Source organism: Neoarius graeffei, chromosome 1 (assembly GCF_027579695.1).
Source record: "Neoarius graeffei isolate fNeoGra1 chromosome 1, fNeoGra1.pri, whole genome shotgun sequence".
Lineage (NCBI taxonomy): Eukaryota > Metazoa > Chordata > Actinopteri > Siluriformes > Ariidae > Neoarius > Neoarius graeffei.
The window spans coordinates 122,941,449-123,013,537 of record NC_083569.1 but is presented as its reverse complement, the minus strand read 5'-3'; the positions used below and the strand labels follow the sequence as shown (position 1 = coordinate 123,013,537).

Genomic DNA, 72,089 nt, shown 5'->3' with positions numbered 1-72,089 from the left:
GGCCCCCAATTACCGAGGCATTTCTTTAACACCGATTGCAGCCAAAATTTACAACAAGCTCCTACTGAATCGGCTTGTGCCTGCGGTTGACCTGCTACTGCATAACAATCAGAATGGCTTTAGAAGGGGCCAATCTACCATCTCGCAAATCTTGGCTCTACGTCGCATTATTGAAGAAATGAAAAGGCTCAACAAGGACTTCACGATCTGCTTTGTGGACTTTCGGAAAGCATTCGACTCTATCAACCGGGAAGCCATATTCAACATCCTCCCCCTGTATGGCATACCACAACCTATTATTGCAGCTATCAAAACACTCTACACTGACACCCAGGCTACAGTTATCACAGCTGATGGCGAAACTGTGTTTTTCGACATCGAGGCGGGAGTTTTACAAGGTGATACGTTAGCTCCATTTTTGTTTATCATCATGTTGGACTATGTCCTTCGCTTGTCCCTGGACACAATAAACCACAAAGGCCTACAGCTCCACCCGAGACATAGCAGAAGGCAACCTGCCATACACCTCACTGACCTTGATTTTGCTGATGACATTGCCCTGGTCGCCGATCTTGTCACAAACGCTGAATCCCTTCTCCACTCACTGGAAAACGCTGCGAGCTTAGTAGGACTCCATTGCAATGAAAGCAAGACGGAAGTTATCTCATCAGTTCCAAATTGCTGCTTTCTGTCATCTTCTGGCAACAGTATAAACCAAGTAACAGACTTCAAATATTTCGGGTCTTACATAATGGATTCCACAAAGGATATGAAGTCCCGTAAAGCCTTGGCATGGACAGCCTGCAACAAGCTGAACAGAATATGGCACTCGACCATCGCCAATGAGACAAAGATCTACATCTTTAGAACGCTGATAGAGCCTATTTTCCTCTACGGCTCAGAAACGTGGACCCTCACCACAAGGCAACAGAAGCATCTGGATGGAGCTTACACCAACTTGCTCAGACGTGTCCAAAATATCCACTGGTCAGAGCATGCCACCTTACAGCGGATATACGGAGATATCCCTCCCCTGTCTCAGAAGGTCACCAAGCGGAGGCTCTCATTGGCTGGGCACTGCCATTGGACTGCTGGGGCAATCATTCAGCCTTTATTGCTGTGGAAACCCAGCGGTCCTGTCCACTACAGAGGCCTTACCTTCCCAGACGTGCTGGCAAGGGATGCAGGGTTCGAGAGAGAGGACCTCCCCGTTGCAATGGCGGACCGCGAAGTGTGGCGATGTGTGGTCGAGAGCACCCCGGCCCCAAGGGTCGCTCGATGATGATGATGATGACTGTCTTATACATCTTACCTTTCACTTTTGCTGGGACTTTCCTATCACAAATGACTCCCGAAATCCTTCTCCAACTGCTCCACCCTGCCTGCACTCTCTTTCTCACCTCACTATCGCAGCCCCCATTTTCCTGCACAGTTGACCCCAGGTACTTGAATTCACCAACTTTCTTTATGTCTACTCCTTGCATCTTCACTACACTCTCATCCCCATTCTCATTGATGCACATGTATTCTGTTTTGCTCCTGCTCACCTTCATTCCTCTTTGTTCCAATGCATACCTCCATCTCTCCAAACCCAGCTCAACCTCCTTTCTACTTTCACCACATACCACAATATCATCCGCAAACATCATGTTCCATGGTGACTCTTGCCTCACTTCATCCGTCAAGCTATCCATCACTATGGCAAACAAAAAAGGACTCAAAGCAGATCCTCGATGGAGTCCCACCTTCACCTTGAACCATTCAGTCATTCCAACTGGACACCTCACTGCTGTTTCACTGTTCTCATACATGTCTTGCACCACTCTAATATACTTCTCATTCACTCCACTCTTTCTCATACAATACCATAACTCATCTCTCGGCACTCTATCGTATGCCTTCTCCAGGTCTACAAACACACAATGTAGCTTTCTCTGGCCTTCTCTGTACTTCTCCATTAACATTCTTAAAGCAAAAATTGCATCCGACGTGCTCTTCCTTGGCATAAACCCGTACTGCTGTTCACAGATTGCTACCACTCTTCTCAATCTCACCTCTAATACCCTTTCCCATAGCTTCATGGTGTGGCTCATCAATTTTATTCCTCTGTAATTACTGCAGCTTTGTATATCTCCCTTATTCTTGTATATTGGGACTAGCGCACTCTTTCTCCATTCATTTGGCATTTTCTCATTCTCTAGGATCTTATTAAACAAACAAACAAACAAACAAACAAACAAACAAACAAACAAACAAACAAACAAACAAACAAACAAACAATCTCAATAGGAACTCCACAGCTGTCTCACCCAAACATCTCCAAGCCTCAATTGGGATACCATCTGGTCCGACTGCTTTCCCAGTCTTCATTCTTTTCATGGCTGCCCTCACCTCATCCTTACTAACCAACTCTGCTTCCTGATTTGCTGTCTCCAATGAATCTGACCTTTTCTCTCTTGGATTCTCCTCATTTAATAAATCTCAAAGTACTCTTTCCACCTTCTTAATACACTCTCTTTGTTTGTCAGCACATTTCCATTTTCATCTTTCATCACTCTTACCTGCTGTACATCCCTCGCTTCCCTGTTTCTCTGTACAGGTCTTTCTCTCCTTCTTTGGTCTCCAGTCTTTCGTACAACTCCTGGTATGCATCTGCTTTCGCCTTCGCTACTGCTGTTTTTGCCTTCTGTCTCGTCTCTCTGTATAACCGCCTGCTTTCCTCATCTCTCTGCTCGTCCCAATTCTTCTTTGCTAGCCTCTTCTCTTTTATAATTTCCTGCACTTCTTTGTTCCACCACCATGTCTCCTTGTCTTCCTTCCTCCTTCCCAATGACCACCCTAGTACCTTCCTTGCTGCCTCTCTTACTAGTACAGCAGTAGAATCCCAATCTTCTGGCAGACTTCCATGACCACTCAATGCTCGTCTCATTTGTTCCCTAAACTCCTTCTGATGTTCAACCTCTTTTAGTTTCCACCACTTAATCTTTGGCTCCACTATTTCACGCTTCCTCTTTTTCACTTTCAAGATCATCCTGCACACGACCACTTGATGTTGTCTAGCTACACTCTCCTCTGCCATCACTTTACAGTCTCCAATCTCCTTTAGGTTACCCCTTCTGCAGAGTATGTAGTCCACCTGTGTAGATCTTCCTCCACTCTTAAACATCACCCTGTGCTGCTCTTTCTTCTTGAAGTATGTATTGACTATTGCCAAATTCACCCTCTTTGAAAAACCAACCACCATTTGCCCTTCCACATTTCTCTCTCTTACACCATATCTGCCCATCACGTCCTCATCTCCTCTGTTTCCCTTGCCAACATGTCCATTGAAATCTGCTCCTATCAGCACGCACTCCTCCCTCGGTATACTTTCTACCACTTCATCTATCTTTTCCCAGAAAGACTCTTTCTCTTCATTCTCACATCTAACCTGTGGGGCATACACACACACAACATTGATTACCACTCCTTGAATCTCCAACTTAATGCCAATCACTCTGACACCCTCTTCACATCAATCACACTGTTGACCAACTCTCCCCTCAAAACAATACCAACACAATTTCTCTTTCCATCAACTCCATAATAAAACAACTTGCATCCATCTCCAATGTTCTTGGCCTTGCTTCCTTTCCACCTCGTCTCCTGCACGCACAAAATGTCCAACTTTCTTCTTTCCATCATACCTTCTAACTCTCTTGCTCTGCCAGTCAATGTTCCCACATTCAGTGTTCCTAACCTCAATTCTAAGCTCCTTCCCTTCCATGTTTCATGCTCTTTCCTAACATGCCTCCTCCCTCTCTTTCTTCTTCTCCGTTTTGGTGCAACAGTAGCACACTTTCCACCGGCACCCTGTTGACCAACAGTACCAGAGGCGGTCGTTGTTAACCCGGGACCCGACCGATCCGGTGTGGTATGGTAATCCAGCCACTGGGGGTGCATAAGCGTACTCTTGGTGCTGGTCCCAAGCCCGGATAAATTGGAGAGGGTTGCGTCAGGAAGCGCATCCGGCGTAAAACTGTGCCAAATCTAACATGCAGAATGAAAAGAGGATGGACTCAATGATGGTGGTGAAAAAATGCACCATTATTGTCTTTGGCAGATTGAACTTATTCAACTGCCACAGGAAGAACATCCTTTGCTGTGCTTTCTTGGAGAGAGAGCAGATGTTCATCTCCCACTTGAGGTCCTGAGTGATCGTAGTGCCCAGGAAGCGGAAATATTCCACAGAGGTTACTGGGGAGTCAAACAGGGTGATCAGGGAGGGTGTGGCAGAACTCCTCCTGAAGTCTACAATCATCTCCACTGCCTTTAGAGCATTGAGCTCCAAGTTGTTCTGCCTGCACCAGGACACTAGATGGTCAACCTCCCATCTGTAGGCAGACTCATCCTCATCAGAGATTAGTCCAATGAGGGTGGTGTCATCTGTGAACTTCAGGAGCTTGACAGACTGATGACTGGAGGTGCAGCTGTTGGTGTACAGGGAGAAGAGGAGAAGAGAGAGGACAGCCTTGGGGAGATCTGGTGCTGATGGTTCGGTTGACAGAGACATATTTCCCCAGCTTCACATGATGCTTCCTGTCAGTGATCCACCTGCAGGTGGAATCAGGCATGCTCAGCTGGGAGAGTCTGTCCTGCAGAAGAGCCAGGATGATAGTGTTGAAGGCAGAGCTGAAGTCCATCAAGAGAATCCAAGCATAGAGTCCTGGGGAGTCCAGGTGCTGGTGGATGAAATGGAGAGCCATGTTGACATGGCTCACATTATTTTGATGTGAAATGTGTGTTATTGGTCAGATTATTGTGTCTGAACAGCACCAAGGTCTGCAATGATGTCAGACACACCCACACACACCCACAGCTGCATATCCAATGTGTATTTGGGATTAAAAGTTAGATTTAAAGCCATGATTTAAGTTAGTTTTATAGCTACATGTGATTTTAGGATTTAACCAGTCTCTTCAGTGTTGAATTTGAAATTGAAATGATTGAATGTTAGATTTAATGTTAGATTTAAAGCTGCATTAAGTGATTCATGTTAGTTTTATAGTTTTATAGATTTATATTAGCCTTATTGCTGCACAAGGTATTAAGACTTTTTATGATTTTAATATTTTAGAGCTTACATATACTATAACAGTGATTTTAAACTATTCCTGTGTAACCTGACCTTCATCCAGTGAAGAAGACACTTCTTTGTTAGACTAAACATAGTCTTTGTTTAATATGACATGATTGATCCAAGGTTTCACTCACACACACACATATAAAACCCCTGTGTACTCTCATCTCAGGGGGGACTTGCGAATAAAGATTGCGAACTGATTGTGGGGTTCCTTTCTTTTTCTGCGACTCACCCCCAGACGTCTGGGTGACACGAGGGGACTGACCTCGAGATGGTGAGGGCCGAGATGGAAAAAAACCCTAACAATTTGGTGGAGGCCTTGAAGCAGGCTGGCACATGGCATGTCTCCAGTGATATGTTGATGTCTGTGAACACCAGAGACCAGGGGCGATTTCTCAGAGACAACAAGGGAAGCCGAGCTTCCCCTAAAATTCTCTCCCCAAACTGCGGCGTCTACGACATTGAATTCTCATTAAAACAATAACTTGCATAACATAATATATGCCCAAGATTGTATTTATGTTCATAACTATCCTGTAACTTATTTGAGTGATGTCTGACGAACTTGCAGTTCGCTACGAGAATCACCTTTGCTGCCAGGCTGTAACCTTTCTTATTTCAATGGGCTCTATGGACTGGCAGCAGTGTTGCCAGATTGGGTGGTTTTAAGTGCATTTTGGCGGGTTTTGAACATATTTTGGGATGGAAAACGTCAGCAGTATCTGGCAACACTGACTGGCAGCCGGGTATCCGTTGCAGTCTACGAGACGGCTCTGAACAGCCAATTTCGGCTAGTTGTTATTGGTTAAAATCAACAAAATCGTCACTTCCAAGGAAGCCGGGCTTCTCTGGGACTAAACGAGACAGTGGGAGGGACAAGAAGCCGGGCTGAACTGAACGAACAACCGAAAGTCAGATTGTTTCTAAACAATCGGCCACAAGATCGGCCTTCAAGAAGCGAGAACACAGACGGGTAAGCTCCGACTCTCATTTGGATATAAAACAACACGTTGTTTACCTGAATTTAGATTAAACTTCTATTGTGTGTTTAAATTACCGGTATATTTGCTTCAGGAAGTGATTGTCTCAGCTCATCTGATTATTTAATCAGCCTTTTACGTTTTATCAGTGAAAATGCATGCATGTACATGTATGTTGCATAAGTTATAACACCTATCCTGTTTTAATGAGAGTCAACCCACAATCAACGAAGTCAAATCAGTTTTAGTTGAGCAAGTCGGTAATCGTATTTTTTACTTTCACCATAATTTTTTTATGAATGAATGAATGAACCCTTTATTGTCACTTAGTCACAAGTACCAGCGAAATTAGCCATCAACCCATCCGTACATATACACATACATACAACTGACACAGGGGGAGTAGACAGGACAGGAAGACAGGGATGAAAAATACAGAGTAACATGAGGGGAGGAGAAAGTTCTGAATAGCCACAGTCTGAGTGCCGACAGCTCTGCCCACCGCTTCAATCATGTCGGGCAGCTTTATGGGGCTTTGGACAGCTGTCACCGTTTTCTGATTTCCTCGATAAACCAGGGCAATGCCTAATCCAAAGTCAGTACTTTTAAGACCTCGGTCACGGTATTTCACGATACGGACCTCCCAGCTGGTAAATAGCATATATATATATATATATATATATATATATATATATATATATATATATATATATATATATATATATATATATATATATATATTATTCCCATTTATGAAGCATACAAGAGTCAAGGATGGAGATACTATCCACTCAGAAATTTATTTAACTCTCCTGTTACCTTCAAATTTACTAACATATTTTATCCTTGGGGACAATGACCCCAGCAATTTAAACTTCCAAAAAATTATTATAATTAAAATTGTTCCCCAAGTTTATTTGTCAGGTACTTTGTTTGTTTGTTGACTACCTAAATAGCCCTTTAAAGAAAACAACCACCACCACTCCCCCTTATACATCCAGAATACGTGTTACACAACTATGGAGAAATATGCAGATCACCATAAAATCTCACTGATTGACCTAAAATTGGAAAGAGATATCTTTTTGGTGTTTTAATGGCTTTATATTGTTTCTAAATAAATATTTTTGTTATCTATAACATTTGGAATGAAAAAAAAATCTGTGATAAAGAATAGTAACATGTATTATGTTTGGGGTCAGTTTGACCCCAGGAAAAGTACACACAATTTAAAAAATTTAGAAGGATTTTATTTGTAAAATAGAACATCATCATCATCATCATCATCAGAACATCAGTAGGGAATACATAACAGTTCTTTATTTACAAAAAACCTACGAAAAAGTATATTTGAGCATTGTGTCAGGGATTGTTCTATGCTACTCTAAGTACTACTGTATGTATACAAATATGTACATGTGATAGTAAAAAACAAAGTTACATACACTGTAAAAAATGTCCGTAGAATTAACAGTGAATTTATGTAAAATCATGACATAAAAAACCTGTAAATACAAAAACAATGAAGCAGTGTGTAATTTACATCAATATACTGTAAAACTCCTAACCAAATACCACTGTTAATTTAACAGTAAGAATATGTTGAATTGATCATATTTTTTTTGTAGAATTTACAAATTGTTGTAGTTTAAACACAGACAAACTGTAATACTAAAACAGAATGTGATAGTTAAAATTACATCATTGCCCTGTTAAAAATAATTTAAAAATGCCCACCGCCGTGGCTCAGTCGACTAAGGCATCATACCATGAATCCGGGGACCCGGGTTCGATTCTGACCTGAGGTCATTTCCCAATCCCTCCCTGTCTCTCTCTCCAGCTCATTTCCTGTCTCTGCACTGTCCTATCCAATAAAGGTGAAAAAAGCCCCCAAAAAAATTCTTAAAAAAAAATATATATATATATATCTGTCTAGTAGATCATTGCTTGTAACCATCATTTTGAATCATTGTTTATTGTACAATGAATATCCGTAAAATTAACAGTTATGTATTGATTATTGTACATTGAATACCTGTAAAATTGAACATTTTCAAACTGTTGTTTTTACAAGTGTTGATATACCTTACCGTAAAGCCATATACACTGTCACTGTATTTTTTACGGTGAAAAAATAGCAACCACAGCTGCCAGTTTTTCACTGTAAATTTGACAAGATTTTTTTTTTACAGTGTAGTCACTAAAATGAGTTAAACAGAATTTGAACAGACAGAATATGAGCAGCATTTTTCCTTCAGGCCACCAGAAGGTACATTCCAGCCTTTTGTCTGCACTACTGTATAGTTGTACATGATGTGCAGAGTGCGCATGCATGTTCCTTTCAGACATATTTCTTGCATTTCACACAAGTGTTGCTGGTCTTGGAGTCATTTCTGTTGGGACAGACCTGGCACCTGCCACATTTCCTGCCTGCAGTTTGAACCACTGGAGGAGTTGGGGTGTGTGTCTCTGTTTGGATGTCCCTCACAACAGTTGCAGCAGCTGTTGATGCTCTTGGAAGGCACTATCTTCTCTTGATATGAGGTTTCACCAATGCATAGCCCAGCTACTCCAGGAAAATCCTCCTTCGACTCAGTTTTCCGCTGTTCCAGTCCTTGTTTATTTCACTCCATATTACAAAGTCATTGTAGGCGCTCATCAATGATGTTGAAGAAAATTACAAGGGGTCAATGGGCAGTCATGCGTCAGCAGCTGTATGTGGCTGTGACCTTGTCCAGGTTATCAACCCCACCCTTTGTCTTGTTGTAGTCCAAGACCATTTGTGGTTTTCTGTCTTCTCTGGTGCTCATCAGCAGGACATTTTTCCCTTTCTTGGGGCAATAGGAGACGACAGTGGCTCTGTCAGTGAAGGCAAACATTGAAGATGTTACCTTCCTGTTCTTCATCACAAGCAGCTCAGAGGGAAGTTCTGGCTTGTTTTTTCTCACTGTCCCCAACATGGTAACCTTCCTTTTCAGCAGTTCTTCACCCAGGGCATACGATGTAAAAAAATTATCACATGTAATGTTATGACCATTCAGTCCTTCAGCCATGTCAAGTACCACCTTCCAGCCCTGATTTTTTTCAGGTGCTTCCCCAGGGTATTTACCAGTGTACACCTGCATATTCCAGGCATAGCTGGACTGTGCATCACATGCTACCCATATTTTGATACTGTATTTGGCCGGTTTGCTCGGCATGTACTGTCTGAAGGGACAGCGCCCACGAAATGCAACCAGACATTCATCCACAGTCACATGCAGGCCTGGATTGTAAAGAAAGGGTAATCGCTGAACCCACTTGTCCCATACATCCCATATTGCTGCGAGTTTGTCACGCTTTCGTCGGCCCTGCCTTGTTTCTCTGTCATCAAAGCATATGACATGGGAGAAAACATGGAATGTGTTTAGAGACATGGTGGCTGGAAATATTGCCCTTCCAGTGTCAGCAGCCCAAAGGCTTGCTGTTGCTTCGTCTTTTGACTTGTACACTCCTGCCAAAATGAGCAACCCAATGTAGGCTGCAAGTGGGTCACATCCAAGTCTTTCCAACTGTCCCCATGCACGTGCCTCCCCTCTAAATTTGTCATCTCAAGTATGTCCTTTTCGATTGATGGTGTTATGAAGAGCTCAAATGCTCATTTTATGTCTTGGACATGGCTGACAGCGTATTTGGTGGGGCCTGGAACCATTTTGATGACATTAGCAGCACTAAGTCTACCCTGTTGTTCAAGTGGGGAGACAGACCATAATAACTCTCCATTTTTGGAAGGTAGTGTGTTTGCTGGTGGTTGAGAGACAACAGGAGGGTCAACACTGAGGGTCTCATTCTCATCAGAGGAGGATGCCTCATAATCAGGGTCCTCCTCAACATCATCGTCTGTCTCAGACACATTCTCCTCTATGTCACTTTCATGGTCAAAGACATGTGACAACACCTCATTGACAGAAAACCTTTCCTTAGATGTCATTTTCAGTTGAGAGGGAGCAGAAAGAGAAAGCACACAGCACCAAGAGAAATTGTTTAGAAGGCTGCTGTGCAAGCTTTTATATGTTTGCTCCACCTCTTTGTTGTATGAAGTATCTGTAGCAGGTGGAATTACCTCTTGCTCCGCAGTTTCCTTGGGATCTGGCTGCATTGGGAGGGGCCAGTCCAATTAATCAATGGTGTGCGTCACGAGCCTATTTATGGTAGAGTGATTTTGAACTCTGGAGGTGTGACGACCCCCTCCCTTGCTGTTTCTTGTCACACCCCTTCCCGTTTACCTGTGGCCGGTAAGCACGCTTGTTTGGAACTCTATTACTCTGGCTAACTTTCGTTTGGTTTATTTGTGACTGGCTTTGGTTGCTTTTCAGTGTATCCACTGTTTGGCTTTCCCCCGGTCTTGTCCAGCTGTGCGTTTTGTGTGCAGCGACTTCCAAATGTTCTCTTGGCGTCTGTATTAAGCGCAGATGACCCATGGAATTCTGTGAGCCTCGCTGGGATTAGGCGAGGAGTTTTGGATCGTGTGGTATGTGTCCCTTCCCCTTTGAATTCATACTACTCTGAGTTTATTAAGCGTGGCGTTAATTGAGTATTTTGCGTGTTTTTTTAGGTGTTGCCGGTTTTGGTCCGGGTTTGCTGCTGTTCTTGCCAGCGCGTTTTTATTAAGTGCTGTTTTCTCTGATTGGTGCAGCTGCCTGCATGAGGAGGGCTGCGAAACCACCACAGCCCTTTAACACTAGTTTTAACTTTTGTAGTGTGTGTGTGTGTGAGACTGTTTGTGTGCCTGATCATCATTCATTTATAATCAATGTGTGTGTTTGGAGTGTGGTATGAGGGATATTTTCTGTTAAATTGGGTATTTTTGTTGATTTGCTTTAGTCCTGCTCAGGCTTCATCTGTTGGCAGGAGGCTCTTTTTCTATAGCTGTGGATAGCCAGTGGGCTATCTTATTGGGCCTGACTTATGTTAATGCCTTTTTTTTTTGTTTATTTGGTTTAATGCTCATGAGAGCTCATTTTATGTGAATGTGTGTGGCTAGTAACCAAGTCTGCCAACTTTTTCTGCCGTGGCAAGCAGCCTTTGGTTGCCGATTGTATGCCAGTACTGGTGGGAGGCTATTGCAAGCTGTGGATCATCAGTGGTCCACGTAGTTCTACTCCCTTAGTTTACATCGTGTGTGGTTGTGCATTTTAACTGGTTAGTTTGTGATCTAGCTGTGTTATTTCTTTGTTTGATTTTCTCTTTTCATACTTTTTTTTTTTTGTTTATTTACTTTTCAGGTACTGTGTGCCCAAGGCGGGGTGGCAGCTGATTCCTTAGGTGGTGGTGTTTTCCTATTGTCCGTGTGTGTTTTCACGTGTGCCTGTGTGGAATTCTCCTTTTGTTTTTTTGATTTTATTTGATTTATTTTGATTTGGTTTGTAGTGAGTGTGACACGTGGGCTTGCATGGTGTGCCTCTTTGGATCTCTTCTCCGTCTCCTGGTATCTTGCCCCCTGCTGGTAGGCCTCGGCCCTGTTAATATTGATTTTTTCCCTTACCCTTGCCCCACATGCATGTTGGTTAGTCCTTTGAAGTATGAATGAAAGTGATTGTGAAGTAAAGGAAATAATTATTTTGTAAATATTGTAACAAAATAAAAGCCTTTTTGTATTTTCATGACTTTGGTCTCTGTCTTTAGTCAAATGAACCTTGCGTGTCAACATAGTGAAGTGTTTTCTGGTTAATATTCCTGGGGTGAAAGTCCCCTGGTGGCGTAGTCAGTAATTGCTCTTTGGCTCTGTTCAAGGTCCAATTTAGTCAACGCTTCGCTTTTCTCCCCAAGGCCACATCAATATTTTTTGGCGGGAACCATATTTTCCCACCCCCACAGTGTAGGAAATATCAAATTTCTTGCAAGAATGATGTTTTCCCCTCCCCCATGTCATGTGAACTATCGGTGGTTCTCGCACTACTACAGTTATAGTTATGTTAGGGCCCTAAAGCCTTTGAAGATTATAAAATTGCATGTTATAGTGACCTCAGTATCATCCAAAACAAATGTGTGTAAAATGTTGATATTTCTTATGTTTTATACAGCTAAAACAGCCTGGGGTCAAATTGACCCCAAAGAACACCGATGCGTACAACATCTCATCTCATTATCTGTAGCTGCTTTATCCTGTTCTACAGGGTTGCAGGCAAGCTGGAGCCTATCCCAGCTGACTACGGGCGAAAGGCGGGGTTCACCCTGGACAAGTCGCCAGGTCACCACAGGGCTAACACATAGACACAGACAACCATTCACACTCACATTCACACCTACGGTCAATTTAGAGTCACCAGTTAACCTAACCTGCATGTCTTTGGACTGTGGGGGAAACCGGAGCACCTGGAGGAAACCCACGTGGACACGGGGAGAACATGCGAACTCCACACAGAAAGGCCCTCGCCGGCCACGGGGCTCGAACCCGGACCTTCTTGCTGTGAGGCAACAGCGCTAACCACTACACCACCGTGCTGCCCTGCATACAACATGTGTACAGGAAATTGAAAACATCATATTAGCCGGCGACACGGTGGTGTAGTGGTTAGCGCTGTCGCCTCACAGCAAGAAGGTCCTGGGTTCGAGCCCCGTGGCCAGCGAGGGCCTTTCTGTGCGGAGTTTGCATGTTCTCCCCGTGTCCGCGTGGGTTTCCTCCGGGTGCTCCGGTTTCCCCCACAGTCCAAAGACATGCAGGTTAGGTTAACTGGTGACTCTAAATTGAGCGTAGGTGTGAATGGTTGTCTGTGTCTATGTGTCAGCCCTGTGATGACCTGGCGACTTGTCCAGGGTGTACCCCGCCTTTCGCCCGTAGTCAGCTGGGATAGGCTCCAGCTTGCCTGCGACCCTGTAGAAGGATAAAGCGGCTACAGATAATGAGATGAGATCAGGAAATATTACAAAAAAAAAAAAAATCTTTGGAAACCTGCTGATCTGCCATGTCATGTTCAGTATAAATGCATTTACTTCGATAAATGCCGCTAGTGAGGTACACTGAACATTATACATACCCGAAAGAGAACCCTTCATAGTTTGGGTGTTTTATCAGTCCGACAGGCTTGTTCGGCGGCCAAGTGCTTTGGTATGTCGAGAGACAAAGGCCGAAGAATGCTTCTTTGTTTTACAGGCTTTGGAATATCGGTAGTTTCAGACAATGAACAGTGTTGATTGTTATAATCATCTATAACTGAAGGCCTTTCCGCAGACCATGGAAATATTGCTGGGTCACAGTTTAAAAACATGTTTTTCCCACCAGAGAAATGTAAGCTACAAACACTTGTCCATTTCGATTCAGTTCGAAGATTTTTGTTATGGATTAAACTTGTCCATTTCTTTCTTCTCATCGACTGGCAGCTGATAAAAGCTCAGATTAGGTGTTCTCTTTGTAGGCTCCAGCTTGCCTGTGACCCTGTAGAACAGGATAAAGCGGCTAGAGATGATGAGATGAGATCATCTCATCTCATTATCTCTAGCCGCTTTATCCTTCTACAGGGTCGCTGGCAAGCTGGAGCCTATCCCAGCTGACTACGGGCGAAAGGCGGGGTACACCCTGGACAAGTCGCCAGGTCATCACAGGGCTGACACATAGACACAGACAACCATTCACACTCACATTCACACCTACGGTCAATTTAGAGTCACCAGTTAACCTAACCTGCATGTCTTTGGACTGTGGGGGAAACCGGAGCACCCGGAGGAAACCCACGCGGACACGGGGAGAACATGCAAACTCCGCACAGAAAGGCCCTTGCCGGCCACGGGGCTCAAACCCGGACCTTCTTGCTGTGAGGCGACAGTGCTAACCACTACACCACCGTGCCGCCCGAGATGAGATCATATTAATTTTAAATTATTTTAATTAAATGTTATATATTTTTCCAGATCAAATAGAGGAAAAATATGGACTCAACAGTTAGTACTTTGCTGATCCTTAATTTAATTTGTTTGAGGTATGTTTCAAAAAGCCAGAATGTTCAGCGATTAAAGAGAAATTTTGTTCCAGGTCTGTGATTTGTTGATTTGCTACAAAGTAAAAAAGCTGGGTGAACATCCTCAAAGTGTGATTTCCATAATTTTTCCCAGGAGTTGTAGTAACGGGCTCACAGTGCTGCATTGTCTGTCCACATTTTCTGGCATTAGTCTGTTCACAGTCTGAATCAAAAAACATTACGCAGTAAAGTACATTGTCTCAGTGTTAGATCACTAGACTAGACTAGCCAGCGAGAGCAGATGGAGGTAAAATTTAGAGAAATTAAAAACCTACTGCTGGGGAATTGCACAACTGTTATTTTAAACATGTTTAGGTTTCCTGAACAAAACATTGCTGGGGTTCAGTCACGTGACTTTTCTTAGCGGTTTTACCAGAAGTGAAATAGTTGGTGGTCTAAACGGCTACCGTAGTGCAAACAACTAACGATAACTTATCAGAGTATGCTCGTAATCTAAAAGTCACTGCTCACTTTAGATATATTCAGAAGATTGCTATGTGCAATGGAATCGACCCCTACAGTCTGGGAAAGAAGGATTTGTCATATGATCTCGAAAACTACCCTTCAGTCAAGTTCCCCGACATCTCAAACTATCTGGTGTTGCAGACGTCCTTCTACACCGCAAAACAGATGAAAGCGTGGAAGAGTATGGAGGCTTACAACTTTTTTGTATGTGGCTGGTAAAGGACCTCGGGATCAGGTCGCTGCCAAATGAATCCTGTATTGTTTTTGCCCGTGTAAGTATGTTTTTTAAAGTTTTTCGTTCGCGTCTTTACAACGAAACGCTGCAAACTGAAGTGTAAACAAACAACAGTTCGCTTGATTCTCACTTGTGTTTGCTTTTATCTCTCAGGTAAATCATTCAAAAAGATCCTCAAAAACCGCTTTAAAGACCTGGATCTGAGTTAAACAAGACGGAGAAGTGATCACGGCATATCGTAACTGTATGGTTGGGTAAGAATTTTGTTGCAACTTTCATGCATATGGACTTTATGAGGCATGAGGAGTAAACAAACAGATGGGGACTTTAACACTTTGTGAAAAAAAAGTACTGTAAAATAACGACACATAGCAAGAAAAGTACTTGGAAAACACTAACATACAGGGCTCGAAATTCTTTTTTTTTTTTCACCAGCCAGCCGGACTAGTTACCTTCCAAAGTAACTAGCCAAACAGAAAATCAACTAGCCAAAATTTGTTCATGTATGAATTTTAGTTCTGTCAAAAATAACGCAAAAGAGAGTTGTTACCAGTGTTCATGACTAATATGCGTTTATTTCAAGACCCGGGTATTTTGATACTGTTGTTAAATACATAAATGAGAACAACACAGAGCACCATAATATAATATCAACAAATAATAATATATTGGAAAACTTGGCAACTTGGTGTATGAGTATTGAAAACAAATATACTGACTATCATTCAAGTTCAAGTCAGCTTTATTGTCAGTTTCTTCATATGCACAGGCCATACAAGGAAATTGAAATTACGTTTCTCTCTACCCCATGTAACGACATAGACAAACATAGGACTGACCTTAACAAGACAAACATTAAAGCACAAGACAGGACCAATAACAGTGTAACAAGCAATAAGTAATAATAAAGTAATGATTAAAAAAAAATTGAGACATTTAACATTTAGAAAAATAATCTAGGCTAAAGACAGGAAGATAAGAACAAGACTAGTATACAAGACACACAGTACGGTACAGCACAGTCCAGGGCAGTCCAGTTAAGGTTATCACAGTAGCAGCATTATGTAGAATAATGTGTTAAATAATAATGTGTTAATAATGTGTAGCAGCATTCAGAAGCAGCATATGGTAAGTTGTTATATTGCAGGGCCCAAGGCAGTTCTTATGAGATAGTTCAGGTAAGGTGCAAAGTCACATGTGTAGTTCCATAGAGAAGTCTTTTCCGTGGAGGGCAGCAGCAACAAGAAACAGTGTATGGTGTGTAAAAATCATGACTATAGCACCCAAAATATGTCCAACATGCTTTCTGTATTTAACCATTTATGAGAGAGAAAGCATTAGGAGCTTCATATCGACTAGGAATCAACTTGAAAAAAATGAATTATTCCATAAAAATCGTATCACAGCCAAGGCCTACCCTGCTCCCACGTTTGCTTATAAGTCCTTTGTCGTTTCTCCTCTTCAGACCGAGGTCGCTTTGTCCCCGTCTCTGGCGGTTTCTGTACACCTTTCAGAAAATTCCACATCGCAACGTAGCTTTGGCAGATGTAGATGTAAACAACAACAAAAACACGTGTTTAAATGGGTGATAATGTGGCTACATCTATTGAATTTGATAACGTGATGTGGCAGCGGGGGCGTGGCCAAGCATCGGTCTGTGAATGGAGGGTGGAGTCAGGGAAGGTAAGTGGTGGAATCATTGCACCTGATGGGGATTAACCTGTGTTTGTGTATCTTCCCCAGTGACCGCGCCCTTTAAAAGGAGAGGAGAGCAGAGAAAGGGAGCTCTCTCTCTCTCCCCAACCAGAACACGTGTGTGTGTGTGTGCGCGCGCGCGGCTGGGAAGTGATAAAAGGCTGAAAAGCTAGCAATAAATAGTTCATTGAGAACTCAGTTCTGGCCTGCCGTGCTTCTGTGCTCCACCCACCTGGTCCAATACTACATGTGATTACCGCGATATTCAACGAGATGCGTTATATGCATGCGCAGTAGTGAAAAAACCGACAGCCTGACTCGTACATGATATGATTCGGAATTCTTTGGTAGTTTCCGTCCTGCTGATAAACACATCGATTAACACAGACACAGCACACACTTTTAATATGTGGCGGCTTTAGTTGACGGTGTGTCTGAATCTTCGCTTCATATATATTTTTTATTTTCAACTAGCGGCTGGCTAGTGACAGGAATTACCCGCCAAATGAAAAATTAAGTCGCTTCGGGCAACCGGACCACCACGAATTTCGAGCCCTGAACATAGCTGAGAGGGATATACAAACCTTTCACAAAGTGATCACTGCAAACTCGAGCACGCTTTGACTCGGCTTCCTTCAGTTTCAGTCAGAGGTTCAAAAGCCACCTTTCTCCATGTCTTTTTGTGAAATCCTGTGTTCGTTCAACCTTTTAAAAAAAAAAAGTTCACAGGGAACCCTGAAGAAACTTTTATAAGTTTCATGGCTTGATCAATTTGAATAACCTAAAACAACGCACGTGCAAGGCATTTTTCATGTGAGCAATGCACCTTCTCCATACAAACACGTTGTCAACTGAGCTTTGGTAAACCACCAGTGTTGCCAGATAGGAAATATGCAAGTATCGTACCAAAACCTCAAAATTATCGTTTTTTGTGAGAAAGTATCGTACACAAACAAAACGCATACAATATAGTTATTTTAGCTGTATTTTAATTTCCAAACAATATTACTTAAATTTTTAAACAGTAATTCGCAATATTCCCGTAGTAGAGGGAAAACTATGACACAAAGAGAGAGTAAATGCACAATTACCGTAAGACTAGAAAGATTTGAATTTCTCACAGCCACATTGTGCTCTGCCATGAAGCCTGCAAGCTTGATCTCTGCACTCTTCACAGCCTCGTCTAATTTTTGTTTTTCAGGTGGTTTTTGTAGGCAGTGTGCTATTGACTTCTGAGATGGTGCAAGATTTTTCTTTTTTTCTGAATGCTTCTTCGACTTTTCGTGGTTTCTCAAAACTGTGCTCTCTGCTACCATTTGAATGTTGCAACAACGGCAATATGCCTTAACATCATTTCCCGGCACAGGTTTTAGCCATCTGGAAAATTTAGGATCTTTCTCCCACTCTGTCCGGTAAGTCTGTGGCCTGTGCTTACTTTTCCGTTGCTCTTCGGATGCTGCCTTTCTCTTTGCTCCTTCACTTTCATCCTCCCCTTCGTTTTCTGAACTCATTTAGGCACTTTACTTTTTATGTCTCTTTGTCGACAGTTTCTCTCTTCTCGCTTAGCTGCTAGGCTCAAAAGTTGTGTGTGGTAATGATGCATACATTTCTATGGCTACGTGGTTACGTGTGTGCGTTCTGTGTATGTCTTTTGATGGCGCCTGAGTGGAAAGCCTGCGAAATGATTCTTGGGGGTCAGAGAGAGAAAGAGAGGGATGCGTGTTTGGACAACCAACTGAAAACTTTGAAATTATCATACATTTCAGATTTTTTCCCATTATTGATCGTACATCGTACAGAGGGCAAAATCATTGTACAAATACGACAATTATCGTACATCTGGCAACACTGTAAACCACCAGCTAAAATTTTGAATAACTAATAAGGTGGATGTGACGTCACGTGAAACCCAGCAATAGAGCAATGTGAGATCTTTAATGACTTTACACATAATTAACCATCTCGTATTTAAGATAAATCAACATAAAACTTTTATTCAGTTCACATGGGTTCCAGCTCATAAGGGGGTTGAGGGTAATGAGAAAGTGGATAAAATGGCCAAAGAGGCCATCAAGGCAAATGAGGTTGAGTTAGAAGTCCCATTAAGCAAGGCAGAAATTAAAGTAATAATTAAAGACAACATCAACAAAATGTGGCAGGAGAGATGGAATACAGAGGAGAAAGGAAGGCATCTATATAATTTACAAAAGGAGGTGGTGTTTAGAAGGGGTGGTGAACTGAAACGACAGGAGGAGGTTTGGTTGACGAGGCTGAGGATAGGACACACAAGTCTAAATAGTGGGTTGTATACAATAGGGAAACATCATTCTGGGCCTGTGCACACTGTGGAGAAGTAGAAAAGGTTGAGCATGTTCTTATACACTGTACACAGTATTCCAGTGAAAGAGAGAAGATGGGGAGAACGTTAAGAAAATCTGTAACTATAGACAACTTAAGTCAGTCATTCACACAATCAGCAGTAACAGCTCTAACACAGTATTTAAAGGACACTCAACTAGCAAATAGAATTTAGTTGTTTTTTTTTATAATCAGTCTGCAATGACTTGTTTATTTGTTTATCCTCGTGAAGGGTTTCACAGGAAGATCCTCGTATCCTCGTAATTGGTTTACGGGAAGATTTTTTTTTTGTTTGGTTATCCTCGTAATTGGTTTACGGGAAGATTTTGTTTGGTTATCCTCGTAATTGGTTTACGCGAAGATTTTTTGTTTGGTTATCTTCGTAATTGGTTTACGGGAAGATTTTTGTTTGGTTATCCTCGTAATTGGTTTACGGGAAGATTTTGTTTGGTTATCCTCGTAATTGGTTTACGGGAAGATTTTTGTTTGGTTATCCTTGTAATTGGTTTACGGGAAGATTTTTTGTTTGGTTATCCTCGTAATTGGTTTACGGGAAGATTTTTTGTTTGGTTATCCTCGTAATTGGTTTACGGGAAGATTTTTTGTTTGGTTATCCTCGTAATTGGTTTACGGGAAGATTTTTTGTTTGGTTATCCTCGTAATTGGATTGGGTGGCAGTCGAAGGCAGGGGCCTCGACGACCTGATCCCCGGACACAGCGGCTGGCTGTTGGGACATGGAATGTCACTTCGCTGGGGGGGAAGGAGCCTGAGCTTGTGCGGGAGGTTGAGAGGTACCGGCTAGAGATAGTCGGGCTCACCTCCATGCACAGCTTGGGCTCTGGAACCCAGCTCCTCGAGAGGGGCTGGACTTTCCACTTCTCTGGAGTCGCCCGTGGTGAGCGGCGGCGGGCTGGTGTGGGCTTCCTTATAGCTCCCCAGCTCAGCCGCCATGTGTTGGAGTTTACCCCAGTGAACGAGAGGGTCGCCTCTCTGCGCCTTCGGATTGGGGAGAGGGCTCTTGCTGTTGTTTGTGCCTACGGGCCAAATAGCAGTATAGAGTATCCAGCCTTCTTGGAGTCCCTGGGAGAGGTACTGAGGGGTGCTCAGACTGGGGACTCCATTGTGCTACTGGGGGACTTCAATGCTCACGTGGGCGATGACAGTGACACCTGGAGGGGCGTGGTTGGGAGGAACGGCCTCCCTGATCTGAACCCAAGTGGTGTTTTGTTATTGGACTTCTGTGCTAGTCACAGTTTGTCCATAACGAACACCATGTTCGAGCATAGGGGTGTTCATAAGTGCACGTGGCACCAGGACACCTTAGGTCGGAGGTCGATGATCGACTTTGTAGTCGTGTCATCTGATCTCCGACCCTATGTCTTGGACACTCGGGTGAAGAGAGGGGCTGAGTTGTCAACTGATCACCACCTGGTGGTGAGTTGGATCCGCTGGCGGAGGAGGAAGCTGGACAGACCTGGCAGGCCCAAACGTATGGTGAGGGTCTGCTGGGAACGTCTGGCCGAGCACTCTGTTGGGGAGCTCTTTAACTCCCACCTCCGGGAGAGCTTTTCCCAGCTTCCGAGGGAGGCGGGGGACATTGAGTCTGAGTGGACCATGTTCTCTTCCTCCATTGTGGATGCAGCTGTTCGGAGCTGTGGCCGCAAGGTCTCCGGTGCCTGTCGTGGCGGCAATCCCCGAACCCGGTGGTGGACACCGGAAGTAAGGGATGCCGTCAAGCTGAAGAAGGAGTCCTATCGGGCCATGTTGACCTCCGGGACTCCTGAGGCAGCCGACGGGTATCGGCAGGCCAGGCGTGCTGCAGCTCGGGCAGTTGCGGAGGCAAAAACTCGGAACTGGGAGGAGTTCGGGGAGGCCATGGAGAAGGACTATCGGTCGGCCTCGAAGAAATTCTGGCAAACCGTCCGGCGCCTCAGGAGGGGGAAGCAGTACTCTGCCAACACTGTTTACAGTGCGGGTGGGGAGCTGTTGACCTCGACTGGGGACATTGTCGGGCGGTGGAAGGAATACTTTGAGGATCTCCTCAATCCCACCGTCATGTCTTCCACTGAGGAGACTGAGGCTGATGACTCAGAGGTGGACTCGTCCATTACCCAAGCCGAAGTCACTGAGGTGGTTTGCAAGCTCCTCGGTGGCAAGGCACCAGGGGTGGATGAGATCCGCCCTGAGTATCTCAAGTCTCTGGATGTTGTGGGGCTGTCTTGGTTGACACGCCTCTGCAACATCGCGTGGCGGTCGGGGACAGTGCCTCTGGAGTGGCAGACTGGGGTGGTGGTCCCTCTTTTTAAGAAAGGGGACCGGAGAGTGTGCTCCAATTATAGGGGAATCACACTTCTCAGCCTCCCAGGGAAAGTTTACTCCAGGGTACTGGAGAGGAGAATTCGACCAATAGTCGAACCTCGGATCCAGGAGGAACAATGCGGTTTTCGTCCTGGTCGCGGAACACTGGACCAGCTCTATACCCTTCATAGGGTGCTCGAGGGTTCATGGGAGTTTGCCCAACCAGTCCACATGTGCTTTGTGGATCTGGAGAAGGCATTCGACCGTGTCCCCCGTGGTATTCTTTGGGGGGTGCTTCGGGAGTATGGGGTTCGGGGCTCTTTGCTAAGGGCTGTCCGGTCCCTGTATGAACGGAGCAGGAGTCTGGTTCGCATTGCCGGCAGTAAGTCAGACCTGTTCCCAGTGCATGTTGGACTCCGTCAGGGCTGCCCTTTGTCACCGGTTCTGTTCATAATTTTTATGGACAGAATTTCTAGGCGCAGCCAGGGGCCGGAAGGAATCCTGTTTGGGAACCACAGGATTTCATCTCTGCTTTTTGCGGATGATGTTGTCCTGTTGGCTTCTTCAAACCAGGACCTTCAGCATGCACTGGGGCGGTTTGCAGTCGAGTGTGAAGCGGCTGGGATGAGAATCAGCACCTCCAAGTCCGAGGCCATGGTTCTCGACCGGAAAAGGGTGGCTTGCCCTCTCCAGGTTGGTGGAGAAGTCCTGCCTCAAGTGGAGGAGTTTAAGTATCTCGGGATCTTGTTCACGAGTGAGGGAAGGATGGAGCGTGAGATCGACAGGCGGATCGGTGCAGCCTCCGCAGTGATGCGGTCGCTTTACCGGTCCGTCGTGGTGAAGAAGGAGCTGAGCCAAAAGGCGAAGCTCTCAATTTACCGGTCGATCTACGTTCCGACTCTCACCTATGGTCATGAGCTTTGGGTAATGACAGAAAGAACAAGATCGCGGATACAAGCGGCTGAAATGAGTTTCCTTCGCAGGGTGGCTGGGCGCTCCCTTAGAGATAGGGTGAGAAGCACAGTCACTCGGGAGGAGCTCGGAGTAGAGCCGCTGCTCCTCCACATCGAGAGGAACCAGCTGAGGTGGCTCGGGCATCTTTTTCGGATGCCTCCTGGACGCCTCCCTGGGGAGGTGTTCCAGGCATGTCCCCCCGGGAGGAGGCCCCGGGGAAGACCCAGGACACTGGAGGGACTATGTCTCTCGGCTGGCCTGGGAACGCCTCGGTGTTCTTCCCGAGGAGCTGGCCGAGGTGTCTGGGGAAAGGGAAGTTTGGGCTTCCATGCTTAGACTGCTGCCTCCGCGACCCGGTCTGGATAAGCGGAAGAAGACGAGAGACGAGATCCTCGTAATTGGTTTACGGGAAGATTTTTGTTTGGTTATCCTTGTAATTGGTTTATGGGAAGATTTTTGTTTGGTTATCCTCGTAATTGGTTTACGGGAAGATTTTTTGTTTGGTTATCCTCGTAATTGGTTTACGGGAAGATTTTTGTTTGGTTATCCTCGTAATTGGTTTACGGGAAGATTTTTGTTTGGTTATCCTCGTAATTGGTTTATGCGAAGATTTTTTTGTTTGGTTATCCTCGTAATTGGTTTACGGGAAGATTTTTTTTTTTTGGTTACACAAATTCTAGACAATTTGGCCGGAGTTTCTCTAAAGGCCCTTTTCCACTACCCTTTTTCAGCTCACTTCAGCTCGCTTCAGCTCACTTCAGCCCGACACGGCTCGCGTTTCGACTACCAAAAACCAGCACGACTCAGCTCGTTTCAGCCCTGCTTAGCCCCTAAAACTCGCACCGTTTTGGAGTGGGGCTGAAGCGAGCCAAACCGTGCCGACTGAGGTTGGGGGCGTGAGCAGACACTCCCCTGTGCACTGATTGGTGAGGAGGAGTGTCCTCACATGCCCACACACGCCCCGCGAGCGCGCTGGGATCTGTAAACACCGCAAACCCGGAAGAAGAAGAATTACGAATTACGAGAATTTCTGAAGCCTTATGCGCCTCGCCTCATCTATACGCTCTTGCCAGTATCTGTCCACGTTGTCGGTGACAACAAGCCACAGCACCGAGACCAGCAACACTAACGACTCCATGTCCTCCATGTTTATTGTTTACTATTCGGGTCGTGAGACTACCGCTTAAAAGATCACTGAATCAGTGACATACAGAGCATAGTGGACGAGTTCGCGGAGCGCAAGGCTCGTCGTATGCCCTTCAAATAATGCGCGCAGTAGGCTATTGATGTTTTATTATGAGCCATGTACAGTATGTCGCCTAATGTTTTTTTTTGTTTCTGAGTTACATGTTCGTTTGAAGGACTTAATGTACAAAATAACATAGTTGCACCCCGGAGTGTTGAAATTGGTAAACACAGTGCATTCAGTGAGGTTTGCACCGCCCTCCTTTTATTTCTGACTCTTCCTGTCAGCGTTGCAACCTCTGAGCGCTCATTCGTATGCCCTTCAAATAATGTGCGCAGTATAGGCTATTGATGTTTTTTTATGAGCCATGTACAGTATCCTAATGTTTTTTGTTTCTGAGTTACATGTTCGTTTGAAGGACTTGATGTACTAAATAACATAGTTGCACCCGGTAGTGTTGAAATTGGTAAACACCGCAGTTGCGGACATTTTGTAGCCTAAAATGATGTTATGATAAGCTTTAATAAAGGGCCCGGTCATTTGCCCCGCCCCCGGCCCGGCTCTGACTTGTTCCGCCACTGTCACTGATGTCACTGTTTGCGCTGCTTAACGGCATCACATGACGTCCACCCACTTTCGCTAACTCCACCCAATGTGTCCACCCACTTCCAGCCAGCACAGTTCAGCGCGGTTGTAGTCGAAATGCAACTCCAACAGCCCCGCTCGACTCGGCACGGCACGGCTCAGCCGCGTTTGTAGTGGAAAAGCGGCATAAGTTCCGGTGAGGTGGGACGAGGGCTGATAGGGCATGCCCGCCCTCTGAGCACCAATACACGTCAAGAAGAGCAAGGATTGACTCAAGCATACATCTCTTAATATTGTTAATATTCTACTCCATTCTATTTTACTATTTCAGCTAGAAGGCTAGAATTCTTCTGTGACCTTGTGTCTCACTGTGTACTGTACTGTTGTGATGACACATTGCTCGAGACATAATATTGATATCTTTTTGAACACTCTATCAGGACATGACCTGCTCAGGGGCTGACTACAGGCTCAGTTTTGATTTATTCTCATGCAGACATTTGCAATGATTAATATCCCTTGAGATCACACCTCAGCCCAGTAGATGGCGGTAATACACATCGATTGTTAACCGCCAATAAATCGACAGAAGAAGAAGACTTTACACATCATCCAATCCAGTAGGTGGCGCTAAAACACCTTATTACAATGAGAAGGGGGACGACGAGCTGAAGTGTTTACTCTCAGGAGTGAAAAATAATAATCGCGTTTGGAGAGAATAAATCGGTTTATCTTTAAATCCTGAGGTAAGTTAAAGTGAAACTGGTTCTCTGAGCTGCTCGGTGTTGGTTAACAGTTTACTGACTGGATCATAAATGGAGCTCTACTTCACACTGAATTGGGTTTAGTGAAGATTTATTATTATTTAACCTTTTTCTTTTTAAAAAAATCATTAAAGATTTTGACCGCTAGTAAATCCATATTATAATTTGCTTCACTTTTGTCTTTTGCAGTTGCTAAAGATTGAACTAAGTTAGTTTACCTCAGATAACATTTAGTATTATTACTTAGACGGTGTATTAGGGCCATTTTAGGTGTAAAAATAAAATACTGAGCTGGGGGGAGGGGGGTAATGTTCTAAAAAAGAAACTAAAACTTTCCGAGATGAAGAAGAAAAGGCGCAAATACACCAGTTATAATGTCAAAATGCCGCTGGAAAATTCTGGAAAATTAGTAAATTTTATATATGAAATATGTATGTATACAGTGGTGCTTGAAAGTTTGTGAACCTTTTAGAATTTTCTATATTTCTCCTCTCATCTCATTATCTCTAGCCGCTTTATCCTGTTCTACAGGGTCGCAGGTGAGCTGGAGCCTATCCCAGCTGACTACGGGCGAAAGGCGGGGTACACCCTGGACAAGTCGCCAGGTCATCACAGGGCTGACACATAGACACAGACAACCATTCACACTCACATTCACACCTACGGTCAATTTAGAGTCACCAGTTAACCTAACCTGCATGTCTTTGGACTGTGGGGGAAACCGGAGCACCCGGAGGAAACCCACGCGGACACGGGGAGAACATGCAAACTCCGTACAGAAAGGCCCTCACCGGCCACGGGGCTCGAACCCGGACCTTCTTGCTGTGAGGCGACAGCGGTAACCACTACACCACCATGCCGCAAATCTGAAAAGTAGATAAAGAGACCCCAGTTAAACAAATGAGACAAAAATATTATACTCGGTCATTTATTTATTGAGGAAAATGATCCAATATTACATATCTGTGAGTGGCAAAAGTATGTGAACCTTTGCTTTCAGTATCTGGTGTGACCCCCTTATGCAGCAGTAACTGCAACTAAACGTTTGCGGTAACTGTTGATCAGTCCTGCACACCGGCTTGGAGGAATTTTAGCCCATTCCTCCGTACAGAACAGCTTCAACTCTGGGATGTTGGTGGGTTTCCTCACATGAACTGCTCGCTTCAGGTCCTTCTACAACATTTCCATTGGATTAAGGTCAGGACTTTGACTTGGCCATTCCAGAACATTAACTTTTTATTCTGCATAAATATGACCTAAAACCTCAGATTTTCACACAAGTCCTAAAAGTAGATAAAGAGACCCCAGTTAAACAAATGAGATAACAATATTATACTTGGTCATTTATTTATTGAGGAAATTGATCCAATATTACATATCTGTGAGTGGCAAAAGTATGTGAACCTCTAGGATTAGCAGTTAATTTGAAGGTGAAAATAGAGTCGGGTGTTTTCAATCAATGGGATGACAATCAGGTGTGAGTGGGCACCCTGTTTTATTTAACGAACAGGGATCTATCAAAGTCTGATCTTCACAACACAGTTGATAGTTCACACAGTTGACTTGCTAACTTTGGGACTGCAGTTGTCATGAACAGTTTTGCACTCAAGTTTCCATCAATGAAGAGTTTATAACATCAACGAAACTGACTTCATGTTAAAACTGTTAATGTTATAGTCATGTTGTCTGTTGTTGCCCAAATGAGGCTGGGTTCCCTTTTGAGTCTGGTTCCTCTCGAGGTTTCTTCCTCATGTTGTCTGAGGGAGTTTTTCCTTGCCACCGTCTCCACAGGCTTGCTCATTGGGGATAGATTAGGGATAAAATTAGCTCATGTTTTAAGTCGTTCAAATTCTGTAAAGCTGCTTTGCGACAATGTTTATTGTTAAGAGCACTATACAAATAAACTTGACAACACGTGTTTGTGAAAGTGTATTATGGCATGAACAGAGGAGATTTCTGAGGACCTCAGAAAAAGCGTTGTTGATGCTCATCAGGCTGGAAAAGGTTACAAAACCATCTCTAAAGAGTTTGGACTCCACCAATCCACAGTCAGACAACTTGTGTACAAATGGAGGAAATTCAAGACCATTGTTACCTTCCCCAGGAGTGGTTGACTAAGAAAGATCACGCCAAGAGCAAGGCGTGTAATAGTCGTTGAGGTCACAAAGGACCCCAGGGTAACTTCTAAGCAACTGAAGGCCTCTCTGATATTGGCTAATGTTAATGAGTCCACCATGATGAGAACACTGAACAACAATGGTGTGCATGGCAGGGTTGCAAGGAGAAAGCCACTGCTATCCAAAAAGAACATTGCTGCTTGTCTGCAGTTTGCTAAAGATCATGTGGACAAGCCAGAAGGGTATTGGAAAAATGTTTTGTGGACGGGTGAGACCAAAATAGAACTTTTTGGTTTAAATGAGAAGCGTTATGTTTGGAGAAAGGAAAACACTGCATTCCACCTTATCCCATCTGTGGAACATGGTGGTGGTAGTATCATGGTTTGGGCCTGTTTTGCTGCATCTGGGCCAAGACAGCTTGCCATCATTGATGGAACAATGAATTCTTAATTATACCAGTGAATTCTAAAGGAAAATGTCAGGACATCTGTCCATGAACTGAATCTCAAGAGAAGCTGGGTCATGCAGCAAGACAACGACCCTAAGCACACAAGTCGTTCTACCAAAGAATGGTTAAAGAAGAATAAAGTTAATGTTTTGGAATGGCTAAGTCAAAGTCCTGACCTTAATCCAATCGAAATGTTGTGGAAGGACCTGAAGCGAGCAGCTCATGTGAGGAAACCCACCAACATCCCAGAGTTGAAGCTGTTCTGTTCAGAGGAATGGGCTAAAATTCCTCCAAGCCGGTGTGCAGGACTGATCAACAGTTACCAGAAACATTTAGTTGCAGTTATTGCTGCACAAGGGGGTCACACCAGATACTAAAAGCAAAGGTTCATATACTTTTGCCACTCACAGATATGTAAGACTGGATCGTTTTCCTCAATAAATAAATGACCAAGTATAATATTTTTGTGGGGGCGGCACGGTGGTGTAGTGGTTAGCGCTGTCGCCTCACAGCAAGAAGGTCCTGGGTTCGAGCCCCGTGGCCGGCGAGGACCTTTCTGTGTGGAGTTTGCATGTTCTCCCCGTGTCCGCGTGGGTTTCCTCCGGGTGCTCCGGTTTCCCCCACAGTCCAAAGACATGCAGGTTAGGTTAACTGGTGACTCTAAAATTGACCGTAGGTGTGAATGTGAGTGTGAGTGGTTGTCTGTGTCTATGTGTCAGCCCTGTGATGACCTGGCGACTTGTCCAGGGTGTACCCCGCCTTTCGCCCGTAGTCAGCTGGGATAGGCTCCAGTTTGCCTGCGACCCTGTAGAAGGATAAAGCGGCTACAGATAATGAGATGAGAGATGAATATTTTTGTCTCATTTGTTTCACTGGGTTTTATTTTCTACTGTTAGGACTTTGTGTGAAAATCTGATGTTGTTTTAGGTCATATTTATGCAGAAATATAGAAAATTCTAAAGGGTTCACAAACTTTCAAGCACCACTGTATGTACATGTGTGGGTGTGTGTGTGTGTGTACACATATATTATACACACCATGTGCTATTAAAGGCCAATTATTTATTCAGAACTCTTCTGACTGTAATGTTGGCTTTGTTGGGGTTGGACCAGTATTTAAAAGCTTTCTTGAAGTCAAACTTTGCCATGTCCAGGATAGGTGGGGTGGCATGAGAGATCTGCACGAGAAGGTTGCACTCTTTGATATCTAACCTGTTTCTTATGGTGGTTTTAATGAGGTTGTATCTACTGAAACCTCTCTCACAATCCACACTGGTAACAAAGGTACACAGGGCAATGGATAGAAACTTGGTGGCCTGTGGATAGTCCTCCAGAAAGTTAGAATACTCAGAAAGAATGTCTTTGCACAATTAATCAAATGACACATATTCTGCACTCATGTGATTTTTGAAAGTTAACCACTCAATTTTAAATGCTGCACGATCTATCACCTCTGGTGTTTTACCTCTCTACCAAAGTGACTACAGATGGTCTTCACTTCCTCATTACCATATCTGGCCAGGTCCCCAGAAGGGGATAGGTTTGAGGGATTGATTAAGAAAGCCCCAAGGATATCCCTATCAGGGAATCTGGACTGGAGATTGGTCTCAAGATTGGTAAAGAATTGCTCTTTCACATTTTCAAACCTCTCTCTCTCTCCTTGCCACACTGTCAGCAATAGCATGACCCTCCCAATTGAAAGACCCTTCTACAGACCCCTCTAGTGCAACTGGTAGACCATCAAGAAACCTCTGGAACTTGATACCAGGATTGTCTCTCAAATCAGAAATGGCACTGATGTAGGAATTGAGAGATCTGTGTGCCTGAGAGAAGTCCAAGTTTTTCTTATGAAAAACCTTACGTAGTTGATCAACCAAGGTTAGGACATCAGCATGGAAGTGGTTGTAGCTCCAAATTCATATGTACGCATTTTCTTCAGCATTGGATATTTATCCTGGCGCAAGGCAGAGATAAGTGGGCTCAAATTTCTAAGGACAGCCTTCACAGCCCCTTCAAAAGAGTGTCACCTGGTGTCAATTACCTGTTTAAATTTAATTTGTGCTTGTTCAAATACTTCTTTAATATGCTTTAAAGCTGTCTGACACTTGTGACTATAATAGTATTTGTAAATGGTATTGAGGGTCTTCTGGTAAGTGTCCAGGTACGGGACAGCATGAGCAGCTTGAGAAACTGCAAGACTAAGCCTGTGGACAATACAGTGCACTGATACAATAAAAGGAGAGAGCTGGCTGTGGAGATCAGCTGGCTGTGCCCCATAGTCTTATTTATTTATATATATATATATATATATATATATACTCTTATGAGGGAGATTGATTTGTGACAGGATCTAATCGAATTCTTTTTTGTCTTTTTTTTTTTTTTTTTAACCCCTCAACAAGATCTGATCCACTATTTTTTGCTAACATCAGCCTGATATTGACCCTGGGTATTGCCTCAGTGCCATGTCTAATTTTAGTTTTCAAAGTCCTTCCCACGCCATGTGGCACTTAGGGCGGTGCCGATCTCCGTTTCCGTAGCCCTCTGCCTCTCGCCTATTACATAGCTAGGGTTACAGTGGGGAGCTAGTCCTCTGGTAACCACGAGAGTTTGACTCCCCACTTGCATCTGTATTGCAGTGTGCCAGACAGCAGTAGGCACCATTTTTTAATGATAGTCTTTGGTATGACCCGACCATGAGTAGAGCTCGCGATCTCCCGATCGAGAGGTGGACACACTAACCACTAAGCTAACTCGCGGTACTAAAATAAATAAATAAATAAATATATATATATATATATATATATATATATATATATAAAATTTAGGTTGACCATGTGGAAATTACAGCATTTTTCATGCATTACGCTACTGCCATCAGCACACACCTGTGTTTTACAGATAAGGCGACATGTTATGGATCTTGGTTCCTTTTCACCTCCACACTTTTGCTCTTGCCGTTGCACTGATACAAGTTAATCTTGATGTTATATGTCCACCAGATCTTTTGTCCAGATCTCTGCAGTCTCTTTAGGTATTTCTTTTTAGCAAACTATCCTGGCCATCATGTTTTTGTGGCTTGCATCTTTCATTGTAGCCTTTTTATTCATGGAGTCTTCCTCAGACAGTAGCCACTGACAATCCAAACCTGCCTCCTGAAGGATGTTACAACTACAAAACTAGATAAAACTAAAATGTATAAAAAGGTCCAATTCTGAGAATATGCACTTTAAACACATGTGAAGTGCTTGAGTGTAAATTTAAAACTGTAGTATGGGGGGGTATGCTTTTGTCCCAGACATTGTGAATGGCACTGCATAATGCACAAGCCTGGTGCACAGCATAGCCTGTCTACCAGATAGGGGAAAAAATGGTTACTCAGTTTATTGTCCAAAAAACAAATTGTCGGGTTGCATGTTGGCGTAGTGGTTCTGGATTCAAGTCCAGTGGCTGATGAGGGCCTTTTGGTGTGGAGTTTGCATGTTCTCCCTGTGTCTGTGTAGGTTTCCCCCACAGTTCAAAGGCATGCAGTTAGGTTAATGTGGGGCAGCCTTGGGCTGAAGTGTCCTTGAGGAAGGCGTCTAACCCCCAACTGCTCCCCGGGCACTGTAGTATAGCTACCCACTGCTCTGGGTGCGTGCGTGTGTGTGTGTTCACTGCTTCAGATGGGTTAAAATGCAGAGAACGAATTTCACTGTGTTTGAGTGTGCATGTGACAAAGGCTGCTGCTTCTTCTAAAACAGTCAGAAACTGGAATTGACTTTTATATATATCTTTATCTCCCCAGAGCCAAAAAACCCCAAACAAACCATGATGCCCACAAGAGAATCCAGTAGCCATCAAAAGACTTCCAGGACACCTGATACTATCAACAGTTCTTCAGAAATTAAGCAAGATCTTCATCCTTGCCCAGTTTGTGAGAAGAGTTTTACTTACCAGAGTAAACTCAAAATCCACAAGTGCATTCACACAGAAGAGAAGCTGTATCAGTGCTCACAGTGTGGAAAGAGTTTCCGTCAAAAAAGTAATCTCCGAAAACACCAACGCATTCACACAGGAGAGAAGCCGTATCATTGCTCCAATTGTGGAAAGAGTTTCAGTCAAAAAAGTAATCTCCGAACCCACCAGCGCATTCACACAGGAGAGAAGCCATATCACTGCTCACAGTGTGGGAAGAGCTTTGCTCTGTTGGGTCCTCTCCAAATCCACCAGCGCATTCACACTGGAGAGAGGCCATATCATTGTTTCCAGTGTGGAAAGAGCTTTGCTTATCTAAATACTCTCCAAATACACCAGCGCACTCATACTGGAGAGAGGCCGTATCGGTGCTCACAGTGTGGAAGGAGCTTTGCTCATGCAAATACTCTCCAAATACACCAGCGCATTCACACAGGAGAGAAGCCATATCATTGCTCCAATTGTGGAAAGAGTTTCAATCAAAAAAGTAATCTCCGCACACACCAGCGTATTCACACAGGAGAGAAGCTGTCTCAGTGTTCAGACTGGGGAAGGAGTTTCAATGAATCAAGTGCTCTCCGAAAACACCAGCGCGTTCATGGAGGAGAGAAACTTTATTACTGTTTGCAGTGTGGAAAGAGCTTTGCTCGTGCATATACTCTCCAAACCCATGAGCGCATTCACACAGGAGAGAAGCCGTATTACTGCTCAGATTGTGGAAAGCGTTTCAATCAAATAAGTCATCTCCAATCACACCAGCGAATTCACACTGGAGAGAAACCGTATCATTGCTCAGATTGTGGAAAGTGTTTCAATCAAATAAGTCATCTCCAATCACACCAGCGAATTCACACTGGAGAGAAGCCATATCACTGCTCAGATTGTGGAAAGAGTTTCAGTGAATCAGGCTCTCTCCGTAAACACCAACGCATTCACACAAAATAGAAGCCATATCACTGCTCACAAGTTGGAATCTGTTTCTCTGACCCTATTAATTTCAACCCACACTAGTGAATTGACACATGAGAAACCATTTATCTGCTTACAGTGAGGGAGGTTTTACTCTCCAGGGTCATCTCAAAACACTCCACCACATCCATACAAGAGAGAAGCCATATCCCTACACACAATATGGAATAAATTTTGCTTGTTTTAGAACATTTCAAAACATCAAATTTGCACAAGAGAAATTGTACCAGTACTGAGTAGTGCAGGAGAATATAGTTATAAGTGACGACACTGAGGGCTTTTTCTTTTTGTTTGTTTTTTGGTATTTGTGTGGTCCCCCCCCCCAATTCAGACACATGACTTGTGAATATTGTTGTGAATTTTGCTAAGCCAATAATGAAATTCTTATTCTGTAAGTCCATTACCATTTATTACATTAGGTAATAAAGTAATCAAAATGGGTAATTAAAGAGAGTCATTAAAAATTATAAATTTTATTTGTAATGCACTTTATATTTAGAACAAATCTCAAAGTTCTACAAAATAAAAACTTCAATTAAAAAGGCAGAGAAAAACAACATAAAGAGCAGAGATAAAGCATAATTTGAGTCATGCTCAGCTAAAAAGAAATGTTTTAAGTCTTTTTTTTTTTTTTTTTTACTTTCAGTAGTCTGTGGTGCCCTCAGATGGTCAGGGAGGGCATTCCATAGATGAGGGGTAGCACAACAGAAGGCTCGATCACCCATGGTGTGGAGCTTAGTCCTGGGGTGGCGGAGGTGATTTGAGTGGGTTATGTTGAGGTTAGTGGGGTGAGTAATTCTTTCAAATAGATGGGGGCATTTCTACAGATGCACTGGTAAGTAAGGAAGGAGACCTTATATTCAGTCCTGACAGAGATAGGGAGCCAGTGAAGTGAATGGAGAATAGGTATGTGGTGTTCAGATTTTTGCACTCTCATCAGGATCCTTGCATTGCTTTTCTGAATATACTGTAGTCTTTGAAGACTCTTACTAGGGATCCCAATGAAAAGTGCATTGCAGTAATCTAGCCTGGAGGAGACAAAAGCATGGACTAGCTTTTCAGCATCTGATAAAGTGACAGTGAGACGGATTTCTGACATCATTAAAATAGATCTTGCAAAGGTGTTTGATATGGGCTTCAAAGGTGAGTTGAGAGTCAAATTTTATACCAAGGTTGGTGACTGATGAGGAGATAGGAATGTCGTGGTCAGAGAATGTAATACTGGTTATGGAGGATGACTGGATTTGGTGTGGGGTGTCAACCAAGATTGCTTTAGTTTTGGAGCTGTTCAACTGGAGAAAGTTGTGATTCATCCACACCTTTATCTCCTCCAGATAGGCAGTGATTTATAGATAGAGAGGATGATGATGGTGAAGCTGCAAAGGAGTGTGTATCTGTTTTTTATTTAAAGTTGTGTGTCATCAACATAGCAATGAAATGAAATTCCATAGCAACTAATGACATGACCAAGGGGGTGCATGTCTAGATTGAACAGGATGGGGCCAAAAACTGACCCCTGGGGGACCCCACATGTCACAGTGCGTGTCCAGGATCTTGCATTTCCAAAGGATATACAGTGGTGCTTGAAAGTTTGTGAACCCTTTAGGATTTTCTATATTTCGGCATAAAAATGACCTAAAACATCATCAGATTTTCACACAAGTCCTAAAAGTAGATAAAGAGAACCCAGTTAAACAAATGAGACAAAAATATTATACTTGGTCATTTATTTATTGAGGAAAATGATCCAATATTACATATCTGTGAGTGGCAAAAGTATATGAACCTTTGCTTTCAGTATCTGGGGTGACCCCCTTGTGCAGCAATAACTGCAACTAAACGTTTGCGGTAACTGTTGATCAGTCCTGCACACCGGCTTGGAGGAATTTTAGCCCGTTCCTCCGTACAGAACAGCTTCAACTCTGGGATGTTGGTGGGTTTCCTCACATGAACTGCTCGCTTCAGGTCCTTCCACAACATTTCCATTGGATTAAGGTCAGGACTTTGACTTGGCCATTCCAAAACATTAACTGTATTCTTGTTTAATCATTCTTTGGTAGAACGACTTGTGTGCTTAAGGTCATTGTCTTGCTGCATGACCCACCTTCTCTTGAGATTCAGTTCATGGACAGATGTCCTGACATTTTCCTTTAGAATTCACTGGTATAATTCAGAATTCATTGTTCCATCAATGATGGCAAGCCGTCCTGGCCCAGATGCAACAAAACAGGCCCAAACCATGATACTACCACCACCATGTTTCACAGATGGGATAAGGTTCTTATGCTGGAATGCAGTGTTTTCCTTTCTCCAAACATGAGGCTTCTCATTTCAACCAAAATGTTCTATTTTGGTCTCATCCTTCACAAAACATTTTTCCAATAGCCTTCTGGCTTGTCCACATGATCTTTAGCAAACTGCAGATGAGCAGCAATGTTCTTTTTGGAGAGCAGTGGCTTTCTCCTTGCAAGCCTGCCATGCACACCATTGTTGTTCAGTGTTCTCCTGATGGTGGACTCATGAACATTTAATATTAACCAACGTGAGAGAGGCCTTCAGTTGCTTAGAAGTTACCCTGGGGTCCTTTGTGACCTCGCCGACTATTACACGCCTTGCTCTTGGAGTGATCTTTGTTGGTTGACCACTCCTGGGGAGGGTAACAATGGTCTTAAATTTCCTGCATTTGTACACAATCTGTCTGACTGTGGATGGGTGGAGTCCAAACTCTTTAGAGATTGTTTTGTAACCTTTTCCAGCCTGATGAGCATCAACAATGCTGTTTCTGAGGTCCTCAGAAATCTCCTTTGTTCGTACTATTATACACTTCCACAAACATGTGTTGTGAAGATCAGACTTTGATAGATCCCTGTTCTTTAAATAAAACAGGGTGCCCACTCACACCTGATTGTCATCCCATCGATTGAAATCACCTGACTTTAATTTCACCTTCAAATTAACTATTAATCCTAGAGGTTCACATACTTTTGCCACTCACAGATATGTAATATTGGATCATTTTCCTCAATAAATAAATGACCAAGTATAATATATTTGTCTTATTTGTTTAACTGGGTTCTCTTTACCTACTTTTAGGACTTGTGTGAAAATCTGATGATGTTTTAGGTCATATTTATGCAGAAATATAGAAAATTCTAAAGGGTTCACAAACTTTCAAGCACCACTGTATACTCTGTTCTGTCAGTGAGGTAAAATTGAAACCAGTTAAGGGCCATACCAGAGAGTCTAATAGTGTGATGTAGCCAATTGAGGAGTATTTCATGGTCAACAGTGTTGAATGCAGCAGACAAATCAAGAAGAATGAGGAGGGAAGGTGAGCCAGCATCAGCTACCATCAGTATGTCACTTGTAAGTCTAATCAGAGCTGTTTCTGTGCTGTGGCCAGAGCGGAAACCAGACTGAAATTTTTCAAAAAGGTTGTTGTGCATGAGGTGGTCCTGAAGGTGGGCACCAACTACTTTTTTCTAGTATTTTGGAGAGGAATGGGAGATTGGAAATGGGCCTGTAATTGACAAAAACTTCTGTGTCAAGAGTGGGTTTTTTGAGAAGTGGTCTGATTCTAGTGGCTTTTAGAGCAGATGGAATATAGCTATCCTGAGAGGAGAGGTTTATTACAGTGGTGATCAGGGGACTTACGGCAGAGATATTTGCTTTTCACTAGGACTGTAGGAAAGGGGTCAAGGGCACAGGTGGAGGGTTTCATTCTCCTGATGATATCTTAATATCTTGCTGTGAAATTTCAGGGAAGCCTGGAGATCCCAAACTGTAATTAAGCAGTTGGGATGGGTAGAGTGGAGGAAACAGAAAGGACAGAATGAAGTGAGTCAGTTTTTGTTTTGAAGAAGGCCGTAAAGCTATTACAGTGCTCTTCTGTAATTTCTGTAAGTAAGGGGGTTTGTGGTTTGAGAAGATGATTGATCATGGAGAATGGCTGCTTAAAAACAAGGATATAAAGTAAGATAAAAAGATATCATATCCCCATTGCATTTTGGCTTCTGTTTAAACAGTAGCCCACTTGTAAGTAAAGTGAACACACTCAAGGAGGCAGTGATGATTTTATTGGTCAACATCATATCTTGCATTCTATTAGTTGATGAAATTTGATAAGATAATACTGCCAACATCCAAGCGAGTGCAGAACACTTTAAGCAAAAGATGAGCGACTGAGTGCGAGTTGGGGCTATTTGAAAGAGAGAGGGTAGGGTTTTTTATTTTTAAACTTTGTTTTAAAGCAGGAGCAGAGCAAATCTGTATGCAACCAGGGACTGTTTGAGAGTGGGGGGGGGGGCGTTACAAAATCTGTATGTGAAATTTATTCTGCTCTCAAACTGAAAGACCACGATCTTGATTAAAGATGGGGGAACTCCATAATTTTTTATCAAGTGAAACTCTTGAGTAGTAGTGTTCTACAAACTGTTTCCTTAAAAAAAAAATGGTACCGGGTAGCTGGCATTTTGGATAACTTGAAACCAAGTTTTGGTTCCCAAACATAGTCAGGGGCAGCATAACATGCTCAGAGAAAACAGCTCTCTGCCCCTTCCACATACATGAGCCTACAGACCCATGACTAGCTTGTGTCGCTTTGATTAATGGGAGAGAGAATGAAGCCCCTCCTACCCAGCAAGCATGGCCAATTTTGCTCTATTGGACTCCCAGCCATGGATGGCCCTGGCATCTGTGGGATTCACACTCACCAGCTTCTGATGACGGGGCAATGCTATTCTGTTGCTGCAGCTTGAGAGCCAAATGGTGGGGGTTTTTTTTTGTTTGTTTTTTGTTTTTTTTTAAACTGGTAGAATACCTTTATAATTTTTCTGGAAGCTATAAGCAGGATGCTGTAATGGTGAATACACTGCCCTGAAATTTGCAGGGTGTTAGAATCATCTGTTCATGAGGCAAGACAAGCTCACTAATAAAAGATTTATACCATTTTATATAATTTATACAAGATGGTAATTCAGAGTGTTTTACATATGTGGAAATTAAAATTTAAAAGATTAAGAAAGATTGTCACACAATTGGGACTTGACATTTCAACAAACCTCCCTAGTAATAGCTGAGTTCTGGACCAATGTTTGTTAATATCAGATGGGCTGGTCATAACTCAGTAATGGGCCATGCTAGATAGCTAAGGTCAGGATTATCTGTTGATTTGGAAATGAATAAAAGAATACCAAAATGAGTTTGTAAATAAGGAATCAAGAGTAACAGTATGATTTTAAATGGTTTTGAATTGAAATATAGCCACAATAGGCAACAATCCAAGCATGTTGGCAGCATTTGGATGTTGGTTTCTTGTTTAATCAGTAATGTATTATAAGGTGGCATGTTGGCACAGTGGTTAGCACTGTCCCTCACAGCAAGAAGGTTCTGAGTTCTAACCTCATGACCGACTGGGGCCTTTCGGTGTGGTTTGCATGTTCTCCCTGTGCCTGTATAGGTTTCTTCCCAAGGTCAGGTTGTACCTGTCCTCTCGCCCAAAGACAGACAGTGGGGATTGGCGTCATTTTCCCCCGTGACCCTAACGGACAAGTGGTATGGAAAATAAATGAATGCATGTGGTTTTCATGAATGCAAGCTGAAATGAGACAGTCAGCCCAAGAATGTGAAGATTTAGCATTAAAACAAGGTGAAGTACGGCAAAGTTTTAACCCTCAACCTTGGGATTGAGAAACAAACTCTCTCTCACTGAGTTACTGGCAAAGTCTGTGTTGAGTGCATGAATGCATGAATAAAAGATATGGAGGTCTGTAAGTCCACGAAGTTTTTGACACAGAATACATGCTGCTAAATACCCTCATGATTTAAACCTTAATTTATTTGTCTGCTTCTTTAGAATAATCAATTGAATCAGTGTTTTGAGAAAATGTTTAGGTTAGAATCTGACTTTATTCTTCATTGATTGATGTCGCCACTCTGTATGTTCATGCACATTGGACTTGTTGGGACACGTCCGTAATCTAATTAAATTATTATTTCTGCTATTATTTTAGGCACATTTCTTTTTGTAGGGAAGATTATAAATACAATATATAACATTTTGGAAAATTTGTAACGAATACAATTAAAGGTGCAAGTTAAAGGAGCACAAATATTTTTGTCTTCATTATTACTTGCATAATTATTACATAACATGACACCATACAGAGGAGAATATAGATTAGATTAGATTCACTTTATTCATCCCACATCGGGGAAATTCACGTGTTACAGTAGCAAGATAATGTCAAACAGATAACAAATAAAACTGAAATAAAAATTAGACAAACGTAAGATTAAATACAATACAAGATATTGTATAAATAAAATAAAATACAATACAAGATATATTCAAGGATCTAAAGCAGAAAAAGATAACCTGCATTAAAGACCCACTGACACAACTTTTTACACCACGTAATATGTATATTTATTGTTTTATTACTGTATTGTGAAATAAAATATCCAAAACTTAACTTGAATAAAGGGTCGTCTTTGTAGAAAATCAAGAATTTCAGAGCTGATTTTGTGTTTTTTGCCCCGGCTTCTACAAGCGCCATGAGCCATTTGCCCATTTTTGCCGCTAGGGCGAGTGACGTCGCATCAGTGTATGTCGTTCTGGATTGCATGAAAACAATGTCTGCATGGTCTGTGACAAACCTCAGATTCAATATTTGGAATAACCTCCTCTGCATGATCTGGCACATGTACATTGGGTTCCGAGTCTTCTATTTCTTGGAGCGTCTAATTTGAAGAAAGTTGCATTATATTATAGTCTGTCAGTATTTCGATTTCTATAATAAGACACGGAGGAGGGGGTGATGAAAGGAATTTGTTGTAATTTTTTTTTCTTTTATGGTATAGGAAAAAACATGCCGGATGACATCTTATGTCTATCACTCCACACATATATCATGTATATTATCCTAACTAAATATATGAAACAAGGTATTGGCCTTTCAGTTGTTGTACATTACTGGTATTAGCTGCTTTGGCCTATTGATAAGTAATATGCAATGGTATAAGACGCATTTGTGACGTTACAACAAATTTTAAACAACATACATGTATTGAATAACAACACACAGCCACGTACCCTGGCTCGTTCTCTTTTGGCAAAGGCACCACCGGACTTTCGCTTTTTGACCGCCCCTTCGGGGGGTCTGCTGTCATCTGTTTCTCTTTTGACAGATTGATTCGGCCCGGGCCTGTCAAACAACGTCGGCACAGCTGACTCCTCCAACACCAGTGGATAAGTTGGATCAAATGTTCTTCGAGTTCTGGACGACAAAGTGAAACAGTGCTCCTCGAAATGTGCTGAACAGAGACGTGACCATTTTGTTGACTTCCAGTTCGCACGTGTTTTGGAAACGTTTCTTTCCCACTCTTTTGCTATTTCAGGGTGTTTTTTCCAAGGAAAGGAATGGAGTTTCACTCCTTCCGACATGGTGTTAGAACACCCGTAAGCCACACATATAATCCCTTTTCGGTTAGACGCCATTTAACTTTTTCACGCAAGGAAATCACAACAAAACCACAGCTCAATATCACAAGACTTGTGAGAACTGAACCAACATAGTGACTTGTAAACAAAAACGACACACTGATGTGACGTCACTTCCGGCATCTCTGAATGAGCCCAGTTCATATCCAGGTCAATCTCCCTGCGCGAAATTTAAAATTACTTCTGATGTTTAAAACGGACAGTTAAACCAAGAATTAAAACCAGAATTTATCTTTGGAGTCATATATTGTTTGTTTAAAAATTAATACGAAATGATTGTCAGTGGGTCTTTAAGGCAAGTGACTAATGGCCCTTTTCCACTACCCTTTTTCAGCTCACTTCAGCTCGCTTCAGCTCACTTCAGCCCGACACGGCTCGCGTTTCGACTACCAAAAACCAGCACGACTCAGCTCGTTTCAGCCCTGCTTAGCCCCTAAAACTCGCACCGTTTTGGGGTAGGGCTGAAGCGAGCCAAACCGTGCTGACTGAGGCTGGGGGCGTGAGCAGACACTCCCCTGTGCACTGATTGGTGAGGAGGAGTGTCCTCACATGCCCCCACACGCCCCGCGAGCGCGCTGGGATCTGTAAACACCGCAAACCCGGAAGAAGAATAATTACGAATTACGAGAATTTCTGAAGCCTTATGCGCCTCGCCTCATCTATACGCTCTTGCCAGTATCTGTCCGCGTTGTCGGTGACAACAAGCCACAGCACCAAGACCAGCAACACTAACGACTCCATGTCCTCCATGTTTATTGTTTACTATTCGGGTCGTGAGACTACCGCTTAAAAGATCACTGAATCAGTGACATACAGAGCATCGTGGACGAGTTCGCGGAGCGCAAGGCTCGCCGTATGCCCTTCAAATAATGCGCGCAGTAGGCTATTGATGTTTTATTATGAGCCATGTACAGTATGTCGCCGAATGTTTTTTTGTTTCTGAGTTACATGTTTGTTTGAAGGACTTAATGTACAAAATAACATAGTTGCACCCCGGAGTGTTGAAATTGGTAAACACAGTGCATTCAGTGAGGTTTGCACCGCCCTCCTTTTATTTCTGACTCTTCCTGTCACTGTTGCAACCTCTGAGCGCTCATTCGTATGCCCTTCAAATAATGTGCGCAGTATAGGCTATTGATGTTTTATTATGAGCCATGTACAGTATCCTAATGTTTTTTGTTTCTGAGTTACATGTTCGTTTGAAGGACTTGATGTACTAAATAACATAGTTGCACCCGGTAGTGTTGAAATTGGTAAACACCGCAGTTGCGGACATTTTGTAGCCTAAAATGATGTTATGATAAGCTTTAATAAAGGGTCCGGTCATTTGCCCCGCCCCCGGCCCGGCTCTGACTTGTTCCGCCACTGTCACTGATGTCACTGTTTGCGCTGCTTAACGACATCACATGACGTCCACCCACTTTCGCTAACTCCACCCAATGTGTCCACCCACTTCCAGCCAGCACGGTTCAGCGCGGTTGTAGTCGAAATGCAACTCCAACAGCCCCGCTCAGCCCGACTCAGCTCGACTCGGCACGGCACGGCTCAGCCGCATTTGTAGTGGAAAAGCGGCATAAGTGACCTACAACCCTAATTCCAAAAAAAGTTGGGATGCTGTGTGAACTGGAAATAAAAACAGAACACAAAAATTTGCAAATCATGGAAACCCTATATTTCATTGAAAATAGTACAAAGACAACATATCAAATGTTGAAATTTTATTGGTTTTTTTATATGCTCAATTTGAATTTGATGTCAGCAACACGTTTCAAAAAAAGTTGGGACAGGGGCATGTTTACTACTGTGTAGCTTTTAACAACACTGTTTGGGAACTGAGGAGACCAATATTGCTGTAGTTCTGAAAGAAAAATGTTGTCCCATTCTTGCCTGATATACAATTTCAGTTGCTTAACAGTTCGGGGTCTCCTTTGTCATATTTTGCTCTTCATAATGCACCAAATGTTTTAAATAAGAGACAGGTCTGGACTGCAGGCAGGCCAGTTTAGCACCTGGACTTTTTTACCTCGGAGCCATGCAGTTTTAATATGTGCAGAAAGCAGTTTGGCATTGTCTTGCTGAAAGAAGGAAGGCCTTCCCTGAAAAAGATTTTGTCTGGATGGCAGCATATTGCTCTGAAATGTGTTTATATCATTCAGCATTAATGATGCCTTCCCAGATGTATAAGCTACCCATGTCATGTGCACAAATGTACCCTCATACCCTCACAGATGCTGGCTTTTGAACTGCACACTGATAACAAGCCGGATGGTCCCTCTCTTCTTTAGCCTGGAGGACGTGGTGTCCATGATTTCTAAAAAGAATTTCTACTTTTGATTCATCAGACCTTGGGACAATTTTCCACTTCGCTTCAGTCCATCGTAAAAGAGCTTGGGCCCAGAGAAGGTGGCGGTGTTTCTGGATATTGTTTATATTCAAGATTCAAGATTTTTTATTTGTCATATACACAATAACAGACACAGTGGTTTATTAGTGGGTAATGAAATTCTTATTTTGCAACTGCCCGACCAAACTACGCTTACCATTAAATTAAAAAAAAAAAAAAATATATATATATATATATATATATATATATATATATAAAATATAAAGTGCATATGGAATGCAAAATATAAAGGTAGAGTGAAAAATGAAGATAACATTTAAAAAAAAAAAAGGAGAGGCAAACAATCAATGTGCAAACATAGAGGTAGATATACTGTGCAATGTCTTGTGCAAAATTGCTAATATAATTCGTGGTTCAAAGCCTGATGGAAGTATAGAGGTAGATAGTGATTCTAATCCATGATTCAAAAGCCTGATGGAAATATAGAGGTAGATGGTGATTATGATCCGTGGTTCAAAAGCCTGATGGCCTGGGGGTACAAACTGTTTGTCAGTCTAGTAGTCCTTGTTTTCACACTCCTGTAGCGTCTGCCAGATGGTAGGAGTGTGAATAGTCTGTGTTGGGGGTGTGTTTGGTCCCTGATGATGCTCTGTGCCCTTTTTGTGACCCGGGTGTTGTAAATGTCCTGTAGTGGGGGGAGGACAGCTCCACAGATGAACTGTGCCATTTTAATGACACACTGGAGAGCCTTTCTGTCCTGAGTTGTGCAGTTCCCGTACCACACAGTGATGGAATTTGTCAGGATGCTCTCCACTGTGCACCTGTAGAAGTTGCTGAGGAGTTTGGTGGACAGTCCAAATTTCCTCAGGAAGAAGAGTCTCTGTTGAGCCTTCTTGATGGTCTGCTGTGTGTTGTGTGTCCAGGTGAGATCCTCACTGATGTGAGTTCCGAGGAATTTAAATGTTTTCACCCTCTCCACCTGTGTCCCGTTGATGTGCAGCGAGGTGTGCTGGTCTGTCCTCCTCTTCCTCTGGTCAATAATCATCTCCTTGGTCTTCTCAGCATTCAAGGAGAGGTTATTTTCCTGGCACCAGGAGACCAGCTGAGCCACCTCCTCCCTGTAGGTGCTCTCATCTCCGCCGGTGATCAGCCCAATGACAGTGGTGTCGTCAGCAAACTTGATGATGGAAGTGTTGCTCTGGGTGGGGGTGCAGGAGTGGACTGAGCACACAGCCTTGGGGGGGGGGGTCCCTGTGCTCACTGTCTTGGTGCTGGATGTTCTGGTATCTGGTTTTAACTTGAATTTGTGGATGTAGTAATGAACTGTTTTCACAGACAATGGTTTTCTGAAGTGTTCCTGAGCCCATACAGTGATTTCCACTACAGACACGTGTCTGCTTTTAATGCAGTGTCTTCTGAGGGGCTGAAGATCACAGGCATCCAGTGTCAGTTTTCAGCCTTGTCTCTTGCATACAGAGATTTCTCCAGATTCTCTGAATCTTTTCATGATGATATGTACCATAGATGATGTGATCCCCAAATTCTTTGCAATTTTACCTTGAGGAATGTTATTCTTAAATTGTTGCACTGTTTGCCCACACAGTCTTTCACAGAGCAGTGAACCCTTCCCCATCTTTACTTCTGAGAGACTCCGCCTTTCCGGGATGCTCTTTTTATACCCAATCATGTTACTGACCTGTTGCCAATTAACCAAATTCGGTTTTTTTTTTTTTTTTTAGCATTACACAACTTTTTTAGTCTTTTGTTGCCCCGTCCCAACTTTTTTGAAATGTGTTACTGACATCAAATTCAAAATGAACAAATATTTTTCAAAAAACAAAATTTCTCAGTTTCAACATTTGATATGTTGTCTTTGTACTATTTTCAATGAAATATAGGGTTTCCATGATTTGCAAATCTTCACATTCTGTTTTTACTTGTTTTACACAGTGTCCCAACTTTTTTGGAATTGGGGTTGTATTATGCGCTCAAACTAACGAAATAAACAGCTGCATCCGATCACACATTCTGATTCTGAGACACAGAGCCACATCCTCAGGTTTCCCACTGATTTGCAGCTGTGATTTCAGTTCTGTTCTTGTTAAGCCCAGCGCACACCTTCCCGATTTCATCGGGGCTTCATGTGTTAGGCGATCGGTTACGAGTATACAGGCCTGATTTGATCGGTTCAAAATTCCCCGCACACATTTACAAAACATCGTACACGTTCTGCCTGAATAGATGGTCACGTGTTCAAGATATTACGTGATAATACAAAAAAATATATATAACCCTGATTCCAAAAAAGTTGAGACAAAGTACAAATTGTAAATAAAAACGGAATGCAATAATTTACAAATCTCAAAAACTGATATTGTATTCACAATAGAACATAGACAACATATCAAATGTCGAAAGTGAGACATTTTGAAATTTCATGCCAAATATTGGCTCATTTGAAATTTCATGACAGCAACACATCTCAAAGTTGGGACAGGGGCAATAAGAGGCTGGAAAAGTTAAAGGTACAAAAAAAGAACAGCTGGAGGACCAAATTGCAACTCATTAGGTCAATTGGCAATAGGTCATTAACATGACTGGGTATAAAAAGAGCATCTTGGAGTGGCAGCAGCTCTCAGAAGTAAAGATGGGAAGAGGATCACCAATCCCCCTAATTCTGCGCCGACAAATAGTGGAGCAATATCAGAAAGGAGTTTGACAGTGTAAAATTGCAAAGAGTTTGAACATATCATCATCTACAGTGCATAATATCATCAAAAGATTCAGAGAATCTGGAAGAATCTCTGTGCGTAAGGGTCAAGGCCGGAAAACCATACTGGGTGCCCGTGATCTTCGGGCCCTTAGACGGCACTGCATCACATACAGGCATGCTTCTGTATTGGAAATCACAAAATGGGCTCAGGAATATTTCCAGAGAACATTATCTGTGAACACAATTCACCGTGCCATCCGCCGTTGCCAGCTAAAACTCTATAGTTCAAAGAAGAAGCCGTATCTAAACATGATCCAGAAGCGCAGACGTCTTCTCTGGGCCAAGGCTCATTTAAAATGGACTGTGGCAAAGTGGAAAACTGTTCTGTGGTCAGACGAATCAAAATTTGAAGTTCTTTATGGAAATCAGGGACGCCGTGTCATTTGAACTAAAGAGAAGAAGGACGACCCAAGTTGTTATCAGTGCTCAGTTCAGAACATACCTGTCAACCCTCCCGTTTTTCCCGGGAAATCCCTTATTTTGACTTATTTCCCGCTGTCTTCCTGTTTTTTTTCCCAAAAATATCCCGTATTTTGACATTATATAAAAGTCCCGTATTTTCACAATATAAAAAAGTCGGTAGGTCCAGAATTCATGACGCGCCTCTGACAGGAGTTTACAGCAGGAAGTCGGGCCATGAATTCACATCCCCGCCCTCTCAGGCATCAGTAATTACAGAACTCCGTCCGGAGGCGAGGCTGAACAAGTGATTAGGTCCAGTGTTGCCAGATTGGGCGGTTTCCCGCCCAAGTTGGGCAGTTTCAAGTGCATTTTGGCGGGTTTTGAACATATTTTGGGCTGGAAAATGTCAGCAGTATCTGGCAACACTGATTAGGTCTGAGGTGAAGATGGCGATGCTAATAGCTAAGAAAAACATTAGCCTCTCTTTCTTTGATGATTTCAACAAGTGCGTGGCTGGAATGTTCCCAGACTCTTCCCTCGCAAAGAAATTTTCCATGGGGAAAACGAAAGCCTCCCAAATAATCAAAGGCAAGCTACACATGTTTACATTAAGTATGTCCTGGCTAAGACCTCATAAATAGCCTAGTGTAAACTAATTGGTGTATTAACTGTTTTATCCACTCATTGTCTATTTTATTTTCTATCTGAAACTTACCCATTTTAAATCACTCTTGGTTTAATATTTTATATTACTCTTTATTACTCTTTATTACTCTCCTATCTATCTATCTATCTATCTATCTATCTATCTATCTATCTATCTATCTATCTATCTAGTGTTCCGAGGCCATGATTATGGTAAAACCATAATAAATTGCAATGGAATTGAATTTATTGACTGGTTATATAATGACCTTTCTTATTTTAACGTAAGATACGTATTTTAGCCCTTAATTTGGGAAATAACTGGTACCACTGAAAGCAAATAAAAATAAATGTATAGTTTATTCACAAATGCACTCTATAAACCATAAGCATATTGAGTTTGGGTCTTGGCTATCACCAACATGCACCAGAGTACAGGAAATCACAAATACTAGATAGAATATAGAGAATTCTTGAGAAAAAGAAGTATTTGATCCCCTAGTAACCATCAAGAGTTCTTGTTAATACAGACAAGTTAGACTCTCCAAATTACCTTGTCACCTAAATTGAAGACACCTGATATCACTAATGACTTGTATAAAAGCCACCTGGCCACAGAATCAATCAGTTTGTCAGACTCCAAACTCTCCAACATGGGAAAGACTAAAGAGCTTTCTGTGGATTTAAGGGAGAAGATTGTAGACCTGCACAAGACCGGTATGGGCTACAAAACCATTAGCAAGAAGCTGGGCGTTAAGGTGACAACTGTTGGTGCAATTGTGCGCAAGTACAAGACTCACAACATGATCATCAATCGACCTAGGTCTGGGGCTCCAAACAAGATCTCACCTCGTGGGGTTTCCAGGATCATGAGAACGGTGAGAAATAGACCTAATACAACATGGGCAGAGTTAGTGGATGATCTTAAAGCAGCTGGGATCACAGTCACCAAGCAAACAGTTGGTAACACTTTACACCGCAATGGTCTAACATCTTGCAGTGCTCGCAAAGTACCCCTGCTTAAGAAAGCACATGTGCAGGCCCGCCTGAACTTTGCCAATGAACATCTGAATGACTTGGAGAGTGACTGGGAGAAGGTGTTATGGTCAGATGAGACCAAAATTGAGCTCTTTGGCATCAATTCAACCTGTCGTGTCTGGAGGGAGAGACATGCTGCTTATGACCCCAAGAACACCATCCCCACTGTCAAGCATGGAGGTGGTAACATTATGCTTTGGGGGTGTTTTTCTGCACAGGGCACAGGGCTACTTCACCGTATCAATGGGAGGATGGACGGAGCCATGTACCGTAAAATCCTAAGTGAAAACCTCCTTCCCTCTGCCAGGAAGCTTAAAATGGGTCGTGGATGGGTCTTCCAGCAGGATAATGACCCAAAGCATACAGCCAAGGCAACCAAGGAATGGGTGAAGAAGAAACATATCAAGGTCATGGAGTGGCCCAGCCAGTCTCTGGACCTGAATCCTATAGAAAATCTATGGAGAGAGCTGAAGCTCAGAGTTGCCAAGCGATAGCCACGGAATCTTGATGATTTAGAGGTCATTTGCAAAGAAGAGTGGACCAAAATTCCTCCTAATATGTGCAGAAACCTGGGGCCTCATGTACAAAGCTTGCATACGCACAAAAAAGCTACGTACGTCACTTTCTGCGCAAACATTCGTATGTACAAAGATTGACTTGGCGTGGAAAAGTGCGGTACTCTACGCAAACCTCATGGCTGGCGTATGCACATTTCTGGTGCATCTTGGTACTTGTCATCCAAAAATGCATCGGAACATCAGGATGCGTGAATTGAAATGTATGTCAGTCATACGACATTGTCGAGACACATAATGCGAGACTGTTGGGTAAATGCCAACAGATCCATCAACCATCCCTTCCATATTGTAATTACGGGAAATGAGAAACCCCAGCAATATCATTTCGATATTATTCCCATTGACTATTGGTTAATTAATTAAATTAAAGAATGCACATGCAGGACCATGTATTGCAGCTAGCTTAATAGATCTTCCTCGCGCATTTGCCACGAGGTGTCAGACTGAAATATTATTATTAGTTGATGTTGCGTGGGGTAGCCTTATCACATAATTACCAAGATCAATATATGAAACGATTTCCAAGTGCGTACAAATCAGACACAACCGCGGTGTGTGGCGTGTTACACAATGTGGCGCAGCGGCACGGCGTGCCAATAATGGAGCGAGACCTACCGGAGGACCCAGACCCTGGGCCTCACAACGAGGTGCCACAGCGACATGGCATACAAACCCGGCAGTGCTTAATAGCCACAATGTGAAAAGGTAAGGACACACGGGACACCATTCATTTTTTAAGATATTCTTTTAATGTGTTATTCAGTTCCTTCAATTCCTCGCGGATTCCCTCGAGGTTGTCGTTAATCGCCTCTATCCCCTTTAAAATTTCCCCCTGCGACTCAAGGACCGCGCGCGTCAGCACCCGGCCTGTGGACCCGGCGACAGGGGCAGGCAGTGGAGAAGGGGGGCAGGTGACAGTGACGCTGGATCCGCTCAGCTGGGGGTCCTCTTCCTGTTCGGGTGGGATGGACTGGGGGCCTCCTGTTGTTCCCTGGCACCCTGCTAGAATACATTTGTCATTAAAATCCTATTGTGGAAAATATGTGCACATGTTTTATTTCTGGTTACATGTGGCTAGGAATATTGGGCCTACTAAGAGAGGAAGACATTTCCTCAAATACAGGGTGTCCCTGAAAAAATGTACACATTAGAGCACTAAAGGTGTTTTTTTGTTTTCAAAACCCATGTAACTCAAATAGACACTCATTGTGGCGCAGGCACTGCGGACGATGCGAATCATACCGTTATCTTGGTATAGGCTACATTCACATTCAGTGGCATACAATCAGTGACCGTTGCATGTCTCATAGCATACACTTTGAACATCACTTTAATTGGAGGTGACAGAACAATTAAGTGATGTATGTGAATTCTATTATACTGTGCTAAAGGCAGGGATTAACGCGAATAAATGTTAATGTTAATAATAAATGTTAAATGTTAATTTGATTAACGCGAGATTTCTAACATTTAATTAACATTAACGCATTAGTAAAAGTTGCCATGTCTTTTACCTAACGCGGGCCTTACTGCAGGTCTATTTATACTAATTAACATATTCAGTGTGGAATAATTGAGGGAGGAGACGGGGCGGGGAACGGGGCTCGTGCATGTGCGCCGAATTCCATGTTGATTGGGATGTACAACAGGAGAGTGCGTGGAAACCTTCGTACGCACTGATTGATACATCCGGATTTTTTTGGTCGTACGCAAATTTCCCGATTTTGACGTGCGCACATATTTAGTGGGAAATCCACACAGGTCTTTGTACATGAGGCCCCTGGTCATCAACTACAAAAAACGTCTGACCTCTGTGCTTGCTAATAAGGGGTTTGCCACAAAGTACTAAGTCCTTTTGGCAAGAGGGTTCAAATACTTATTTTCCTCAATAAAATGCAAATAAATTAATACAAATTCTTTAAAGTCGATTTCTTGATTTTCTTTGTGATATTCTGTCTCAGCATGTTAGACTACACCTACCATTAATATTACAGACTGATTGAGTCTTTATTAGTGGCCAAACCAACAAAATCAGCAAGGGATCAAATACTTGTTTTCCCCACTGTGTGTGTGTGTGTGTATATATATATATATATATATATATATATATATATATATTATTAAATTTTGAATATTAGAATCAAAAAGGGATAATAATCCCAACTAGACAAATCAATAATAAGAATTGATTTAATATTTGTTCAGTAGTTCTTAAAATTCAACTTGTTCTGGGATTCCAGAGAAACGATTTCTGTACCACTGACAATGCTATAATACTTTACCAGGCATTTTCAAAGCTGACACGGTTACAGCCATAGCCTCGTTCCTTTTTTCCCATTTGCTGTAATCAGGTGAACTAATGTCATAAGGACAGGTGGACACTTCCCATTCTGCAGTCCACGTGTGATTGTCGCAAGTCGCCATTTTGCCTTATTTACACAATGTGATCAATTCTGGCACTCGAATTGGCTGTTTAAAATTATCGTAACCGATGAGATCGTAGTAACAACGCACACACTACCGATTGTGTTGCATACAAGGAGATTGCGTCGGAAAATATCAAGACCAGTTTGATCTGAACCGAGAACCGATGAAATCGGCTACGAGCTGCCCCTGCACACATTTATGATTCGCAAGCGATTTAATCGGCCTGACAAAATCGTAAGCGAATCGGGAAGGTGTGTGGTGGGCTTTAGCTGCAGTTTATTCTCGTTATTATGGTTTATACGTTTAATAGTTCTGCACACACTGCGGCACTGACACTGTCAACTTTCTCTGGCATTTGTCTGTTCACAGTACGAATCAAAAATCACTGTGGAGTAAAGTAGATTGTCTAGGTCAGGGGTGTCAAACCTGATCCATAAAGGGCCTTGTGGCTGCAGGTTTTCATTCCAGCCATGCAGCAGCACACCTGACTTGGCTCATTCAATCAACTGAACTGTCTTCACACAGTCAAATACTTGCAGCCACACCCACCCTTGATTAAAGGGTGGGTGTGTCAGTTGATTGAATAAGCCAAATCAGGGTGCTGCTGCATGGCTGGAATGAAAACCTGCAGCCACACGGCCCTTTATGGATCAGGTTTGACACCCCTGGTCTAGGTGTTAGATCACTAGACTAGCCAGAGAGAGCAAATGTATGGAATCAATTTTGTGCCAAAATGTTCATACAGTACTTTTGAAATATCAAACAAAAACGATAAATCAAAATTCAAAAAAAAAAATTTTTTTTAAGTCTATTTTTTTTTTTAGACTGGCAAACAAATTATTCGTGTAATCGTGCAAAATATCAGTCTATTACTCTTCAGAAACCTTTTATTTTTGTTCCGCGTCTTTCTCAGTTTTGTTTGACGTAATTTATTTTGGTTGCGATTCCAGCTTTCTCGTTTGCGCTCCCTGACTTTTTGCTTACAGTTTTGGCACAAACTAAACGTGTGGGTGGGCTGTCCAGGAATGCATTCCCATTGGCTAACTTGTGTTTGACTGACAGCTACGCTCAGCGATTCCCCCGGAAGCTGTTGCGGCCATTTTCTACTCATTTTCCTTTCTGGCGGACTGTTTGACGAGTGACCGATCCATTGACGGTAAACAAGGATCGAGTGGACTTCAGTGGCAACTATGATATTTAATTAATTCAACAAAGTGTAAGTACGGGACAAATGTGTTGTATGTGTTGCAGTAGTACACATTATGCAGGCGTGTTTAACGTTAGCAAGACAGCTATTATATTGGGTAGTGGAGCGAAGTCTAACATTTGACTTGCCGTGAAACACCTGCATAATGTGCACTACTGCAACACATACAACACATTTGTCCCGCACTTACACTTTGTTGAATTAATTCAATATCATAGTCGCCACTGAAGTCCACTCGATCCTTGTTTACCGTCAATGGATCGGTCACTCGTCAAACAGTCCGCCAAAATCCGAGTAGGGAATGGCTGAGCGTAGCTGTCAGTCAAACACAAGTTAGCCAATGGGAATGCATTCCTGGACAGCCCGCCCACACGGGAAGTTTGTGCCAAAACTGCAAGCAAAAAGTCAGGGAGCGCAAACGAGAAAGCTGGAATCGCAACCAAAATAAATTACGTCAAACAAAACTGAGAAAGACGCGGAACAAAAATAAAAGGTTTCTGAAGAGTAATAGACTGATATTTTGCATGATTACACGAGTAATTTGTTTGCCAGTCTAAAAAAATTGACTTTTAATTTTTTTTTTTTTGTATTTTGATTTGTCGTTTTTGTTTGATATTTCAAAAGTATTGTATGAACATTTTGGCACAAAATTGATTCCATACAAATGGAGGTAAGATTGAGAGAAACAGAGAACCAACTGATGGAGAATCGCGCAATTCTGTCATTTTAAACACATTTAAAGTGGCATTCCACCATTGGATGTATTTTTTTTGGCATAAAATACAATATATTTTATGACAACATGACTAGACAGAGAAATCTTTTAGCTTCAAAATGATATATCAAACACAATTTTTTGACAACGACAAGTATATTCATTTTGCGACCAAAGTCACCTACCCTTATAATTTCCGCGTGGTAGTGAAACATGATGTCATCGGCAGGTTCCCCTTCTTGTGTATCACGTGACGTGTGACGTGGCACATATTATCAGCAATGGCGGATAGAACGCGATAAAAATAATACCAATAAATCTAGCTAACTGAAAGATTAACTCAATTTTTTGCAAATTTTTTGGCCCCCATATACGAGGAGAAATGACTCTCTCACTTTGGGGGTTTCCTGGTCTAAAAATAGACCGACACGTGGTACACAAGAAGGGGAACCTGCCGATGACATCACGTTTCACTACCGCGCGGAAATTAAAAGGGTAGGTGACTTTGGTCGCAAAATTAATATACTTGTCGTTGTCAAAAAATTATGTTTGATATATCATTTTGAAGCGAAAAGATTTCTCTGTCTAGTCATGTTGTCATAAAATATATTGTATATTATGCCAAAAAAATACATCCAATGGTGGAATGCCACTTTAAGTTTCCTGAACAGAATCTAGAGCAATGTGAGGAGATCTTTAACGACTTTACATCATCCAGTCCAGTAGGTGGCGCTGAAACACCTCACTATCAGGAGGAGGAGAAGAAGAGCTGAAGCGTTTCCTCTCAGGAGTGAAAAATAATAATCGCGTTTGGAGAGAATAAATCGGTTTATCTTTAAATCCTGAGGTAAGTTAAAGTGAAACTGGTTCTCTGAGCTGCTCGGTGTTGGTTAACAGTTTACTGACTGGATCATAAATGGAGCTCTACTTCACACTGAATTGGGTTTTGTGAAGATTATTACTGTTTTTAACCTTTTTAAAAAAATAAATCAGTAAAGATTTTGACTGCTATCAATTTCATTTCAATAACTTGCTTCAGTGTTGTCTTTTCAGTTGCTAAGGATTAAGCTAAGTTAGTTTACCTCAGATAACATTGAGTATTATTACTACGACGGTGTATTAGGGTAAAAATAAAATACTGAGCTGGGGGGAGGGGGGGAATATTCCGAGAAAGAAACAAAGACTATCCGTAATTAAGAAGAAAAGGTGCAAATACACCAGTTATTATGTCAAAATACCACTGGAAAATTAGTAAATTTCAAAATATTGAAAAAGAGTCAAAGTGTTGAATGCTTATTTCCACCACTGTGTGTGTATATGTATGTGTGTCTTGTTCTTCTTTTGGCTGCTCCCGATTAGGGGTCGCCACAGCGGATCTTTCGTCTCCATTGCTTCCTGTGTTCCGCATCCTTCTCTACCACACCTGCCACTTTCATGTCCTCTCTCACCACATCCATGCATCTCCTCTTTGGCCTTCCTCGTTTTCGTGTGCCTGGCAGCTCCATCCTCAACATTCTCCTTCCCACATGCTCTGCATCTCTTCTCAGGATGTGCCCGTACCATCTCCAGTGTTTTCCCCAGAAAAAAATTAAAGCCCTAAATTCTACCATGGTAATACACAGACAATCGAGTGCCAATTCAATTGAAAGCGAGTGCCGAAGGCACGAAGCAAAACTAGGAGGGTCTGGCGGAATGTCCCCCCGGAAAATTTTTTGAAAATCGATGCTCTCTGGTGCATTTTCAGGGTCTCTGAGAGGTTTTAGATACATGATTATAGGATAGATTTTACCAGTGTTTGAATGATTTCTTACCTAAATAGTATTAATATATGCACATTTTAAATTTCATCTTAAAGTTCAACATGCAAGTTAAACTGTTTTGTTATAGATTACTCTATGCTTTATGCATAGAGTGCAAGACATTCCTGCAAAAATGAGATTTTAAATAAAACATGAAAAAGCTAGAGATTGCAAAATATTTTACACACACCCATATATATTTTATAAGAACACTAATATAACAGGGGGTCCATTTGAATGCAAGGTGTTAATGATTTTCAGTAATTATTTAACAAAACTAAATAAGTATTATTCAGTAATCTGACCATAACCTGCCTCCATCACTAGATATGATCATGTTTGCATCAAGACATCCTGGCTAGCAAGTTATACTCTCACGATTAATGACAATGAGTGCCATCAAGAATAACATTCTTACGTTATGGTTAAAGTATTAATTTAACGTACTGGTGACTTACCTGTGCCATCTGAAGTGCTCTGTAGCCAGGGGTTATCCTTAATCCAAGCAGCTTCAAATCCTGATTTCCTTTTTTTTGGATCTCTGGGTGCTTCTTGGAGTAAATTTCTCTTAGTGCTGTGGCACTGAGAGAATGTTGGTGTAGACACTGTAGTGCCAGTTGTCATCATCATGGCAGTGGACAGAGTAGTTGTGCTTTTTGACGATGTTCTCGTGACAATTGTCCGGTTTGTTGATGTTTAGTCAACCAATCTTCGATCGAAGCCATAATGATAATAGACTAGGTCAAACTTTTGTGATTAAAATCAGTCGGCTTTGTCCGTCTGGTGGGGGACAACATCGGCAGCCAATGAGATTGCTTATAATGAATCAGAAAATTCCGGGATGTCTGACGTTTTCTTTCGATATTTTTATTGGGTGGTTTGAACACGTGATCTTGAAATGGCCAACAGATTACAGTTTGTTTACATCATACCACGCGGACATATTACTTTGACAGAATCAACACAAACATTGGAAAAAAAGACCTTGTTTAACACAAATATCAATCAATATGTAAATTGATCTGTTATTTGCTCTCCTGTGTATCTAGTTACTTGTGGGTAGGAAATGTAATGTTTCGGTATAAATCTAAGCGTATCGGATTTTAACTAAAGCGACTAAGCGTATCGGCAGGCAGAGCAAGTGTATCGGGCCCGATACGCTAAAACGCTTTGGGGAAAACCATGCATCTCAGTCTCATCTCTCTAAGCTCTCCACATGTGCTGTCCCTCTGATGTGCTCGTTCCTTATCCTGTCCAACCTAGTCACTCCCATTGCAAACCTTAACATCCTCAACTCCGCCACCTCCAACTTTGCCTCCTGTGTCTTCATTAAGGGTACTGTCTCCAATCCATACATCACAGCTGGTCTCACTACTGTCTTGTACAGCTTACCTTTCACTTTTGCTGGGACTTTCCTATCACAAATGACTCCCAAAATCCTTCTCCAACTGCTCCACCCTGCCTGTATGCTCTTTCTCACCTCACTATCGCAGCCCCCATTTTCCTGCACAGTTGACCCCTTTTTAATACACTCTCTTTGTTTGTCAGCACATTTCCATTTCCATCTTTCATCACTCTTACCGGCTGTACATCCCTCGCTTCCCTGTTTCTCTGCCTAGCTAGTCTGTACAGGTCTTTCTCTCCTCCTTCGGTCTCCAGTCTTTTGTACAACTCCTGGTATGCATCTGCTTTCACCTTCACTACCGCTCTTTTTGCCTTCTGTCTCGTCTCTCTGTATAACCGACTGCTTTCCTCGTCTCTCTGATTATCCCAGTTCTTCTTTGCTAGCCTCTTCTCTTTAATAATTTCCTGCACTTCTTTGTTCCACCGCCATGTCTCCTTGTCTTCCTTCCTGATGACCACCCTAGTACCTTCCTTGCTGCCTCTCTTACTAGTATAGCAGTAGTATCCCAATCTTCTGGCAGACTTCCATTACCACTCAATGCTTGTCCCTAAACTCCTTCTGATGTTCAATCTCTCTTAGTTTTCACCACTTAATCTTCATTTCAATCCGCATGTTGGATTTGGCACAGTTTCACGCCAGATGTCCTTCCTGACGCAACCCTCTCCATTTATCTGGGCTAGGGACTGACACCAAGAGTACGCTTGTACACCCCCAGTGGCTGGAGTGTGTGTGTGTGTGTAATATATATGAAATTGTGTTAACCTTAGAACATGACATTTGTTGTGGCAGCCCATCCAATTTTTAGGTGAGCTAAAGTATTGGAACAGACAGTCTTAAAGTAAATGCCAGTGACTGATTGGTTGCCTATCCCTTGCTTGCAATAACTGCATCAAGCCAGGAACACAGTGACATCACCAAAACTTGCATTCTTCTTTTATGATTGGGCTTGTACTACAGTTTCCTTCAGTTGTTTGTGTTTTGGGGGGTTTCTGCCTTCAGTCTCTTCTTCAGAAGGTGCAGTGCTCCTCGATCAAGTTAACATCTGGTGATTGACGGCCAGCCAGTCTTAAACTTTTCACTTTTTTCCCCGATGTTCTTTTTTTGTGTTGGCAACAGAGGCATTTCTCGCAATTGAAAAGACCATGGGCAAAGTCAAGTTTTCCTGGGGCTTGTAGGAGATTGGCATAGATAGGATGATGAGGTTATATCTGACTTTACAAAAAATATCACACACATTCATGGTTTATGACATCTTTATTACTGATTTTTTTTTTTGTTTATTTATGTCATTCACTTCAGTTTCTGTCTCATTAAATATCACGAGTACAATTTATCATCAGTTTAATAAAAACATCATTTCTTACCCACATATCTTCCCTTTAGGACCACAAAGACAAAATCTAAACTGCATTATTATATTACAACACTGAAAATCCCAGATGACATCCCATCTCACAAGCTTCTGATCATATGTCTTCTAAGTTTCTCTCACACATGCACACACACAAATACCATTTTCTCCAATGCATCCAGGCTCAGGTGACTGCAGCAGCTCATCTGTAGCACCTGTACAACACACATTTATGTTGGCATTTAATATTGGGTGGCAAAACAGAAAAAAAAACCCACAAACTATTTTACGTGCCCAATATGCCAAAGGCTGGCTATGGGATGGTTGGCTGGCTGGTCCTGCCTAGGCTACATGTAGCATTAAAACGTATGATTAAATTATGTCAGGGCAACTATTGGTGTCTACAGGAACACAAATTATTGTTGACCTGTTAAATAAACGTAGTCGGGACAGATAGACCACCACTGTAGATATTCATTAAACCACTCAAACTTTTGAGCTAGCCTGGCACACTAATCGTACAGACCCTATGCTGTAAATTCAACACAACCAGGCTACACGGAGCGGTTTTTGTGCATCAACAAAGGTAACTTTGTTGATGCATTCTATATACACACCCATGGTTGATGACTTACCATCTGTTTTCATCTTGAAAAATCTAACAATAGTGGATTGCTTTTTTGAAGTTGTCTAAATGTTATTGTTCTGTTAGTAGTTACCAAACTTTTGTATGTGCACTGTGCAGCGTTCAATTATGTTCTCCCCCTCCATCGTCAGATGCTGCAAGTTCAGTTCCGATCTGTCTGTCAGTTGTTTTCTATTAATCTCATTTATTTTTTGTTTTGTTTGTTGTTGAGGGCAAAAATACCTGGGGCTATAGTCCGGAGTGATGGGATCTAACGATGCCACTGGTTGGCAGTGTGTTTTGGGGCATTGTCTTGCTGTATGATGTTCTTCACAATTGGATTGGATTCATTTCTCTGTAAATTGGCAGAAAGATTGTTTCTGTAGACTTCTGAATTCATTCTGCTGTTACGCTCATGCGTTCCATCAATAAAGATTAAAGCTTGATTGGCCGGTGACCGGAAGCACCCGGTATTCAGCTCCGTTGACCGGACAGTCTGTCTCATTTTACACTCATGCGCCACACAATGCTTTGCATTGTGCACACACTTTTCGTCAGCATCGAAGTTTTTCACTGTGAGTGAAGAAGACAATAAGTTTGCAATTTACAATACCTGCAAGGCTAAAGTAAGCTGTGGAGGAACAACCTCAAAAACATTTGAAACAACAAACCTAATTAGAAAAACTCACCCTGCTGAACATGCAAATTTCAATTTCAGACACTCTTACCAAAGGCACATATAACATACCCAGAGCAGCCTGGGGAGCAGTTAGGGGTTAGGTGCTTTGCTCGAGGGCACTTCACCCATTCCTGCTGGTCCAGGGAATCAAATCGGTGACCTTTTAGTCCCAAAACTGCTTCTTAGCATTTTATTCTTTTATATAGCATGATCAAGGAAGAAAGGTTACATTTCCTAGAACTCTAGGCTTAACCGTGGTGTTTGTGGAATGTTAAGCTATGTGGATACTTAAATTTAATCCTAGAGAATGTTCAAGGTTTTTCTCATAAAGGTATGCCTTTTATAATCACACAGAATCTATGAGGGTTTATTTTTTTTTCCTTGTGCTAACCCCATTTCCGGAGAAGTTGGGATAGTTTCCAAAATGCAATAAAAATAAAAAATCGGTGATTTGTTAATTCATGTGAACCTTTGTTTAACTGACAGAAGTACAAAGAAAATATTTTCAGTAGTTTTACGTACCAACTTATTTACAAAATACAATTGAAGTTAGAATTTGTTGCCTGCAGTACACTCAAAAAAAAATATTTGACAGAGGCCAAACAAACCCCCCCCCCCAAAAAAATTTCCTTTATACTGACAGATAATATCCATAGAAGAGATGCTTGATTATTCATTTGTTCATATTTGTACCTGCATATGTCCAGATTGTTTGTTTGTTTTTCTTTTAAATTAAAATGTTCCTGCCTGCTGATGTCGTGCTCTCTCTCTCTGAGGTTCAAATATCATGCTCGGAGTACAAATTATGCAAGAGAAACAGAGATTGTGACATCACTTACCCACCACATGGCTTACTGAGGCTGAGATCTAGTGAATATGCAGGTGTGCAACAAAAAAATTAGAGCATCATCTAAAAGTTCCTTTCTTTTGTAATTTAATTCAAGAAGGTAAACTTTCATATATTCTATATTCATTACAAGTGAAATATTTCAAGCCTTTTTTTGTTTTAATTTTGATTATTATCCCTGGTGAAAAACCTCACAGGATCTTAAAGGATTCATTGAGGATTGTCAAAGATCCTTAAAGCATATATGCAGAGCCATGGCCTCACTTTTTGTTTAATGCCTTGAGACCTCAAGAATGGCACAGGAATAGATTTAAGTGTTAACAATAAATCTAATCTAGTCATTTTTTACTATTAAAATGATTTCATATAGGTAGCAGTCTGAGTGAATGACCTTGACGTCCGTGATGTCACAACAGGAAGTCTATCGGTCTCATCGTCATTTCCACTATACAAAAACTGCAACTCCAATCCTCCATTTTGAGCTAATTTATCACCATGCCATGTAGATGTGTTGCTGGCCGGTGAAGCAACACGACAGAAGGTGGATTTACGTTGCATTCATGGCCCAAGAATGTTCTAACTGCAAAGATTTGGATGCATTTTGCGAGAAGTTCATGGGCACGTTGGGCGCCTACGAAGTGGTCTCTCCTCTGCTCTGCACATTTTGCTGAGGACTCGTATGAGACCTCTGATCTGTTGAGGAGTGTTGGCTACAAGTCTGTATTGAAAGAGGGTGCAGTACCAACAATTAAAGAAAAAGGAAACTACAATAAAAGGAAAGTAGTTTATTTATTTTTATTTATTTTTAAAAAAGGAAAGTAAGTTCAGTTGCACCAGTTCTCCCAGAGTGTGAGCCGAGGGTTGTTGGTAAAACCAGGACAGGATGTGATATATTAACACTTGGGCAGTGACCTCCCCACAGGTGTTACTAAAACTGGTGATGTCCCGTCCCAGGTTTTAGTAATTGCCTGAGCTGAGCAGTAATGGCAGAGTACTCAGTCTGGAGAAAATGGAGAATGAGTGGACCAGCCGTCTGATTTCTCCGCTGGATATGCTCGCCTTGGCAGCAACATCTTGCCCTTGCATGGAAGAAGTGAACGAGTGGAGAACTGAACGAACAACTGAAAGTCAGATTGTTTCAAAACAGTCGGCCTTCAGGAAGTGAGAACACAGATGGGTAAGACGCGACTCTCATTTGGATACAAAATCAACACCACTCGTTGTTTACCTGCATTTAGATTAATACATGTAACTTGTATGGTGTGTTTAAGTTATCGGTATACGATTATTTAATTTGCTTCAGGAAGTGAATCTTAGTTCATCTGATTATTTAATGAGCCTTTTACATTTTATCAGTGAAAATGCATGCGTGTACATGTATGCTGCATAAGTTATAACACCCATCCTGTTTTAATGAGAGTTAACCCACAATCAGTGAAGTCAAATCAGTCTTAGTTGAGCAAGTCGGTAACAGTATTTCTTACTTTCACCATAAATTATTTATATGACTTTGGTCTATAGCTGTCAAAGGCCTCGGCCTTAAAACCGGTTACCGCTGTGACGTCACGCACTCAGGGCTGGCTGGCTCAGCGGGGCAGCTCGAATGCCAACTTTGTGGTCGATTTTAACTCTCAAAAAAAGTTTTTTTTTTTAGAGTTAATTTTTTTTACATTTTTTATTCCCATTTATGCAGCATAGAAGAGTCAAGGATGGAGATACTATCCACTCAGAAATGTATTTAAAAATAAAGGTTCTGCATATCTCCTTTTAAAGATAAGGATTTTTATTGGATCCTTAAAAGATCTTAGAAAGATTTTCAAAGATCTTCATATGCAAAATCATTTGTAAAGATCCTCAAGGATTTGACAAACATCCTCATAATGATCCCCGCAAATATCTTTGCAAGGATCCTTTAAGATCCTCAAGGATTCAACAAGAATCTTTCAAAGATATTAGAAGGATCCTTCTAAGGATCTTGTTAAGAGCTTTGCTAGGATCCTTGAGGATCTTTTTCAAGATCCTCACAAGATCTTTGCAAAGTTTCACCAAGATCCTCACAGATTTAACAAGGATCCTTCAAAGATCTTAAAATGATCTTTTTCAGGCTCTTATAAAGATCTTAACTGGAATCCTCAAGGATTTAATCAGGATCTTGTAAGGATCCTTGTCAATGTCTTTACAAGATCTTTGTGAGGATCCTTTAAGATCCTCGAGGATCTAATGTGGATCTTCCAATTTTTTTAAATGATCCTAATTCAACGGAATTGGCAAGGATGGAAATGGATTGAAACTTGCATAACTATGATTCATAAGAATTGGATAAGGATATACCAAGGAATCCTGAATAACCAACATCTTAAAAGGATCTTTGAAAGAATCTTTCATGATTTTCAAGTTTTCAAAGATCTTGAAAGGATATTAAGGATTTTATTAAGTTCTTTTTAGGATATTTTCAAGACCTTCACAAGATCTTTGCAAGCATCTCAAGATCAAGAAAGCAGTGGAAATCAAGTCTATGGTATATGGATCTTACCAAAATACAGTGGAACCTGTCTGAAGTGAACATATGGACGCAGTAATGCTTTCCATAACTGGAGCTGTTTGCTTTTGGGGACATGTTCTCATGAGTGATGGCCTCAAAGTGCAAAGTTGGCCTCTCACAGGAAATAGCAAATAAGATGTGTTGTGTAATCTCTGGCAAAGTGGTAATGTCTATAAGTGGTTGTTGATTCAAAAAATATTCTTCCAAAATCTTAGACAAGTTGTTGGCATGACATAAGGAGGGCAATCAATCAAAAATGCAATGATCTTAGGAAAAAGAAAACAGATTGATGAGGATATTATGTTGTCATCTGTTTGCTTTTTCCTGAATGTTCAACATAACTTTGTTCAGCTGTGTATTTGTGACCCTGTACATAAAAGGGGGCTTTAATTAATTTCTGATAAACTTGTTTAAATACACATTTAAAATGTTTTAAAACAGTGTTAAAATTTTGTTGAAGTTTGCAATACACACTTCAACCTTTAAGCAAATTGGAGATTTGAAAATTTTTGAAACAGTTTTATAACAGGCGGCACGGTGGTGTAGTGGTTAGCGCTGTCGCCTCACAGCAAGAAGGTCCTGGGTTCGAGCCCTGGGGCCGGCGAGGGCCTTTCTGTGTGGAGTTTGCATGTTCTCCCCGTGTCCGCGTGGGTTTCCTCCGGGTGCTCCGGTTTCCCCCACAGTCCAAAGACATGCAGGTTAGGTTAACTGGTGACTCTAAATTGACCGTAGGTGTGAATGTGAGTGTGAATGGTTGTCTGTGTCTATGTGTCAGCCCTGTGATGACCTGGTGACTTGTCCAGGGTGTACCCTGCCTTTCGCCCATAGTCAGCTGGGATAGGCTCCAGCTTGCCTGCGACCCTGTAGAAGGATAAAGCGGCTAGAGATAATGAGATGAGATGAGTTTTATAACAAAATTAGCCCCAGGAAAACATCTTTTCACCTTTTTAAATGGGTCACATTCAACAAGTCATTTCTTTAATCCTCTAATAATTTTGATGAACATCGAGTTGTCATTTTGTAAGTGCATCTTTGAAAAGTTCTATCAAGTTAACCATTTTATATTTGCATGACGTTGCAGTGAATTTCTATATTTGTTGATGGCTTCAGCTGAGCTGAAGTCTTAAATGAAAGCCATCAACAAAAATAGAAATTCACTGCAACTTCACTGAATGACTTCACCTATATCCAGGTGTTATATAGGAGAAAATTTTGAATATAAAACATTTGGAAATATTTTTATAATGTTTAACCTTAAGAGTGAGGTTTTAATTTTGATGATTTATTTATTGGTCAATCAGTTGACGACTTCTACTGAAAATGTCAGTGTATCACATCAATAAAGAATTGTTTTGTTTGGAATTGAATGTGGTTTTTGTTTTTTAAGATTCTTGTAGATCTTGTCAAGAATATTAAAAATCCTTGAAGATCTTGGCAAGAATTCTAAAGATCCTTGAATTGATGAAGCATGGTTATGTATGTGTAACGGATATGGGTAATGAAGCATTACATTACTGGTTGAGACTACACTGCTTGATGAAAGAAGGAGGGCATGTACTATTACATCCCCCGTCAGGATCATAAGATCATACGGACCATAGGCTGCGTATAGAGTCCCACTTGTCTAGCAACAACATACGGGAGGTGTGGCGGGGCATACAAGACATCACGAACTTCAGAGACTGTGATGCGTCAACAGGAGACTGGAGTGCGCCACTGGCAGAGGAGCTAAATTGCTTCTTTGCTCGCTTTGAAACATCTCAGCAGCACTCATCTGCTCCAGCCCTGCCCCCACCACCACACAGTTCGTACATCACCCCATTCACTGTACAGGAGCACGATGTCAGACGGGTGCTCCTGGCAGTGAACCCCAAGAAAGCTGCCGGCCCAGATGGAGTACTTGGTAAGGTGCTCAGAGCGTGTGCCCACCAGCTCGTCCCTACCTTCACCAGGATTTTTAACCTCTCCCTGGCTCAGGCAGTCATCCCGCCCTGCCTAAAATCAGCTACAATAATCCTGGTGCCGAAGAAGTCTCCCGTCACCAGCCTGAATGATTACCGTCCTGTGGCCCTCACTCCGGTAATCATGAAGTGCTTCGAGAGACTAGTTCTTCAGCACATCAAGGATCACCTCCCCCCAGACTTCGACCCCTACCAGTTCGCATATCGCGCAAACAGATCCACAGAGGACACCATCACTGTAGCTCTACACTCTGTATGTCTGTGAAGATTCTCAGTTATCCAGGTCATGGTAAACTGTGGGTGGTAAAAGAGAGCAACTGGACTTGCTTGTAGATTCTTGAAGATGTTTCACCTCTCATCCGAAAGGCTTCTTCAGTTCTGTCTGACTGGTAGGGAGCATCAGGTATTTATCCTCTCATGGATGAAAAGCTCATCTAAGGTGTCATTGAGTCATCCTGTTGGTGTGGGTCACTGGGGGCTGGTTGTGAATGGCCTCGAGAGTCGTTAGGATGATCAATGGATTGCCCGTTAGGGTGAACAGTGGAATGCTGATTCTCTCTGTCCTGTGAGTCACTGAAAACAGCTGGGTTTTGGTGTGCATTCAGTTGTCTGGGAAGTGTGCCAAGGACTGCATTGTAGGTGGCTGATAAATGATGTCTTAGACCCCCACCTCTGTTCAGTGATGGCCGTTCCAGGTTGACAAAAATGGCTTCTTTAACTCCTCGCTCATACCAACAATCCTCTCTGGCTAAAATGCGTACGTTGCAATCCTGAAATGAGCGTCCTTTGTTGTTAAGATGAAGGTAGACAGCAGAGTCCTGGCCTGAGGAACTGGCTCTCCTGTGTTGAGCCATGCACCTGTGAAGCGGTTGTTTTGTTTCCCCAATATATGGGTTCGTGCATTCCTCACTGCACTGAATGGCATACACTACGTTGTCCTGTTTGTGTCTGGGTATTCTGTCCTTAGGGTGGACCAGTTTCTGCTTCAGAATGTTACTGGGTCTGAAATGTACCGGAATGTTGTGTTTGTAGAAGATCCTCCTGAGTTTCTCAGATAGACCAGAAATGTAGGGAATGACAGTGTTCTTGCGTTTGTTCCTGTTATCCTCCTTGTCCGTTCTGTTCCTTTTTCTGCTCTTGAGGAAAGACCAGTTGGGATACCTGCAGTTCTGAAGTGCTTTCTTGATGTGATTCTGCTCCTTCTCTTTTCCCTCTATCGTTGTAGGGATATTCTGAGCCCTGTGTTACAAGGTCCTAATGACCCCCAATTTGTGTTCCAGTGGGTGGTGAGAGTCAAAGAGTAGGTACTGGTCTGTATGTGTGGGTTTCCGGTAGACCTCGATGCTCAGGCTTCTGTCTTGTCTAATGTGTATGTCACAATCCAAGAAGGCTAGATTATTCCCACTGACGTTCTCCAGAGTGAAGTTGATGTTAATATCCACTGCATTGATGTGCTTAGAGAAGGCTTCCACCTCATGGGTTTTGATTTTAACCCAGGTGTCATCCACATATCTGAACCAGTGGCTGGGAGCAACTCCTGAAAAAGTGGTCAAAGCTTTATGTTCCACTTCCTCCATATAAAGATTGGCCACAATATGGGATACCGGTGAGCCCATGGCGCATCCATGCTTCTGTCTGTAGAAACTTTCATTAAACTAGAAATAAGTGGTAGGCAGAGGTCAAGCAAGGTGCAAATCTGGTCCGTGGTGAGGTTCGTTCTATCCAATAAGGTGCTGTCTCGAAGGAGTCGTTTTCTAACAGATTCAACTGCTTCTGTGGTGGGAATGCAGGTGAACAGAGAATTGCTCCTTCAAGTTAAAGAAGCCATTTTTGTCAACCTGGAACGGCCATCACTGAACAGGGGTGGGGGTCTAAGACATCATTTATCAGCCACCTACAATGCAGTCCTTGGCACACTTCCCAGACAACTGAATGCACACCAAAACCCAGCTGTTTTCAGTGACTCACAGGAGGACAGAGAGAATCAGCATTCCATTGATCACCCTAACGGGCAATCCATTGATCATCCTAACGACTCTCGAGGCCGTTCACAACCAGCCCCCAGTGACCCACACCAACAGGATGACTCAATGATACCTTAGATGAGCTTTTCATCCATGAAAGGATAAATACCTGATGCTCCCTACCAGTCAGGCAGAACTGAAGAAGCCTTTCAGATGAGAGGTGACACGTCTTCAAGAATCTTCAAGCAAGTCCAGTTGTTCTCTTTTACCACCCACATTCTACACTCTGTACTGAACCACCTGGCGCAGCAGCAGAGCTACGTCCGCATACTCTTTGTGGATTACAGTTCTGCTTTCAACACAATAATCCCGGACATCCTTATCAGTAAACTGGACACTCTTGGCCTCCCCCCCTCACATGCGCCTGGATAAAGGACTTTCTTACCAACCGGCCCCAGACTGTGAGACTTGGCCCCCACTTCTCCTCCACCCGCACGTTGAGCACCGGCTCTCCACAGGGCTGTGTGCTGAGCCCCCTCCTGTACTGCCTCTACACCCACGACTGTAGTCCAACCCACAACAACAACCTTATCGTCAAGTTTGCTGACGACACCACAGTGGTCGGACTCATCTCAAAGGGAGACGAGGCAGCCTACAGAGAGGAGGTCCTGAAGTTGGCAGCCTGGTGTTCAGAAAATAACCTTGCTCTGAACACCAAGAAAACCAAAGAGCTCATTGTTTACGTCAGGAAGCACAGCACCGACCTAGCCCCCCTCTACATCAACAACGACTCCAGTATGTGGAGAGGGTCCACACCTTCCGGTTTCTTGGCATCCTCATCTCCGCCGACATCTCCTGGTCAGTAAACATTACTGCAGCCATTAAGGAGGCTCAGCAGCGGCTACACTTCCTGAGAGAGTCCTCAGGAAGTACAACCTAAACTCCAACCTGCTGCTGACCTTCTATTGCTCATCCATCGAGAGCCTGCTGATGTACTGTATTACAGTGTGGTATGGCAGCTGCACTGCTGTTGACAGGGAGAGGCTCCAGAGGGTAGTAAAGGGAGCACAGAAGATCATTGGCTGCCCTCTCCCCTCCCTGATGGACATTTACACCTCCCGCTGCCTTAGCAGAGCTAAGAACATTATCAAGGACAGCTCCCACCCTGGCTTTGATCTGTTCGACCTGTTGCCCTCAGGGAGGCGCTACAGGTGCATCATGACACAGACAAATCGATTCAAAAACAGCTTCTTTCCAAAAGCCATAACCTCCCTGAACTCGGATATGCTCTGACTTTATAGTCTATTTATTTTACTATGTGACTCTCTCTGTGCAGTACTTTTATAACGTGCAATACCTCACTTCATAATGTGAAACGCAACACATACACCTCAAGTCTGTGCACCTTACCTTACCTTGCAATACTTTATAATGTGTAATATTTTATTTTATAATGTGACTCTCTCGTGCAATAATTTATAATCTGCAATACTTTATAATGTGCAATGAGCAATACCTCACTCCATAATGTGTAACACAGCACTTACACCTCAGGACTGTGCACCTTACCCCCTCCCCCCCTTTTTTCCCCCCTTCCTCCCTCTCTCTACTCGCTGTTTGCACTGTTATTGGAGATGCTTTAATCTCATTGTACATGTGTATAGTGACAAGGCATTCTATTGTATAATCTTTTATGAAAAGAAGAAAGACATTACTGGTCAAAATAACCTTCATTAAGCAGAGAGCAGAATGTGCAAGTGAAGATAAATCTCAAGAACTCAACTAACCAGAAGAAATAGCAATCAGAACAGCCTGTACCAGTTTCAAGCATGCCAAACATATATTTCTATCAGTCTCTCTACCAGATAGTGGGGGAAAAATTAAAGTTACTCATTTTATTGTTAAAAAAAGCCATAAAATGGAATTGACTTATCCTGTTCCCCTTCCTTGTGGGCCATTGGGACAATGCTTTTTTATATTTTTGTTATTGACTTCTGTTTTTATCTCCCCAGAAACAATGAACATGATGCCCAAAACAGACTTCAGTAGCTATCAAAATACTTCCAGGACACCTGATACTTTCACCAGTTCTTCAGAAATTAAGAAAGAGCTTCACTCTTGCTCAGTTTGTGGGAAGAGTTTTATTTCCCAGAAGAAACTCCAAATCCACCAGCGTATTCACACAGGAGAGAAGCCGTATCACTGCTCACAGTGTGGAACTAATTTCGGTCAGAAAGGTAATCTCCAACGACACCAGCGCATTCACACGGGAGAGAAGCCGTATCGCTGCTCTGATTGTGGAAAGAGTTTCAGTGAATCAAGTAATCTCCGAAAACACGAGCGCATTCACACAGGAGAGAAGCCGTATTATTGTTTCCAGTGTGGAAAAAGCTTTGCTCATGCACATACTCTCCAAACTCACCAGCGCATTCACACAGGAGAGAAGCCGTATTACTGTTTACAGTGTGGAAAGAGCTTTGCTCATGCACAAACTCTCCAAACTCACCAGCGCATTCACACAGGAGAGAGGCCATATCAGTGCTCAGAGTGTGGAAAGAGTTTCAATAAAATAAGTTATCTCCAATCACACCAGCGTATTCACACAGGCGAGAAGCCTTATTACTGCTCAGATTGTGGGAAGAGTTTCAGTCAGCCAAGTTCTCTTCAATCACACCAGCGCATTCACACCGGAGAGAAGCCATATTATTGCTCAGATTGTGGGGATTGTTTCAGTCAAAGAAGTTCTCTCCGAAAACACCAACGCAGTCACACAAAATAGAAGCCGTATCAGTGCTCACAGCCTGGAATCTGTTTCTCCGACCTCAGCGATTTCAATCCACACCAATGAATTGACACATGAGAAACCATTTATCTGCTGACAGTGAGGGAGGTTTTACTCTCCAGGGTCATCTTAAAACACACCAACGCATCCATACAGGAGAGAAGCCCTATCCCTGCACACAAAATGGAATAATTTGAATTAGAAAAATTCAAAAACATCAAGAAATTCGCACAAGAGAAACCATACCAATGCTGAGGAGTGGAAGGAGAACACATTCATAGTGACTACTGAGGGCCTTTTTTTTTCTCTCCTTGGTATTTGTAGTGCATTTTTCCATCGAAACGTACGACTTGTGAACATTGTGACTTGTGCTAAGCCTTCAGAATTCAATCAGAATTGGGCTAATTAATTCAACAAGAAGTTTAATTTACATAGTGCCTTTCACCAACCCATGGATGCTTTACAAAGTAATGATGAAGAAAAAAACATATAAACAAATTAACCAATGAAGTTCTTGGATAAAAGATAGAAGATTAAAGAAATACATGAACAGAAATAACATGGGTAAAAAGACAGCAACTTAAAGTGCATATCCTGGACCAATTTCGGTTTGTTTGTTTTTTTAATATGAAAATATGTCCCTTTACACACTCATCCAGAAGGGTAATTTTGCACAAGGCCATTTGTCTACAGCAGAAAAAAATAAAATAAAATGCGTCTGGAAAAATCCCAAGGGAGTCTGGAGCCAGATTTGTGACGTCGCCTGCGGAAGCGCCAGCAGGCTGCGAGAGCTTGCACGGTTTCAGTGCACAGCTTGTGTAGACCAAGTTTAGCAGCTAGCGATTTTGCATTGAAATATGGAATTGTCACCTGAGCGCAATGTTACTTCACCTTTGGATGAAGAATATAATGAGATGAATGAATTATTTCTTACCCTGGCAACAGTCAACTTGTGAATTGCCAATTTTCTTGGTCTTTTTCTCTGCTCTGCTTGGTCCTCGGCTTCGAGGGCCTCAGTGGATGTGGCACTTCGGCTTCTGTCAGGGGAGACGAACACGGCTGGCTCCTTTGGTGACGCTGACACAGATGGAGATGGTGTTGCTTTGGGCATTCTGACAGATGGAACTGTTTTTTTTTTTTTTTTTTTTTTTTTTTCAGATCCAGTTGCCTCGCGAAGCCCTTTTCCCAGTGCAAATAGTTCTCAAAGTTGGGCCTTGTGAAGTGAGTGCCGCAAATGATGCTGTAGCATGTAGCCAATTTTTCCGGGTGCCTCGCACGAAGTGCTCCCGTTTCTCTCTCATTGTCCGGTCTTTTGGAAAACGATGAGTAATAATCCCATCAAGATTGGTGTTGCTACACCCTCCTACGATACATCTGTTAACCATTTTAATAATTACATAATAACATTGAAGAAATTTGCAGAAAATCACCAGGTTGTTTTCTCATAAGCAAACCAGCGCTGACGTAGGATTCAGAAGGAGGCGTCCCGCACGCGAGGTCATGAAAATCAATGTTTGCCAGGAAATCCTAATGCCAGGTTTTTCAGACGCAGACGAATTCACCTCAAATGGCTTGCTTTCAACTGAATTTTTCCGGTATTGAGCAAGGTAAAAAAAAAATTGCGCAAAATGTGACACATATTTGACCAATGTTTAATATAAAATAGGAGAATTACATTGATCTTGCTCCTGAATTTACCCGTGATATGCACTTTAAAGCATATCACTTTTTTTTTCAGTCTCCTCTTACGCTTGTGTCTTGATCACTGACTGACATGGGCAGTCAGTGATCAAGACACAAGCGTAAGAGGAGACTGAAGTTGAGTTTTGAATTGTAGGAACATGAAGGTTCTGGGGGACAAGCATAGCTTGGGGGCTGTGACTCTAGAACCCATGGTGGACAGGTTATATTTTTGGACAGACACTAGACCAGAAGTTGAAGATCCAAGACTTGTGAATGGGAGCATAGGATTTCAGTCGTTCCATAAGATATTGAGGAGGGTAGCTATGGAGTCCTTGGAAAATGTAAATTGTTTTGGCTATTGATTTGTAACTTAGTATATGATCAGTCATATCAGCATTAAGCTTTCAAAAATTATTCATCCACAACATTAGGTTGTGAATGCATTTGGAGAGGGTGGGACAGATGTAGAAGGCCTTCACCTGATGTAAATCTGCATGCCATCTGCACAGCAATGAAAATTCAACCCAATCACAGATGGCTGAATAATTCAGTGCATAAATGGTGCATTTTTCATGGTGCATATGTTAGTTTTAAAATGTTCTTTTCAATATGTTTGCACGCTGCTCATTAGGGTTTTCTAACAGGTTGTGAGAACTCCAATGACCACAATCCAACCTCACATGATGTTTCTGAAACACAGCTACAACTTACAGAAACAAATGAGTGACACAAGATGGTTTCAGATAGAGACAGGCAGTGGTGAAACTGAATCTAGGAGAGAGGCTGCTGTGTGACTGTACCAGGCAAAACACAAGGTAACATAATGGTTAAAAAAAAGATCATCCATCAATGTTTGGTACCCCCTTATTCTTTCCTGAATTTAATCTTGGCCAAATCCCTCCCACCAGTTGTTTGTCTGTCATATGGCAGCGACCAACCCAAAAATATGAAGGCTATCACGTGTTTCTCCTGAGTCATGTGAAGCCAGCCAGCTGCATCTTTTTAAGCTGCTGCTCATGCTGCATCGGGGTGGGGTTGGGTACTGTTTGAATTTTATCAATTCTGATTCTGCTTATTGATCCCAGTTTTGATTTCAAATTGGTAAACAAACAAATGGGTCAAATATTTAGCTCAGGAGTGTCCGATGCAAATTTTGCCTTGGATACATCAGCATTTTTGTGAGACTCTGAAGGGCTGTAATCAAAGTCTTTTTTGTTTGTTTGTTTGTTTCTTAATCAATTTAAGATAATCAACCAACACCAATAACCTCAGCCCTGAAATTAGAATAGGATGTTTGTCGAAAAATAACATTATTATTCACTACTGGGTAATAAAATCTAGTATACTGATGAAGTGTTTTTTTTTTTTTCTTTTTAATGAATACATTCCTTTTTTATATTCACATTTTACTGGATTCCAGTTGCTACTTGGAATTAAAACATTTTCCTGTTTCTTATTGTAAGCTAGTAATGAGGTAACTACACTATAAACACAGGTGAGAGTCCGAGGATCAGGATTTTATAAGGTGGAATTTCCCCTTTTATTCACCTGGATTTTTTTAAGCATTTTCAGTGGAATTGTTAAAGTATTTTATGGTACTCTGATTAATATATAAAGATTAATAAATATTTTTAAAAATGTTTGAAGGTAGATTATGTCTTAAATGGCATATCACAGGTAAATTCAGGAACAAGATCAATGTAATTCTCCTATTTTATATTAAACTTTGGTCAAATATCTGTCACATTTTGCATTTTGTGCATTTTTTTTTACCTTGCTCAATACCAGAAAAATTCAGTTGAAATCAAGCCATTTGAGGCGAATTAGTCCGCCTCTGAAAAAGCTTGGCATTTGGATTTCCCAGGAAACATTGATTTTCATGACCTCACGTGCGGGATGCCTCCTTTTGAATCCTACGTCAGCGCTGGTTTGTTTGAGAAAACGACCTGGTGGTTTTCTGCAAATTTCTTCAATATTATCGTGTAATTATTAAAATGGTTAACAGATGTATTGTAGGAGGGTGTAGCAACACCAATCTTGATGGGGATTATTACTCATCGTTTTCCAAAAGATCGGACAATGAGAGAGAAATGGGAGCGCTTGGTCTACACAGGCTGTGCACTGAAACCGTGCAAAGCTTGCGCAGCTTGCTGGCGCTTCCGCAGATAATGTCACGAATCTGGCTCCAGACTCCCTTGGGATTTTTCCAGATGCGTTTTATTTTATTTTATTTTTTTCTGCTGTAGACAGATGGCCTTGTGCAAAATTACCCTTCTGGATGAGTGTGTAAAGGGACATACTTTTCATATATAAAAAAACAAAAACGAAATTGGTCCAGAATATGCCCTTTAAATGATAAAATAACAAATGGGTAAAAATGCTTACCACCCATCAGTTTCAGTTATGCTACAGATCTCCTGTGAATTTTGGATATTGTTTTTTCCTATCTTTAATCAAGAGCGACGTCTTTCAATTTGAGATCCGTTTTTATTCATTTCACTTTCAGGTTTTCAGTATTTCTCCTCAAAACCTGTCCCTTCTCTCAAAAAGCATATATATAAAATTATAAAGCAACATGGTGGTGCAGTGGTTAGCACTGTCAACTCATAGCAAGAAGGTTCCAGGTTCGAACCTCACGGCTGACTGGGGTTTTTCTGTATGGAGTTTGCATGTTCTCCCTGTGCCTGTGTGGG

At 42.3% G+C, this 72,089-nt stretch overlaps 1 pseudogene; it reads left to right on the top strand.

Moving 5' to 3' along the window:
• The first annotated feature begins 24,529 nt into the window (after positions 1 to 24,529).
• Positions 24,530 to 67,779, top strand: LOC132886212 (zinc finger protein 658B-like; annotated as a pseudogene).
• The last annotated feature ends 4,310 nt before the right edge of the window (positions 67,780 to 72,089 follow it).